We start from the raw sequence: 72,089 nt of genomic DNA, 5'->3' as shown, positions 1-72,089 counted from the left end.
ACACCTCAGGGAGAAGTGCACTTCATGAACTATCCAAAACTGTTCAAGAGAGAGCATGATTTGTGCTCTGCAGGCAAAGCATTCTGTTGTATGCACACTAACATATTAAAGGCTCAGAAAAACCCAGCAATGGAGAAAGTAGAGCAATTTTGTTCTCAGGAATTTTGTTCACAGTTTTCTCTCTGCACATCTATCTAGTAATATCTCCTGAAAGCATTTTCCCTCCACAGATGTTTGGGGGAATCACTGGAATGGAATGCAGACACCCTCAAGGCTTCTGGAATTTCACCTACTCTGATGTCAGGATGCAAGTGCAGACCTGCCAGTCTCTGCAAGCAACAGCTCTGGTTAACTCCTGCTGGTCCTTCAAGGTTTGGTTCGGGTGTCACTTCCTCCTAGAAGCCATCAGACACACATTTGTGACATGTAATCATACGTGATCCCATAACACCCCTCCCTCATAACGCTTCTCTGTATTTTCTATTGGTTGATAGAAAATTCAGCTCAGACTAGAACCTGAGGAGAACGTACAGGCTCAGGCATCCTGACTGCAGCAGCCTCTACCTCAACCTCTTGGGTTCACGTTCAGCAGGAAAGCAGGCTCCCTCAGCGGGCCCACCTCTTCAGTCACGTGTCCACTCACTGTGTGTGTGGGGAAATTAGTTCAGGATTGTTAATACCTGTGGCCTGGACCACATGTGCCACCTCTGAAGTTGAGAGGAAGCAGCCTCTCAGGTATGGGATGGTTTCCAAGAGAAAAGGTGGAGAAGGGAGGATATGAGATGGCCCTGGACTACCAGTGCACAGCCCAGAGCAAACACAGCCAGAGTTCTGTTTACTTACCGATCTCCCGTGGCTGAACTCCGGGAAGGTAGTCCAGGTCTCATCTCCATATCCAGCCCCAGCACCTTACTTGGCATACGTTGTTTGGAAAGAATGATAAAATGGGGACACAAAATGTTCAAAGCAAGACTCCTACCTTGAAGGAGTTTATGGTCTAGTCCAAGAGTTAGTATTCCTACAGTAAAAATCAATGAACCGTGACAGGATGACAGGATATAAGTGCCAAATGAGTGATTGGGGTATTGTCAGACAGAGGACAGAGGAAGGGGACCACAGAAACCTGCAGCCAAAGCCCTACTCTCACTAGCCCCCAGGCCTCAGTAGGAGATTCAGGCAAGCTACCCCCGCAGGGGCCTGCATCCAGGTGGCTGGCTTGCCCCTGCAGAACTCCTGGGAATGGGGTTTTCCAACCTCAGTCTTTGAAATTCTTGGCTTTGAAATCTGAAACCCTAGGCCTCTCCTATTGCTAACTCAAGATTCAACCTAAATAAAATTAATGAAAGAGAACAATGGTTTCTAGCACCCCGTATTTAATAATTGTTTAAAAGATGTCCCTATGTGAATATGTGTTTAGACACAATGAAGAGAGTGGGCTCTGTTGATCCTTTTATTCCCAGGAAAGGAGGTTCTAAGGTTAATTTAACTAGAAGCTCTTTGTTAAGAGAGGAAAATTCAGTATGGTATGAACAGAAAAGCATCTTGATTCTGACCACTGCTTCTTTAAGCAACTGCTGTCAAGTTGTTCTTCCCTCTCCCTGAATAAATTCCAAGAAAAGTCCCATAGATTTTCCAGTCATTCTATTTATTAATGAATAGTCTCCTTTTTCGAGTATTGGAAGTCCAGTTCAGTCTACCTCAAAGCGATCACCCCACATCCAGTTTACAATTCAGGCCTGACTCAGGCTAAGAAACTCAAAATAAAGGAGGAGGAACATGGAGGACTTCTCCCCAGTTCCTCACCTTGCTCAAATCCTCTTCTGATCCCTCCAGACTTGGAGCAGAGAAGGGGGACAGGGAATGCCAGGAGAGTGCTTGATCAGCGCGGGTGTCTGGAACCAGTGCCTGGGTATGTCCTGCCCAGACGCTTACTCGTTCCCATGGGGAGCTTCTGCAGATCCCCCGGAGATCCCGCTGTGAGGACGCACTGCACACAGGTGCTGCTCCTCAAGCTGCCCACGTACAATGGCTCCCAGCCCTGGCTTCTGCCACCCACCCCACCCTGAGTCACTCTGCTGGGGTCACCTTGCCTTGCAGATGGTCCTTTGGGCAGAGTCCCTTTCAAGGCAACTCAGCACAGCTCTCTTCTGAGGGTCCCCCTGCTGCCATGGAAACTCCCTCCTGAGCCCTGCGGTCCTGTGTGCAGCTCACTGCAACGCACCCCTTTCCTCGGCCCGCCACCCTAGGCCACTCCAACCAGTCTCTGTATCAGTGGCTCAAGTATCAGTCCCTTTGTCCCTCCAACTCTGGAGGGTACCTGTCGAGCTCTCTGTGGGCGTTTTGAAGCCTCTGAGTTTCACTAGGCTTCTTGTGGGGACCGGGGGGGGGGGTGTGAGGGGAGAAGCACCTGCCCCCGCATTCCTGCACAGCTCTCACTCTGGAGAACTCCTCCCTGCCTGTCTCTTGCTGGGTCCCCCAGCCTCATCTTACTTAGTCTCCAGGCAGGTGATGGGCTAGCGGTCTCCACACTGATCTCATAATCTCTTAGTGAGGCCTAGATATGCAGCATCCTATTTTCTTTTCCTCTGGGGGGTCTCTGCTGAAACTCTGAACCAGCAGGACTAGTTAGTTGCATCTGACACCCTGGTGCAGGATTCACAGCAGGCTTTCAAACACTTCTGCTGCTCCTCGTTAGCACCCCAAGAGATGGACAGGCCAAGCTCGTCATGAACATCCTCGCGTGTTACAGATGAGGAAAGTGGAAATGTGAGTTACACAGCTACAAGCAGAGGGAGCGGGAGGCTGAACCCAGCTCCTGTGACTCAATCTGCATGCTCTTTCCATGGCAAGAGGCCAGCGTGTGGGGCTGGAAGGATCCCCCAGTGGCCACCTGGGGGCAGCCCACAGCCCAGGCAGGGGGGCACTATGGAGGCCCTCTCCTCACTCATCACCTCCGGCCACGTCGGCCTTCTGACCTTTCTCCAGACACACCAAGCTCTTTCTCCTGCTAGGGCTCCTGTATTAGCTTCCTAGGGCTACCGGAGCAAAGTACCACAAACTGGATGCTAAAACAACCGAAATGTATTCTCATGGCTCTGGAGGCTAGAAGTCAGAAATCAGGTGCTGGCAGGATTGGTTTGTTCTGATGTTCTGAGGCTGAACCTGTTACGTGCTTCCCTCCTCTCCAGTGATGGCCAGAAATCCTTGGTGTTCCTTGGTTTGTAGATGCATCACTCAAATCTCTGCTCCATTACTTTCTTCCCCCACACGCTCATGCAAGCCCACACTTAAGACAGATGGAAATCTGATGAATGTACAAAGCCCTCTAAAAATCTCTCTAGGCTCCCAATCTGATAATCTGCCGGCTCCATGATGTCTGTTTTGAAACACTGAATTACAATTCAGGCCCACCTTTCTCTGCCTGACCCTTAATTGAGGGTGGTAACCCGGTCAGAGAAGGGCGATGTCCCTGCCTTCGCCTAGCTGGAGCGATGGCTCATGTGACGGAGAGAGAGGCGTGTTTTCTCTCTACATTAAGTAAACACCAGCAAGAGTTAGGTGATCTTCCTACCCCCTGCACTGCCTTGTTCAGAGGAAGGATTTGACTTAACCAAATACAAAAACTGACAGGTGTTTCTCCCAAATGAATCAGTGGGGAGAAGCTGAAGTGACTTTTCTTTTTATTTAAAGAAATGTAATATTTAAAGAGAGAGTTCTATTGCCCCTCCTTGGGGAAGGGAGCCCTTAATTTTCCCATCAACTCTGACAGGTGTGAATCACAGCCCTTTCCTTCCTATAAAAGCGTCATGATTCCTCACCAGCCCTGCTAGCTGTGGGCCGCGCTTTATTCTTCTGACAGGGCAGGCTTTCCCACAGAGAAGAACGCTGGGAACACACCACTCCCAGCTGCGTGTTATTACGAGCCAGGCCCCTGTTTACTTCTCAGAGATCGCGGATGGACCAGGATAACCTTAATGCCAGTTTGAGCTTGTGACGTATTCAGAGGGCTCTGCAGAAGGGCTATGCTCCCATCTTCATACGAACCAGGTCACCTGGGATGAGAAAGCAAACTGCATTTTTTTATTTCAAATTTTGTGTGTGAAGAAAAACAGGATTAGTTCTTGAATTAACTTTACTGAAGTATACATTATATACAATTAACTACACCCATTTTATGTATACAGGTTGTTTTGATAAATGGATACACCTGTGCAACCTCCATCCTAATCAAGACGTAGAACATCTCCACCATCCCCCAAAGTTCCCACGTGCCCATCTGCAGTCAGTCTCAGCCACTTCCACCCCAGGAAACCACGGAGCTGCTTTCTATCACCATAGATTAGTTGGCTTCTTATAGAATTGCATCTAAGTGGAATCACGTAGTATATACTCTTTTGTGTCTGGCTTCTCTAGCTCAGTATAATGTTTTTGAGACTCACTAAGGTTTTTGCATGTATCAACCATTTATTTATTCTAATGGCTGAGTAGTGTTCCACAGTATGGACAGATCACAATTGTCTTATCTACACACCTGTTGATAGGTGTTTGGGTTCTTTCCACGTTTGGCTATCGTGAATAAAACTGCTATGAACATGAATGTACAAGTCATTCTGTGGAAATATGCACTCATTTCTCTCACACACCTACTTAGAAGTGGATCAAACTGCTTTTCTAAAATTCATCAAATGTGATGAAGCAGACCATGATGAGGCATTTGGGGGAAATCTGAACATTGTAAGTGATTTATAAAAGAAATTATAACAGTGTAATACAGTGAAAATCCAAATAATGTGGGCTCCTGTAGGATGGGTGATATGGCAGCAGGTACAGAGAGTCCTGGAGTCCAGGAATTTAACAATCCCTTGTTTTTCTCCAGGCTGCATGAGCTTGGACAAGTCCCTTACTCTCAGGAACCATCACAAAATGAATATCTGATCCTTCAGTAAGCTTTAAGATCATCTATTGGAAAATGCTGGATCCTTTGAGAGAACTTTAGCTATAAAAAGCCAAGGTGGTGTACACTGTACTTACAAATATGGACTTCATGCAGGAGGTCAGGCACAGAACAGATATATGGTGGGTACTATTGCGAAAATATAACTAAAAACAAAATCTTCTCCCAACCCAGAAATTCTCTCCACAAAGGTAGTGGAGAACAAAATCCGTTTTGTTATTGAACAAGCATTAAACCAGAAGCTGATGCACGGCACAGGCAATCCACCACGGATTACAGAGGCAGACAGAAATCTCACCCTTTTAGAGAGCCACACAGATACAACCCATGACATACATGTTCTCAGGATAAACCATCACTGGTCCTCAAGTCAGAGGACTTGACAGCACCATTGGTCATACTCAGTTCATCCTAACTTTACGTGGTAATTGGGGTGACCAGTTAGTTAGCTAACTGACCTTATCCAGAGCATAAACAAACTTCTCCTCCTTCCTGACAGGAGGTTGTTTTGCAATTTAGAGGGAGGGGGGCGCCTGGCCTCCCACCTAAGCTGGAAGACAGGGGCCATCTCCCTTGGTGTTTGCGTTTCAAAGAGGTGCCCGAGGAAGCCATCCCTGGGTCATAAAAGGGACAAAATGCCAATCTAGTCTTTAAAAGGATTTATATATCTCTCAAAGAAGGAAGAAAGTACTTACAATGACAAGCTTTCTGAAGTCAGTACTCAAAGAAAAAGGAGGAAAGGGAAATCTCTTCCTTTATTTTCAACAGGGAAGATGGAACCTCTTGTTTTTCATTTGCTTTTGTCCTGACAGTACACAGTGAATGTTCCTTAGTCATGCGTCTCCCAATCTGGGGCCTCAGGGTTTGGAGTGAGCCACCCCAAGGCTTCTACCCCTGCAACCCGACTCACACAATAGCCTCTGTGCTTAGTGTTCTCTTCCAGTCTCATCTTTTCCATCTCTAACTCATTTTTATTCATGAGCTCTCTTCTCCTAAGAAACCACCCTCCTTTTTCCTCCCACTGCTAGCCCAAGGGTCCCTGCAATCCTTCTGAAGCCCCAGAAAAATCCCTGATCGGCCCCTCACCTCCGGAGGCCCCCGGGGGTCAAGGGGGACATAAGCGGCGCAGGGACCCAGAGGCCAGGCACTGTTTCGGTTCCATGAGTCAATCTCTGTGCTGGTCGCAGAGAAACTCACTAGCTCCAAACCCCGCCATGACCTGCACACCCTCTTTCCTGAGCTGACTCCCCTATTGTTCTGTCTGAAAAGAGACATCTGTGAGCTGCCTGATCCAATTATGGCAGTTGCTTTCTCTCTAAAATGCCACCAATTTCTAAATGGTTTTAACTGAAATTGGGTGGCTTCCCTTTCTAATTAACTCAAGTGGCCTCTTCGCTGACGGTGACGGCTAAAATTACACCCCACTTCACTCTGAAAGGACTGTCCAAATCTGGGGAATGTGCAAGGTGACCTTTTTATCACCCCTTGTTTATCTGGGCTTGGTTGTGGGGAAGAGAAGGAAGGACACTGCTGGGCAGATGTGTAGTTTTACCCCCTTGGCTGCGAGGGCTGCACTGTGACCTACATGCGTAGTTCCATGCATTTCCGGCCCGCAGAGACTAGCCGACTCGGTGGGTGCAGAGCCAGAGAGTTTGTGTTTGATGGTGTGTGACACTGCGGGAAGAGGAAGACGGTTGATACTGTCATTATTTAAAATCACTTCCACCCACTGGGCTGAGTCACTAGAACGTCACTGCCTGGGATTTTGCATCAGTCTCAAAAATATACCTCTGCAGAGCTTTCCACGCTCAGAAGCATGCCCGTTCCCTCATTCAGGCCCCCTCAAAAGGAAGCCGCGTGGATCTCGCGCACAGCTACTCCCTGCCAAGTGCCTCAGCTCTCCCTCTTCCTGACGACAGTGATGCTGCATGTCTGTGCACACTTGACATGCCAACCTGAGCTCTGAGGGAGGTGGTGCTATCCCCCTACTTCCACACGCAAGAAAACGAAGATTCCAGGAGCCAGAGGGCAGCCGGGGCTGGAATCCGGGTTCCCTGCCTCCTGGTCTGATCCTGAACCAGTAAGAGAGGTAAAGGGAACTTTGGGTCTGAAAACATGGACCCTCCGCGCAACACACACACACACACAAAACAGACCTGCAATGGCCAAATGAAAAGAAACAAAAATCCACTTCACTGAAATGATTTGAACACTTGACATTTAGTTTCAGATTTCAAAACAAATGAGACCATTTCCTGTTTTTCTTTCTACCCCACAGTATGATAAATATTCTCTCCCTCCAAGCCCAGAACAAGAGCCTTCCTATAAAGGCTTGGCTGGTTTCCAGGACACTTGTGACTATTCACAAGGAAAAGAAGGATTTCCCAGCAGTAAGTTCTAGTGGTTCAAAGAAAGCAAGCTTGGGGAGAGCCCTGTGTGACTTTGGGCAGTTGACCATGACTCTGTCTCTGGTTACCTACAGTTATTATTATCCCAGGGTTGTTATGAGGATTAAATGAGATAATGAATGTAAAGCATTTAGTACAGACACTTATTAAACCTTCTATAAGTGTTGATGATAATGATATTATAAATTTTCAATAATTATCTCATGCTACATATCTGACAGATACTAGATACTGTGAATAACGGCTCTGGTCTTACTTTTTCTGAGCACCTTCTATAATGACAGCCCTTTAAGATATCCTTTGTAAAAGATATTTAAGCATGTATCTTAAACTCTACTTCCAATAACGCTACCAAAACAAATCTCCTACAATGCAAACATTTATGTTTGTCCTATGGGTAACTGGAGCCCCCTACTGTCAGGGGAGCCCTAACTACCTGGTTTTGGGGTTTTTTCCCATTCAATTCTCAGTCAAACTCCTAGGAACCTTCTAGGAGTCCTGGAAAGGCTCAGGAGGATTGGTTAACCATGACAACACATCCCACACTGCTAAGACCATGAGAAAACCAGCCCTCTCCATAGTAACAGGGCATGCTCTCCAAGAGTGCGGTAAGTTGGGATTTCTTGATGCTTCTTGAGTACTCTAGAGCTTCCCCCCCAGATAGAAGCCTCCATCCTCCTCATCTCCTCCCAAAGAGCTGAGCCCCCTCTTGCTGCCCTTCTGTACCTGAGGTGTCTTGGGGGCTCTTTGCTGCATGGATACCAACCAGAACTACCCGTGGCAGACACCTCATTGTCCCCACTCTGCCCTGCTCTGAGGAAGGGATGGAGCCTGGGAGCCTCCCTCCACCTCCTACCCTTTAGAACAGCCGTCCCCAACCTTTTTGGCACCAGGGACCAGTTTCGTGGAAGACAATTTTTCTACGGACTGGGCCGGGGGGGGGGATGGTTTGGGGATGATTCAAGCGCATTACCTTTATTGTGCACTTTATTTCTATTATTATTACATTTCAATATATAATGAAATAATTATACAACTCACCATAATGCAGGAATCAGCGGGAGCCCTGAGCTCATTTGTACTTGCCACTCACTGATCGGGTTTTGATATGAGTCTGCAAGCAATTGATTTATTATGGTCTCTATGCAGTCAAACCTCTCTGCTGATGATAATCTGTATTTGCAGCCGCTCCCCAGTGCCAGCATCACTGCTTCAGCTCCACCTCAGATCATCAGGCATTAGATTCTCATAAGGAGTTTGCAACCTAGATCCCTCGCATGTGCTGTTCACGGTGGGGTTCTCGCACCTGTGAGAATCTAAATGCCAGGACTTCCCTGGTGGCGCAGTGGATAAGATTCCACACTCCCAATGCAGGGGACCCGGGTTTGATCCCTGGTCAGGGAACTAGATCCCACATGCATGCCACAACTAAGGAGCCCGCGAGCTGCAACTAAGGAGCCTGCCTGCCACAACTAAGACCCGGCTCAACCAAGTAAATAATGTTTAAGAAAAAAAAGAATCTAATGCCGCTGATGGGGAGCGGCTGTAAATACAGTTGAAGCTTTCCTCGATCGCCCACTGCTCACCTCCTGCTGTGCGGCCCTATTTCTATCAGGCCACCGACCAGCACTGGTCTGTGGTCTGGGCTTGGGGACCCGTGCTTTAGAAAGTGAGGTCTAAAATCGGCAGTGGAGGGATCCAGTCACGTGACATTGGCAAGGGCTGGAGTAGAGACGTGCCATCTGCACAAAATTCAGACCAGCACTCCCACTGCTGATGAGTGGCTACTCAAATTGAAAAGTCCAGGTCCATCTGTTTGGTCATCTGAGAACTATAATAATAAACATAACGACAGACAGACAGACGTATACAGCACTCTGTGCAGGCGTGGTTTCCAAGCACGTTACGTGTATTAAGTCCCAGTCCTCTCCTCAGGCCCCAGGATGGGGAGAGTCTGAATTCCTTCAGGTCCTGGGGTAAGGAAGCATGGCAGGTAAAAGGAGGAAGGAAATGAGTGAGCTTTCTCTTTTCTGGAACATCTGCGGACTTGGAACCCCTTCCCTACCTGCTCTGAGATGTCTGGCTGACAGCAATTCAGCCGATCTTGTACTTCAGAAATGCAGCATCTCCACGTATTTTCCCCCTGCAATGCCTCGTGCCCGTCCCAGCACCATCACCAGACCCACCAGGTGGCCCACGAGGTTGCACTTGCCTTCTCTGAGTCTCAGTTCCCAGGTCATCGTCAGCCACCCTAACCTAAGCCTCCATGTCCTCCGGCCTCAGAAGAATGAAAGACCTCTATCCACAAGGAAAGGTCCAAAATGGACCCCTGAGCTGCAAAGTAAATAATATTTTGAGTCCTTTCAACATTGCCAGAGGAAAAAAAAACAAAACCAACCCATGAGTTTTTCCAGAGTCAGAAGTTTTTCTTTTGCTTTGTATCTCCTACAGCTAACAGTGACCAACACACAGTAGCCACTCAGCAAATGGTTACCCTGGAAATGAATGAATGATATTATTTGTCCCACTAAGCACACTCAGAACTCCATTCAAGACTACCAGGGTTCAGTGCGTAGTTGATGAGGAGCTGGTGGTGGGCACTTCTAACCAGAGCACAGTACCAATACGTGAGTGCAGAGATTGTGGAAAGAAATACGTTGAGACTGTGGAATTATAAGATCCCTTGTTCACCTGCCAAAAACAGTTGAGGGCAGATGTGTTGATGATGAGGGCAGAAACAGACTGTCCTTTAGAAGCCCCTGTCAATTTCAAGGATTTCCCACCAGGTCAAAGTTTCAGAGAGTATTCCTTAAGGGGTCAATAAATGGATGCTGGGAGAAGAAATGAAGCTCTAGCTGCTCTCAGTGCTGTCAAACCTACGGGATTCCCCAGAATGAGCCCCCCAGCTGACACCAACATGCCCAAGAGAAAGACCCACGGAGATAAAATGCGAAGAGAGAGATGAACAGGTGAGAGCCTAAATCTGTTCCTGTGAAAGGTGGAGAGAAAAGTTACCCAAAGGGAAACTTCATGGAGATCGTGGAGAGGCCTTATGAACGCATAGAGGGTTGAGGGCACTGAAGTAGGCCAAGCAAAGAGGTGCGCTTTTAAAATAAGCGATGATAACTGTATGTCGTTTTGATTAAATATTATTTTACCAAGTTTTTTTTCAAATGCAAATTTTGGTTTCCTGTGTTTGCAACAGCAAAAAAATATTCGCTGTCATATATTCAATGTTACTGTTAGCCTTTGAGGAAGAGGAAATGTACCAGAAGCTGAGTTCAGATGAATCCAAAGAAAATTCCATTGCCCAGCCATTCTGTGGCAATGCCTTTTGAATTTTCAAGATTTTTCCGGAAATCCATACACATCGGGTGCTTGACGGGCAGGCAGTTAGCTTTAAAAAGCAGGATTCTGCTTCGCTGTCTACCATAGATAGCATCAATAAGCCAAGAGGCAGGTTGGGACCCCCTACAATCAATTCTACTGGACACAGCATTAGCAGTCAGGCTTCCTGGAAGGGCATCAATGAAAAGGCATTTTTTCTAAGCTCCCCTGGTCCAAAGCAGGGCCTTCCCCAGTCTGGCTCCCCACTAGCTCTGGGAACTGCTCTCCTTCTAGTTTGCCCCGTTACTCACTCCATTCCAGCCACACTGACATAAACTGTATTTATCCATGCCCAGCGATCTCCTGCCTCAGGGATATTTGCACTTGCTGTTTCCCTCTGCTGGGATGCTCCCACCCCATGTATCTGTATGGCTCCCTCCTTCATCTCCCTTGTTCAAATCTCTCACTTTCTCAGGTACCCTGATATCCCATTTATAACTACACCCTTCCCCCCACATCTCCAGCTTTCTGTCTCCATTGCACTTGTCATCTTCTTACATTCTCTGTTTTACTTGATTTGTTGGTTGTCTGTCTTGCCCTTCTAGAAAGTAAAGTCCTTAAGGGCATGGATTTCTTTCTGCTTTGTACACTGCTATAACCCTAGCACCTAGAATCCTGGCACACAGTAGGCTACTGAAAATATTTCTTAAATGGATGAAGCAAATGAAGAGTACTTATGGATTTGAAAGTGACTTTACCTTTTCACAGATCACAAAGGGGCAAAGCTTAAAAAAATTTAAATGTTTATTTGTGATTTTTACCCATGCCCTTCTTGAAATATTAATATTATGAATGCTTTTACCACAAGCTTCTCTAAAAGGCTACAGTTTTAAAAATGGATACAAGGCTTAAAATAGTAAATGATACTGTTTTCTTTCCTTCTTCTTCTATCTGCCTCATCCTCTCCACCCATCACCACTCACCTTGCCCACCCCACCCCTGGCCCTCCACTACAACATATACATCCTCTTGGATGTTTCCCCACTAAGCATCTAGGACTATTTGTAAATTGAAAAATACCATGATGGAAGGAGAAAAAAAAAGAGTCTTGTTTTTAGTTTTAAAAGCCTAGGCCCGGGCTTCCCTGGTGGTGCAGTGGTTGAGCGTCTGCCTGACGATGCAGGGGACACGAGTTCGTGGCCTGGTCCGGGAAGATCCCACATGCCGCGGAGCGGGCTAGGCCCGTGAGCCATGGCCGCTGAGCCTGCGCGGTCTGGAGCCTGTGCTCCACAACGGGAGAGGCCACAACAGTGAGAGGCCCGCATACCGCAAAAAAAAAAAAAAAGCCTAGGCCCTGAGAAAATTCAGAGCACAGAAAATCATGAGTATGGGCCAGATATTTATACCCTCAGACTAGAAAAAGATTGTCCAGGCTATTGGGGGCAGAGACTAGGAGGACAACAGGAATGAGAGGGGAAATGGAGAGGTCAGCAGAGCCCGAGACAAGGGGCCCTTATACATGAAAGGGTCTTCTGGCTGAGGAGCTAAGTCAACATCCTCAGCCTCCATCCACCCTTCTGGTTGCAAGCAACATATCTGTCTAAAGATAGCTTAACAATGAAGACACTTAGTCATCTTATATGAAGTGGTTTCTTTTCTGGCCGCGCCGCATGACATGTGGGATCTTAGTTCCCTGACTAGGGATCGAACCCGCATCCCCTGCAGTGGAAGTGCAGAGTCTTAACCACTGGACTGCCGAGGAAGTACGTGAAGTCTTAAGAAAGAATTCTTAAGGTTGGTTTGGCAGCTTAATGTCATCAAGGACCCAGGCTCTCTCTTCTGCTATCTCAGAGGATTGGGGTTTTTCTTAGGACTGTCAACTCGTGGAGGCAATATGGCTGCCATGGCTCCCAGGCATTACATCCTCATATAACTGCATCCAAAGAAGAATGAAAGGAGATGGGAGAGAAGAGTTCTTCTTGTGCATATTTCTTTAGTAGGGAGGAAAATCTTTCCTAGACACTTTTCAGCAGTCTTCTCTTTACATTTTATTGATGAGGGACTGGGTCACCTACCCCTCCCCAAGCTGCAGTGGAGGCTGGGAATGTCTGGCATATTCAGTCTCCATTGTAGGAGGTGAGTTCTTCCAACAGGGTATGAAGGGAAAAGGAATTTGAACAACTCTATGGAGAGACAACCAACAATGTAAGCCACAACCTCCCTGATACCAGGTTGTCTGTCAACCACTAGCCATCCTCCACCCCACCATTTAGACAGGGGGCACCTGTCTGTGTCCAAGACTTGGTCCTTTTCTCACTTACACTTTCATGTCCCAGGACAGGCATAAAGCCTCTTCAAGGAGAGGAGGTCCCTAGACACTTGTCAAGGTGATGGAATTGGAGAAGGAAATGTTCCACATTTGTATCTGGAGGCTAATGGGAATACTTGCTCAGGATTCAACTCCTTGCTACCCCTCCAAGCCAGGACACAAAGGCCTCCCCAGCCCAGATCACACTAGAACATGGAAGGCTCTTAGCCACTTCAGGCCCTGCTATCAGAATGATCACTAGCAAAATACCATGAGAAGAGTGAATCCAAAATTGAATGCTTTTATTTTTGCAACTGGTAGTTAGTTTATACCTCTTAATCTCCCTCACCTATTTCTCCTCCCCCCTCCCTCCTCCCCTCTGGCAACCACCTGTTTCCTGTATCTATGACTCTGTTTACATTTTGTTTTTTTTGTTTTTTGCTTTTTTTTTGCGGTACGCGGGCCTCTCACTGTTGTGGCCTCTCCCGTTGCGAAGCACAGGCTCCGGACGCGCAGGCTCAGCGGCCACGGCTCACGGGCCTAGCCGATCCGCGGCATGTGGGATCTTCCCGGACCGGGGCACGAACCCATGTCCCCTGCATCGGCAGGTGGACTCTTAACCACTGTGCCGCCAGGGAAGCCCTTGTTATGTTTTTTGATTCGTTTTGTTTTTTAGATTCCACATGTAAGTGAAATCATACAGTATTTATCTTTCTCTGTCTGACTTATTTCAGTTAGGTCCATCCACCTTATCACAAATGGCAACACTGCATTCTTTTTATGGCGGAGGTGAGGCCAACAACTTGTGGTCTAACAAGCCCTCTCGGTGATTCTGATGTACAACCAAGTGTGAGAACCACTGAAGGAAGGGTTGGGCAGAAAATGGAGGAAAGCAGTGCAAGAAAAGAGAAGAAATGATAGTTTCTGGAGGAAGAAGTGGTCAATGGTGACAAATGCAATGGAGTCAAGCAGAGCAGAAACTACATCTGATGAAACAGGATGCTCTCAATGACTTTGCCAGGAATAGTTTTTCCATGGGTGGGAAAACTGAGGGTTTATCTGGAATTTTAAAAAAAGGGGGGCAGTAAAAGGAAAAGGAGAGATCAATAGTAGCTGTAGAGGGACACAGAGTCAAGGGAGAGTTTTTAGGATGAAAGAACAGAATTATGCTTATATAATACCAAGGGGAAAAAAAAACCAAGAAAGAAGCGAACATTACAGGAGCAAAGTGCCAGATGCCTATGACTGGACAGTAAGATCAAGCAGAGTGTTACATGTAGCGGGAGCAGGGAAATACTGGTTGGAACAGGACATACCTTTCCAGAAATGGGAACGACAAAGGCAGAGAGAAGTCCGGAGGTGTTGGAAAAGCGACGGTGTTTAGCGCTTGGCATGATGCCTCGCACCCAGCACGCTCTTAGGACTAACAAGTCCAATCACTTCAAATTACAGTTAAGTCCCCTACATACGAACCTTCAAGCTGCGACTTTCAAAGATGCGAACGTGTGTTCACATGTCCAGTCACGAAAGTTAGTTCATGTGTCTGACGTGCACTGTCACGTGTGCATCCGCTCCAAGTGGCTGTGCTTTTGTGTACTTTATTGTACGGTACTGTAGAGAATACAGTAGTACAGTACCTATTTCAAGCCCACGATGTCCAGAAGCAAGTGTAAAAGCAACGGTGATGTAGCTGGTACTTTTCAAGGTATTGTTCTGTAAGAGTAAAAATGTTATCTCTATTTTTTGTGTTTGTTTTTTATGTATTATTTGTGTGAAAAGCATTAAAAACCTATTACAGTACAGTACTATACAGCCGATTGTGTTAGTTGGGTACCTAGGCTAACTTTGTTGGACTTATGAACAAACTGGACTTATGAACATGCTTTGGAACAGAACTCGTTTGTATGTAGGGCTTACTGTAAACCCGGTTTGAGCGCTCAGTGGCTGTGTGGCCTTAGGCAAAGCAACTGACCTCTGAGTCTCAGTTTCTCCCATCTGTGAAAGAAGAGACCAGATCTTAAGCAGAGATCAAAGGGGCAGGAGTCGGGAAGGGGCCTTGAAAAATAGGAAGATTTGGGGCTTCCCTGGTGGCGCAGTGGTTGAGAGTCCACCTGCCGATGCAGGGGACACGAGTTCGTTCCCCAGTCCGGGAAGATCCCACATGCCGCGGAGCAGCTGGGCCGGTGAGCCATGGCCGCTGAGCCTGAGCGTCCGGAGCCTGTGCTCTGCAACGGGAGAGGCCACAACAGTGAGGGGCCCGTGTACCGCAAAAAAAAAAGGAAAGAAAAATAGGAAGATTTGGAAAAATTCCTATGAGGAATGGGAGACAGAGACCAGTAAAAAAAAGCATGTACAAAACATGGGAAAGGGTACATAACCAGGTTGTAAAACCAGAGTGGTTGTAAAACTTAAAAATAATGTTCCAGCTCTGGACTGAGATTCTAGTCCTTATTTTGGTTCAACTTCTGTACATATCTAACAACAAATCACCCCAAGCCCAGGACTGTGTGGCTACTGAGTAAGGGAGAGCTGCTTATAATGGATTAATTTTATGTATCATCTTGACTGGACCACTGGGTGCCCAGATAGTTGGTCAAACATTATTCTGAGTGTTTCTCTGAGGGTGTATTTGGGTGAGATTAATACTTAAATGGGTGGACCTGAATAAAGCAGACTGCTCTCCCTCATCCAATCAGCCGAAGGCCTGAATAACACAAAAGGCTCACCTCCTACAAGTAAGAGAGAATTCTCCTGCCTCACGGCCTTTGAGCTGGGACATCAGCTCTTCCTCATTCTACAGCAGCTTATGGCCTTCGTACTCAAACTAGGACATCAGCTCTGGAGATCTGGGACTTTCCAGCCTCCATAATTGTGTGAGCCAATTCATTATAATAAATCTCTCCACAGAGTATCTATGTGAGTATCCTATTGGTTCTGTTTCTCTGGAGAATCCCAACTACTCCATTGCCTCACTGCATGATTTTACCATTCATCCGCCTCAGCTTCAGAGGATCTGAAATGGCCGCTTAGCATCATGAAGTTTCAGGCATGTAAGCCTTTCAACTTGCAAACTGCAGTCCTTACAGAACAATAAAGCAGGTTCATTGGAAAGGGGTGCTGAAATGGAGAAAAAAGGAAGACAAAATAAAAAACAGAAGAATCGGGCTTCCCCAGTGGCGCAGTGGTTGAGAATCTGCCTGCTAATGCAGGGGACACGGGTTCGAGCCCTGGTCTGGGAGGATCCCACATGCCACGGAGCAAGTAGGCCCGTGAGCCACAGCTACTGAGCCTGCGCGTCTGGAGCCTGTGCTCCGCAACAAGAGAGGCCGTGATAGTGAGAGGCCCGCGCACCGCAATGAAGAGTGGCCCCTGCTTGCCACAACTAGAGAAAGCCCTCGCACAGAAACGAAGACCCAACACAGCAAAAAAATAATAATAATTAACTCCTAAAAAAAAAAAAAAAAGTAAGAATCACCAAGGTGAAACAGTCAAAAGGGATCCAGAATGTTAAAAGATTGTGACCAAACAAAATAAGGCATGAAAGACAAGCAAAGGCATCAAAGAAGGAAAAAAAAAAGGAAAAAAGGAGAAGTCTAATAAACGTTACTGTGGCCTTACAATTTCAATGTGGGATTTGAGGAGTTGTGGGAGACTGACTGAACAGGAGAGTTAACTTTCCCAGACAGGAGGAACTGAAGCTGTGTGCCTGAGTGCAAAGATAAGACCTTTCCAAATCATTTATTTCAGAAAAGAAATTCTGACACGAGGGGCAAGCAGCCCATTAAAATCTGTAAAGCTTTGTGGGAAACTTGACACTTCCTTTCAACTTGAGTACCTAATTAGACAGGCCCCATTCCAGAACTAACACTAGCACTTCTCAAGCAATCAATTCATATATCCCAATGGTCACACCTCTCCAAAGTTACAGTACTGCTCCTGAAAGAATGTCAGGAATTCGATAACAGCTGAGCCAAATGAATACCTTAACTGACAAGAGGCAGAGGGCAAGAGAGAAGTGAGAGTAGCAACAATCTATATGATAGATTTATCTAATAAATTAATGAGCGGTGATCATAGCTTCTTGTCTCCCAGCAAAAGGCCGTAACAGCTTGAAGCAAAAGGACAACTTTCCCCCGTCATGAATGTGGAAATGAGCCATACAGACATACTGGGGAAATGAGAAGAAAACCAGAGGGCCTCCCACTCCCCTCAAGACCCCTGTTGCCATCTATTGGCTACTGATAAAGGGCTGCGGAGTGTGCTCCTTATGTATCAAACAGGATTTAAACTGCCAACTAACTTTATGAACACGTGATGACTAGGAGTTCGAAGAAATCAGGGCAGCTGTGAGAGACGTTAGTCATAAAGTTTACAAATTACTAAATTCTGCCTGGATCTTCGTGGACTTTTGCAGGAGAGCACCGAGTCTCTTTGCATAGCACTTTTTTTTTTTTTTTTTTTTTTTTGCAGAGCGCTCTTAAAGAGTGACGGGGTGGACAGCTTTGGGGTGCACAGTCTGGCATACTTGCTGGCATAGAATGTTCTCAATAAATGCACGCACTGGATGAACCCAGTGCTGACGACTGCCAAACACCATGTAAGAAATGGAGGTCACAAACACATGCGTAAGAACACTGCTGGGAGGTTCTTGAAAAATATAATTCAGAGCCCACAGCGGGTTCCCTCTGTTATTAGAACCAAATCTAAGTTCTCCACCATGGTCTGTAAGACCCTTCCTGGCTTATAATGGTGGACTGGCCCTCACTCGCTAAGCTATTGGTCAGAAGCTGCACTGACCTTCTGCTATTCAAACCCTCTGAGCTAGTTCCCTGTAGAGGCCTTTGCACCTGCTGTTTCTTCAGCCTGGGATAGCCTTTCCCTAGTTCTTCGGGTGCCTGGCGTCTTCTAGGGCAGGTCACCACCCCATCCAAAGCAGCTCTCCTCACCCCCTCCCAGCCCAGGTCACTATCACTTCACAAGGTCAGAGGTGAGAGATCATACTTGTTTATGATGGGTTTATTGCCTTTCCACCAGAGCAGGTCAGAGCAGGTCAGCTCCAGGCGGGGAGGGTCCTTCTCATTCAACCTCTTTGCCCCAGCCATGTATTCACACCTAATAAACATTCCGCCTTCAAGGAACTTGTAATGTGTGCCCTCAGTGAATGGTTGCTGAGTGAATGAATGAACTAAGGATGATCTTATCTAGAGGAGTTGTCAGTGACTTATATACTAAACCGAGAGAGAGAGATCATCAGATCAGTCAAGTCTCACACAGTCTACCTTCTCCTCAGAGACTGCTAGGAAGGAGTGCTGACTGTGGTCCTGACAACTGGTGATATCAGAGTTCCCTGAAACAGATGTGCGACGGCCCCGGAAATGGAGGTGGGGTCTGCTGCCTCTGCAGCTAAGTGCAACTGGGATGATGAGTGGAACAAAGGAAAGCACAAAAAATAAAGACACTGACCTCAGAATAAATAGCAAGAGTACTGAAAGGAATAAAAACCTGAAGTGCAAAACTCCACATCTTTCATTAAGCGGAATTCAAAGTAAGTTTTTTAAACTACATTGATATAAACACATGAGCAGACAATTCAAAGAATTTGTAGAAAATTTAAGAAATCTTGGCAGGTTTTTTAAATTGAGAAATAATACCTATATCATAAAATGCACCTTTTTAAAATGTATAATTCAGTGGGTTTTGGTATATTCACAAAGCTATGCAACCATCACCATTATCTAATCCAAAAATGAAACCCAAACAAAGAAACCCTATACCCAATAGCAGACAGTCCCAAACCCCTCCCTAACCCTAAACCCTAACCCCTCCCTCTCCCTGGTCCTTGCCAACCATCAATCTTTCTGTACCTTTGGCTTTGCCTATTCCTGACATTTCATATAAATGGAATCATAAAATATATGACCTTTTGTGTCTGCCTTCTTTCATTTAGCATAATGTTTTCAAGTTTCATCCATGTTATGGCTTTTTGTTCCTTTTTATGGCTGAGTAATATTCCATTGGGTAGGTATACCACTATTTGTTTATCCACTCATTCATCATAAGTTGAGGGACACTTGGGTTGTGTCCACTTTCTGGCTGTTATAAATAATGCTGCTATGGACCTTCGTGTACAGGTTTTTGTGAGGATGTATGTTTTCAGTGCTCTGGGGATTGTACCTTGGAGTAGAATTGCCAGTCACATGATCCTGGTGGGTTTTTAATGGGGGAATTTGCTTCAAAATAGATGTAGCAGGCTTCCCTGGTGGCGCAGTGGTTAAGAATCTGCCTGCCAATGCAAAGGACACGGGTTCAAGCCCTTATCTGGGAAGATCCCACGTGCCACAGAGCAACTAAGCCCATGCACCACAACTACTGAGCCTGCGCTCTAGACCTCACAAGGCACAACTACTGAGCCCGCGTGCCACAACTACTGAAGCCTGTGCCCCTAGAGCCCATGCTCGGCAACGAGAGAAGCCACAATGAGAAGCCCACGCGCTGCGACGAAGAGTAGCCCCTGTGCACCACAACTAGAGAAAGCCCGCACGCAGCAACAAAGACCCAACGCAGCCAAAAATAAATAAATTTTAAAAAACATAAAAAAAGAGCAATGTACTTTAAAAATAAATAGATGTAGCTAAAGAGAAACTGATTTCAATTCACATTAGAAGAAACAAAAAGGAAACAAACATCAAATACTATTTTTTTTAAAAAAAGGATAATACTAACAATAAAAAGAGCAGTTAACATGTTGCCATGCGCCCTCCTCTGTGCCATGTATCTCGCTAGGAAATTGGTACATACCATGAGGTTTAATCCTCACAATAATCCTACAGTGTTATAATTATCTCTCTCCTACAGATGAAGAAATGGGTTCAGACCCCAGGATGTCAGGCTCCCCAAGATCACTCAAGAAGGGAGCACAGATCTGAACGTGGCAGGTGTGTCTGGCTCCGAGGGGCCAGCAGAGACAGCAGACCACTGGAACATTCCTCACCAGCACCCATGGTCTAAATTCCCCATCAAAGAGACTCGGGTCAAATTAAAAAAACAAACATTAAACAATATTCTGCTTTTGGAAAACACGTAGAGAAGCTAAATTAAGAAGAAGGAAACATCCAGTTTGCACAAAGGGACATTATTCTGTGGGTATGTGAGCTCTTCAGGTCTGTGAGCGGTGAGTGGACATTCCTCTGGCAGCGGTGCTCAGGTGGACTGAGGGTGAGCAGGGCTGGGGACAAGGCCAGTTAGGAGGCTGTCAAAGCAGGCTGGGGAAAGGGAGGGCTGGGAGTGGAGGAGGAAGAGAAACTTCGAGAATGCTGGAGTGCCTGGATGCAAAGGATGAGAGAGACAAGGAGCAGAGAGCAGAGGTGTGCGCACGAGGCTGGGGCAGGGAGGAGCTTGGCTCTGGGTGTCACCCCTACCTCCTGCGGCCAGCGGTCCTGCCACTGGGCTCAAGGATGAGTCAAGATCCTTGCCAACACATCACTGATGAAAACCACCCACGTACAGGGTGCCCTCCCGTTCGTACACAACTTGCCTCTTTCCAAGGCTGCTCTGTAAAGTGCTAGACTTCTCGCTGGAGACCTGAACTGTTCACTATTTTATGAACCTCTTAAATTCCTAAAAGAGTCAATAGAGGCAGAAAGTGTCATTCAAGAACATGTACTGATCATCCCCTTGAAGTCTCCCTGCAGAGTGTGGCATGGTGACTGCCCTGCACACAATGAACACTAAGAGAGCACTGACTGACAGAAGAAATTACATTCCCATTAGCGCCACACAGCTGTGTTTTCAATTCCGCTGATTCAATATTTCCCATCAGAAACAGCTTGTGGTGTTTCAATATTGCAACTGGTTTACCCTCGTGCACATAAAGGCACAAAGTATATGTAGTTGTCTTTTGTGATCAAAGAGAAAGCTGTCTGTGCAGCAATCTGAGGCCCATCAACAATGATTCAGAAAGCAATCCTTTCCTCTCCTGGGAAATTAAATCTGGCAATCAAAGTGAAAAGAAGCTAGGCTGGCTCTGCCAGTTAAGAAACAAAGAGAGCCAAAGGGTATGCGGCATACTGGAAACTCAAGGGCAGAACAGTTCATTACTCCAATGTGTCCAACCAGACACGCGCTGTCCAGTGTGGTAACCACTAAGCCACCTGTAGCTATCCACGTTAATCAATATTAAGTAAGATTAAAAATGCAACCCCTTACTCACACCGGCCACATTTCAAGTGATCTATGGCCACATGTGGCAGAGGCTACACGGGGCGGCAGAGATACAGACTATCCATCACCATAGAAAAATCTCTGACAGTGCTGAGCCAGACCAGCCATGTGGTCAGATCTGAAAAAACATGGCTCTATTCTGCACCCACTGACTGATATTATAGGTTGACTTTTCTGGACAGATATCCTTAAGTATGTTTTCAGACTCTGGATTTGACAGATCAGTAAAATACTTTTTCTCATTTGGGGTCGCCAAGTTAACATTTTGTCAAGTAAGGCTGCCACCAGATTACTAGCCTGTAAGGCCCATCACGGCACACATCGTGCCTTTTTACTGCCCAGCATCATATCCCCTGTACCTAAAACAATGCTTGGTTCATAGTATGTGCTCAATAATTATTTGCTAGATAAGTGATTATACATGCACACATAGACATACTTATTTTTTTCATTTTATTTTTGGTGAAAACTTTGTCACTGACTGGCACCAGTCACCTGAAAGGTGTTTGGGTTCTACAAACACACACACACACACACACACACACACACACACACACACACACACACACACGAGGCTGGATTAAGTTAATAAACACTTGTAACAAAATATTACAAATCACAATGAGCTTCTCTAAATTGTATATTTCATAACCAACCATGGGTGGAGTGAGGGGAAGAAACTGTTTGCTTTTCAAAGGCACCAGAGTGCCCTCTTGTGGTAAAAGGAAGTACCTGTGTGGTCACAATTTTTATTTTAAAAAACAAGTTACTTTACATTTCTAGTAACACATTAAAACCTGTATTGACCTGTAATTACTCTGAGAATCAGCCCAAATATGTATGCCAGTAGTTAACTGTAAAATCTGGCAAGTTGTGTTTGTGAAAAAGATAATTAAGAATGATTTATCACAGAACTATCCAACGGAGTCATCCACATACCTAGGAAACAGTGTCATGAGCACTGCTCTTTGGATTTGACATTCTGGAGTTTCTGTTTATCCTCTGGTTTTAAAAAAAACCCTACTTTCAAGTTCAAGGCAGTGTTGTACATACAGTTTATTCCTCTTTTGGTCTAACATGAACAATAATCTTTGCCACATCCAACTGATTTTCCACTTTTATATTAATATCCTTTTTCTGTTGTTTCCTCATACAAACCATTCTTTAAAACTCTGTGTTGGACAAAGGATTAATCTCCAAAATATATAAACAGCTCATGCAGCTCAATATCAAAAAAAGAAACAACCCAATCAAAAAATGGGCATAAGACCTAAATAGACATTTCTCCAAAGAAGACATACAGAGGGCCAAGAAGCACATGAAAAGCTGCTCAACATTACTAATTATTAGAGAAATGAAAATCTAAACTACAATGAGGTATCACCTCACACGAGTTAGAATGGGCATCATCAGAAAATCTACAAACAACAAATGCTGGAGGGGTGTGGAGAAAAGGGAACCCTCTTGCACTGTTAGTGGGAATGTAAATTGATACAGACACTATGGAGAACAGTACAGAGGTTCCTTAAAAAACTAAAAATAGAATTACCATTTGACCCAGCAATCCCACTACTGGGCATATACCCAGAGAAAACCATAATTCCAAAAGACACATGCATCCCAATGTTCATTGCAGCACTATTTACAATAGCCAGGTCATGGAAACAATCTAAATGCCCATCGACAGACAAACAGATAAAGATGTGGTACATATATACAATGGAATATTACTCAGCCATAAAAAGGAACGAAATTGGGTCATTTGTAGACGTGGATGGACCTAGAGACTGTCATACAGAGTGAAGTAAGTCAGAAACAGAAAAACAAATACCATATATTAACGCATATATGTGGAATCTAGAAAAACGGTACAGATGAACCGGTTTGCAAGGCAGAAATAGAGACACAGATGTAGGGAACAAACATATGGACACCAAGGAGGGAAAGCGGGGGGAGGGGTGGGGGTGGTGGGATGAACTGGGAGATTGGGATTGACATGTATACACTAATATGCATAAAACAGATAATAAAAACCTGAAGAAAAAAAAAAACCTCTGTGTTATGGCTGTGCTTTTACACTTTATAGGCAGTGATAAATCACACCCAAAGTGGGTTTTCAATTAAAAGATAAAAATGTGACTTTGATCATTTTAGATGGCTTTTGCAAATTTCAACCTGATATTCTATGGCCTTGCAGGGGTAAAGGACACCTACATTGGTCAGTTCCAGCCAAGGCAGAACTTTCTGGTTCTACTGATCAATGATGTAGGATGCTTCTTTCGGTGACAGGGTAGGAAAAACTGACTTATCCATGATGATCCTATTAAGTGTGGTCCGTGTGAAATAGAGAAGAATCACTATCTGAATAAGACATCAAGATGCTCAAAAATTCTGTCAGCAACCCCATATGGGGGCGGGAGGCAGGAAGAAGGATCTTTAAAAGGCAGTCTCAGATTGCAATTGGCTGACACTAGCATCTGAGCCTCCTGGGTGTTTGTTCTTATACAGTATTCCTCAGATGTACTCAAGAATGTAAACCACAGCTCTATACAGTTTAGCAATGAATTTGCATTTTTTTTTAATTCTGCAAGTAAAGAACTACTGTGGATATAATCAATTTCAATACTGAGCAGCTGTCAGGAAATGTCCTGTTTGTGTTTGCTGACTGCCTTTTGCTTCAAGCAAACACAAACAGGACTTGTAAACTTTTTTCATCTCCCATTATTTTGACCATTCTTGGTATGAAGCGTGTTGTCCTGTTTCTCCTCAGTTTCATTTTCTTCTCTAGCTAAACAATCCCAGGGGGTATTCTCTACTGCTAATCACTTCCATGGTTTTATTCTGTTTCCTTTTTCTCTCACAAGTCATTGGGCCCGGATCTAAGAATATTCTAAGGATAATTCGTCAGTAAATAAAATAGTTCTGATGTGTCATATTACTTTTTAAAAAAGCTAGAATTACATTCATATATTAATCTAAAGCTATTTATGCTAGAAAAATAAAAACCATAAATAAGTTTATATTACAGAAATGGGTAAACTTCAATTTAGAGACAAGAACTAAATTAGGAAAGTTTTCAACACGTTTCCTCTAGAACATAATACTATTACAGACTTTCTAGGACAAACCATCTCTTACTGATGTTAACAGGAAACAATAACCACATTTTTTTCTAAAGGTCAGCAAGGTTTTCATTATAAGCTGTTTCATAATATTTGTGTATACGGTTTTTAACCTTGTGCATGTTACCTTAATTTTGTCTTTTTTTTTTTTTTTAAAGAGGCAGCCAGGAATGAAGGAGAATAAGCTCATATCTAGATCAATTTCTTTTATTTCCAACACTTGGGACTATTTAATTTTAAAGTGAGAGCAAGGAAAAGTTCACGTCTGCCGAGTGTTCGTTACATACAAAGTATTACTTTAAAGGTACTACTTGATATGTGCTCATTCAAAAAGCTGCATGGAGCGTGCTCTACCCAGAACACACGGTGCCTGTTTAAGAGCAACTCCAGCATGTAGGAAAATCTTCTAGGTTGAATAACGTAGTCTACAGAAACTAGCACGGAATACCTGGACACATCGTCACCGCTCACTAACAAAATGTTCTGGGACAAACAGTGACACAATTCGGTATCTGATGACCCACACCCCATGCCTTTTCTACATCACTGTCTGTCTTGGCCTAAGGTTAAGGAATATGTTTGCCTCACTTGTTCAGCGCCTAGTAAAGATGGGAGAGACGACAGGAAGGAAAGAGCCCAGCAATCAGAAATCTTAGGTTCAAATTCTGACTCCAACTCAAAATTTGTGAGTTTTAATGAAGAAATCACTTAAACTTCTTTGACCCTAAGCCTCTCCTAGTACCACGGGGACTGCTGGTCCTCCCAGCACCAACACCATGGGGGAGGGAGGAGGTAATGGGTGTGAGAGCACCAGCAGAATGGTCTCTGTCAGACACTCGATAAATGTTTAATGACTCTCAGAGTTACCTGAGCTCCATCCTAGAGGAGAATCAGCAGACTCCAGAGCAAACAAAGCAAGGCAAGCAACAGGAGCAGGCCCTCCCAGAAATGACAGCTGCCATCAACACGGACTGCAGCTCGGAGACTCTCAAACTGCTTTAACGCTGCGCTACAGACACAGACTGTATTCCTTACCCCACCACACACACACACACACACACACACACACACACACACGCGTGCGCACACACACACATCACTACTTCTTTCTAACCTTCAGACTCCACAATGACTCACGCCTTGAAATTCCCAGGTTAAACACAAGTGGAAAAGGAGCTACTGGCCCTCTTCTAGGACCGTCCGCCCATGAATCAAGCTCTCCTCGTGCACCACTCCAAGCACTGGATGGGCCGCTGGATACTCAACCCGACAGACTATGAAGTGGGCACTCTACCTACCCCATTCCACCAAGGAGGGCGCGAGCGCTGAGACCACAGGGCTAACTGGTAGCAGAGCTGGGGTCTGGCTGCAGAGCTACTCACGCAGCTGCTCTGTGTCCCAGAGAGAAATGATAATCAAAGTCCCATAGTTCCAAACATATGCTGGAATTTTAAACCTGACACAATCCCCACCTACTCCTATCACAGTAATACTTAAAGACTAAGGAAAACCTTCCAGTCATCGTGTGGGCCTAACAATCTTTTAATCATCAAAACACATCCCCCCATGATAGAGATTATACCCGTTTTACAAACACTAAGACTCAAAGAACACTTGCAAAAGAAGACAAAACCAGAATTTGTTGACATCAAGACCAAAACTTTTCAGCTTCCTCTTATCCAAAGAAAAACTGAAAATAAAACTGCATTCCAATCATGTCTTGAACTGAGAATTCTGACAATAACTTGGCAGTTATGTCAAAACTTTAAATATATATACCCTATGACCTACCAACCCTACTTCCAGGATATTTCTTACAGAAATACTGCTACGAATAAACAAAGACAAGGATGTTTACCGCATCAGCGGTTGTAAGAGCAAAACCAAAAGCAAGGTGAATATCCATCCAGTTAGCTACACTGTGACACAAATACATGATAGAAAACCACTGTAGCCAGTTAAAAGAATGAGGTAGCTCTAGACACACTGACAAGATACCCTGGCTATACTAGTAAGCAAAAAAAGCAAGTGACAGAATATGTGTGATATGATCCTATTTTTATTTAAAAATAAACTGTGTGGATATATATGTTGTAGAGATACAGGAGAAGGCCTGAAAAACTATGTAACTTCCTTGCGAAGAAAAAACTTAGGGGCTAAGAGGGCTCGTCTCTCATGTTTTACTTCATAGAAGTCTGGATTTGTTTGAAGTTAACAATTACTTTTGACATAACAGTATACAATTTTGAAATAAAACGGATTTGAGAGGCTAATTTTCTAGATGGAATACGGTAGTTTAGAAATGCCCTTAAAACGTAAATTTCTTTCTCCCATTTACAAGCCTGGGAGGGCACAGGAAGGGGAGCACTGCCACAAAATCCTCTTCTAAAAGCTCACTCGGGATGCTAACCTAAGTCTCATTTCAGAGGTTTGTAAGGTTAGCAATGCCTCTCTTCAGACTACATCAGAAATGACATCAATGTCAAGATGAAGGCAAAATTAACAATCTTAAAAAGGAACCATGTAAAATACTTAGACAAAACAAATGACTAAAACTGCAGAGTTCTACTATACTTTATTCAAAAATTGGCCCTACCTCCTAATTGAGAGACCTGAAAGTCTAGTGTCCAAATGTAAATACCCACCATGTGTTCAAAAATAATCTTCAAACTTGAACCGTAATCTATGGAAGTTACACACACCACAATCCACCTTTGCACAGGTAATTTTATTCTCTCCTGTGGGTGTCAAGTGCTCACAGATTGTAATTTGAAACATTCAGAAAGCACATACCTGAATATTGTCACATTTCTTTACATCACGATTCAATAACTATTAAACAATTATGTCTACTAAATACAGTGAACAAAATGGTATAACTGTTTACACCATTCCCTTGTACACAAGGCTTCTGTCACAACAGCAACAAATGGAATTAATGCATACCACAATATCGATGAAGTTAGACCTTCTTTTTAAATAAACTATTCTGTTTATAAATAAACTCTGATTTTTTTTTTTTAGTACACATTTACAGACCTGATCAATAAAAAGAAACAAGACATATAGTTTCCTTTTAAAAACAAAATGTTGACAAATGGACCACTACGAGAGAACGCGAATAGGAAAGGGGGTGAGAAGCAAGCAAGGGTTAAGAGAGAGTTAAAAGTACAGCCATACTACAACCTATGTCTGTTAGCAAACACCGACACCGACATGAGGGCAGGGCTATCTGGGGGGCTCATTTTACTTGAATTCCAGCAAGTTGCAATCGATCTTGTAGTACACATAGGGGTAATATTCCTGTTGACTCAGGTTTAAGCCTGGAATATCCATAGGAGCCTATTGAAAAATCAGATGATTATTCAACTAAGTACTTAAAGAAATTAAACAAGAAAAAAAGTATTACCATTCATAGGCATACCTTGGAGATATTGCAGGTTCTGTTCCAGACCACCACAGTAAAGCGAGTGGTTTCCCAGTGCATATAAAAGTTATGTTTACACTATACTACAGTCTATTAAGTGTGCAACAGCATTATGTCTTGAAAAACAATGTACATACACCTTAATTCAAAAATACTTTATTGCTAAAAAATGCAAACCATCATCTGACAATGCAGAGTTGCCACAAACCTTCAATTTGTAAATTGAAAAGTGCATTATCTGTAAATTTCAATAAAGTGAAGCACAGCAAAACAAGGTATGCCTGTACCTTCTTAATGAACATCTACTCTGGGCTAAGTTTATATATTTTTGCTAATCTAATCTGAGTTTGGCATTGCTAACTCCATTTTGCAAATGAGAAAACAATCTCTGAAAGGCTGACTTGAGACCTCCCTGGTGGTCCAGTGGTAAAGAATCCACCTTACAATGCAAAGGATGCGGGTTCGATCCTCGAACTAAGGATCCCACATGCCACGGAGCAACTAAGCCCGTGTGTCACAACTACTGAGCTCACGGGCCCTGGAGCCTTCGCGCCACAACTAGAGAAGAGAAAATCCGCGTGCCACAACGAAAGATCCTGCATGCCTCAAGGAAGATCCCGCATGCCACAACTAAGACCTGACGCGGCCAAAAATAAAATTTTAAAAATAAATAAATAATAAATAAATCTTTAAAAATAAATAAATAAATAAAGGCTGACTTGCCCTAGGAAACAGAGTGAGTAGTAAAGCCAGATTGAAGCACTCTCTGCCCTCAAAGCCTGTGTGTGTTTAACCATCACCCCACCATCCTTTCTTATGCATACTGTATAAAATTACTTCTTTAATCTCAGGCTTGGTGTACTGAGTTTAGGAGACACATGGCTTATAAAATGCTGGATAAAAATAAACCAAGTGTGATTTTTACAGATACCACTTATTACCTATGCATGTTGTAAGAATTTACTGGTAGGAAATTACGTATCGAACAGTTAGACTTCACATATTATCAACTCTACAAAATGCAGAGTCATTTCCTGCATTTTCTTCTATCAAGAAACCCTGATTTTTTTCATGGGTTCTAACTAATGCACATGTGAAATACTGCCGTCCTAAACTAAAGAGAAAAAAATCAGCAAGATATTGGAAAACAAAAACAAAAAAGCCTATTACAATTTTAAACAACAGCAACAACAAAAAGCACACATACTATTTGTATCTTTCTGTTTAAAAAGAACACATAAACACATACCATTTTAGAGAAATGATAGTTCCCTTTAAAATGCTCATCTATTGACTCCACTACTTCTACCAAATAAAGTTACAATGACTACTTATTTTCTTGCTCTCTGCAATTTATAACTTTTGTAATAACTAGTATCACTGGTTGTGTGTGTATTTCTGCAGCTATAAACATCGGATCTGTGAGAGGCCCGCGTACAGCCAAAAAAAAACCCAAAACACAAAAAAACATCGGATCTACAGCAAGGTAACAACTGGCTTTTAGAAATACCAAGAAGCAACTAGTAAAATGGGGTAAACAAGGTAAATTATTTGCTAAGCTATCAGGTAAATTAATTACTAACAAGTTGAGAATCTTAAAGCAACTTTCAAAAGGTTAAATAACCTCTTATCTTCTTCTAATAATTTTTTCTGAAATTCATCCAGTTCCTCTTCTACCAGGTTGTCTAATAAATACTTACATCAATAATAGCTGCTGCACTGCTATCTAGATGTTTATACAATTCATATAATACTTCTCTTAGTTTCTTCATTGTTTTCTTATTGGGCTGAAGGAGCATTGCTTGGAAGTTCACTGGCAAGCCATACCTTATAAATAAGCAGAAATACAGGATGTAACACAAGCAAACATATGCAGAGATTTTCTTTTTGAAGCAAATACTCTCATACTCTTCTTTAATCACAGTTAATGGGGAAAGGGTACCTCACTTTAATGACCATGTTTACAAGTTCAACTAATATACACAGAAACTCAAACCTTCTCTGGTCCTCAATGTCCATTAGAAATCTTTCTTTAGGATGAGAGCCAACTGTCTACTAGGAATTACTTTTAATTACTCTTCAATTTTTAAGGTAATCTATGAATACCCTCAGCAGACAGTGGTAATCTGTAAACTCAGTACAGTGTCTCTAGGTATCTGCAGGGAATTGGCTCCAGGACCCCTATGGATACCAAAATCCACGGATGCTCAAGTCCCTTAAATAAAATGGTGTAGTGTTTGCATATAACCTACACATATCCTCCAGTATACTTTAAAATCATCTCTAGATTACCTATAATACAATGTAAATGCTATGTAATTAGTTGTAAGTAAAATGCAAATGCTATGTAAATCGTTGCTAGTGCTCAGTGAATTCAAGTTTTGCCTTTTGGAACTTTCTGGAGTTTCTTTTTCGAATATTTTCAACCTACGGTTGGTTGACTCCATGGATTCGGAACCCAAGAACATGGAGGGCTTTCATGATAATAAACAACATGAGATTACTACCCATATCTACTATGAAAATTCAAAGAAATTTACAAATAGTGAGCATGACTGCAGATAAACATTTTGATATATTTCTAATATGAGCAACATGTACAGAGGATCACAAGATGATTGAGATTTTAAGTACCTCAAGATAAAAAAATATTTTAGGTTAATTGAAATGAGGACTTCAAATAAGGCATCGTTAGGTATACTGCGTACCAAACTACATATAAAATATTTGAATGATCTTCTTTTAAACAAACACTGGCTAATATTTCATAATCTACATTTAACTTAAGTACATAATAAGAGAAGAATCAGAGAGCACAGCAGTGTGATCTCTTTCTTCAAACCCGGTATTAAGGGACAAGACCAACATGCACGTAATAAGCAGTATGACACTGACAATCTCTCCCTCACAACTGGCCCCTTGGTTTCTCCAAATCAATTTCCTATTAGTAGAATGTGTGTTTTAATAAAGAGGTCCAATGTAAAGGGATCTATAAATTCTTTAGTTCCAAGTTTCTCAATTAACTTCCTTTACCTCAAAACAGACTCAACAAAAACCCTCAACGCTTTTACATGAATCCACGCAATAAACGCCTCACTGAAATTCACTTTCAGCCATCGTACAAGTGGTCCCTAGAGAAAGAGAGAAAAAAAAAAAAAAAATCACCAAAAATTTGTCCTGAAAATGGCAGTTAGAAATTAGATAAATCAAGTATTTTTAAAGGAGCAACTATCCAGTAAGAATCTTTAGGAGCATTAAATCACATTATAATTCACTTTAAAAATGTTTCATTATTCTCATTATCTTGGATACTTTACCTTAAATTAGATGAAAAGATTAAGCCACTACTCTGTAACCTCAGTAGATACAAAAATCCATTGACTCTACTCACTACACAGAAAAAGGTATATATATATATATATATATATATATATATATATAAAATTATTATTATTTTCTTTCTGTTTTTTGGCCGCACCACGTGGCTTGTAGGATCTTAGTTCCCTGACCAGGGATCGAACCCACGCCCCTTGCAGTGGAAGTGCAGAGTCCTAACCACTGGAGCACCAGGGAAATCCCAAAAAGGCCTATGTTTTAATGAAAGTCATTTAAAGTGACAAAGAATATAGAAGTGTCCTTCTACAGGTTTGAAAACCAAAATATAAAAATCTAAATTTACTATCCAATACTCTTAAACATTTTATACATTTAAAATAGAATTCAATTACACACAACTTCTCAGGAATAACGAAAAATAGCTATGTAGTAAGTCATTTAATATCCCTAGGTGTTAGTTTTCTCATCTGTAAAATCAGGGGGTTGATCTAGATCCCTAAAACCTGTTCATCATGTTCTAAATTTTTAATGGTTCTATTATGTAGTATATATTCTTTCTGAATTTAGTTATTCAGTACTTCTAAATAAAAACACTTCTTTAAAGAAACAAATGACAACTTATTACCACCTCTGCATACTTAAAAGACACACATGATCAGTTCAGCTAATAGTTATTTAGATAACATTATTAGGCTCATTTGGATGTAACAATCAATTTACGAAAAAAGGATAATACAACAAGGTGAAAGTCTCTGGTTAAAATATCTGTTCTTTAAAAGTGATCTGGAACTCCCCAACAAGTTGGTCTTATTTGACATTACTTGGTTAGGGTTAGTTTTCTCCCAACTGAGATGCAATAGTTTATAAAGTACTTGGAAATAACTTTAAATGGAATGTGCTTTTATTTCCTCTTGCATTACAAGAGAAATACATTTTCACTCATCATGTTTCCCCTTCCAAACAAGCTTTAGTCTTCACAACAATCCTGCACTTGAGATGGCAAGAAAGTCAACGCCATCTTTCACTCACAATTCCATCCCTGTTCTCCACTGTGCCTAGAACATACTGACTCACCAATGGTTTAAATACAAATTCCTCCAATAAAAGACTGCATGCAGCATTAAAAAAATCTGCCTCAAAAAATGAAATTTCTTACTGAAGAGAGAGAACTACTACTTAAACTAAAATAATCCCTCACTATATGGGTATTAATTAAAACACTGCATTTAAAATTAATTTCTGATATGGACTTAAGGGGGGTTAATTTTAAGATAATATATTTTAAGATAAGGATTCACAGATCTCAGGTTGCTTAGAGAAAACTTTTGATTATTTAGCAGAAAAAAAAGCTAGAATCAAATGTCTCAAAAGCAAAATCAAAAAAGTTTTGTTTTCTTTTAAATTAAAGAAAAGCAGTACCACTTTTTCTTCTGCTTAACACTGATAGTATTACTAAGTATTAAAAACGCATACAAATTGCTTTTTCTTGTCGGTAGAAAGCCTGTTCATTTCTTCTTTGTCTGCTTTCATCTCCTCTTCATTATACTGGAAGTCACGAACGATGAATCTAAATTGGGGGGGGGGAGAAAAACCAAAATTGTCCACACCATGTATAGGTGATCTAACAAATTAAAAAATAAAAAATAATAATCTTACTTGTTTTCCCTGGCTTTGTGTCTGAAGTCATCAACTGCCTTCCTAAACAAGGTGACATTACACAGGTAACTGTCTTGGTCCTCTGAGAGAACACTAGAGAGAGAAAGACCAAGTCCACTTAAAGCTTTATATTTATTGCTCACGTTCATATTGAGGGCAGAATTCAGAAACAGGGGCAGGAACAGACAGTAGGGTACGGCAGCCCTTCCCAAACCACTTCAGTGCTTTTCATCTGTACTGCCTCCACACTGAAGACACTCAGTGTTTATGATGTTTTTATTTACGGTGCCTTAACAGCCCCCTAGTGCATTCCTTCCTAACCAACAAAATTAAAAATTAAATCAAGTAAAGCATCCAAACTCAAGAATCATGCTTTTCAATCTCTATCAGCACTAGGCCAGCTGAGGAAAAATCGTCCAGCACCTGGCTGGTTTCCAGAATCTCCTTACTTCCTTGCTAAGCACCCTCTTCTCTTCTGGTGACTGAATTCTCTCTTCCTCTCTCCAGCCCAGCCCTGACCCATGAGTCCCGGCCCACCCCTTTTAACTTGTGCCCTCTCAAAACTATTATCCTGCGTTCTTGTTCCCAGTGCCCATCAGATCTAAAGCAAGGTAGCTACAAAGTGGACAGAACTCGATAACAGACCTTTAATGATCCTCAGGTTTGCCACAACTGACAGTAATGTGCAAACTGATTGGGATCAAAACAAAGCCAAGGGACTTCTCTGGTGGCCCAGTGGTTAAGAATCCACCCGCCAATGCAGGGGACATGGGTTCGATCCCTGGTCCGGGAAGATCCCACATGCTGTGGAGCAACTAAGCCCGTGCGCCACAACTACTGAGCCTGCACGCCTAGAGCCCGTGCTCCGCAACAAGAGTGAGAAGCCCACGTACCGCAACGAAGAGTAGCCCCCGTTCGCCGCAACTAGAGAAAGCCCACACACAGCAATGAAGACCCAACGCAGCCAAAAATAAATAAATAAATTTGTTAAGGAAAAAAAACAAAGCCAATTCCAACTTGACAGGCTATCTCAGATCCTAACAATATTCCACCACTATCACATTCACCTTTTAAACTTATCTTAACCTTAACTGATCTTTTTAACTTCAGTACTTTACTGTTTTGAAGGTCCATGCAAATAAAGGGGTGGGGAACCAGAGATGTGGACAACGTCAAATAGCAGGTTCCGTGACAGTGAAAAAGATGGAAAGAAGACTCAGGTTCAAGAGTTGGGTTACAGTTTAAGATGCCAGACATAAAGTCTTTCTAGAGGTTGAAGGTGAGGCCAAGGGAAAAGCTACAGAAATCAAGTGGAGATGACAGTCTGTGAGCTGCAGGCTGGGTCTCCAAACTCACTCTCTTCGCTTAGTTCTACTGCTGTGTAGAAACAGTAACACTAGCTCCTCACACACACAACCAGGCCGAGAGGAAACGAAAGGTCAACGCTTTTCGGCTGCCTCACGGCATTTTCAGTCTCACATGGGCGTGGCAGTGCTTCTGGAGCCTACTAGCTCTTCCTGCTGCTTCTGACTTCTTACCTCTCTCCTAAGACTCGGTCCTGCCATCTGCTCTGTTCCCCAGTCAACCTACCCACTTCATTGCCAAGACATCTTTCCTGCTTTTCTTCATAAAAGTTATCTTTGCAACCCCTGCTCCAAAACACAAAAGAAACTTTTCTTTGAACAATGGCTAGTGTTGTTTTTTTCTAGGCCTTCCTCGCTAGGATCCTCTGGTTCATCTGGAACTCTAGCTCCCTGAACAAAAGCTTCTGTGAAGCACCAATCAGTTTGTGGTGCTGTTTTTCCAACAACAGAGAAAAGGCCGAAGTCAACCAGTGACGTAACCCAACCGGATTATCTTAACAAGCAAAAGTAGACAGACAAAAAGCTAAGTGGTAATTCTGAAAATATAAGTGACAATCAACTCTTTCTGAACAGTTTTTCCAACAGAAAGAAGCAGAACAGCAGCTCAGCCTCTCAGTTTCTTTGGCCTTTAACTCTGACTTGGCATTTATACACATCCCTGCACTTAACCACCCAATGATGGCAATATTTCACATGGTCCAATCTTTCAAGATTTATGTAGAATATTTTGCAAATAGCTAGATTTTGTGTGTTTTTTAGGTGAAATTATTTCTTTCAGGTTTAAAGATGGTTTTTTTTCAATCCATTCTTCTTCCTCAAAAGTCCACTTTCACCTTCACTGCTTCCAAGAGTAACCACTCAGGTATTGTGCCAAAAGGCAACAAGTGACAGTATTACTACTTGTAATTCACTTTAAAATAAAGCACTTAGAACAATGACCAGCACATAGTAATCACTCAAAAATGTTAGTTATTACGATAAGTGAAAAATCCAACGTCAAGTCATAGAGATCTTTCCTAAACAGAAGTACAAAATTCCAGACTAACCCACTAAAACCTGTCTGCCCCACGTGAACTAAGCCTCCTCTTCAGGTGCTGGCTGAGCTACTGCATTGTTCTCAATGACTAAATTTAAATAACTTTTCAAGTCAATGATTCCAAAAGTCTTTAGACTGATAAATAGGTGAACAGATGTTTTCACTGAGTGAGGAAGGGCTGGGGACTCTCAGGTGGTCAGTGAGCACTCAGGGGTCATTCAGAAGACAGATATTGCCTATACTGAACTGTTGGCATCTGAAATTTGTTTCCTTTTAACTACTAAAGTGATTTTTCAAAAGATGTAAGTCTGAAGTAATATTTCTAAAGTCCTTCTTTCCGAATAAACCTAGGCCTACACACCACTCCCCTGGACTAGGCTCACACACCACAGGGTGGGAGGACATTCTGTGTGCACTGGGTCCTTACTCTCCTCCTCTCCCTGCCCCCAAACGTAAAGACAACCTCTGTGACTTTTACGGTCTCCAGAGCACAAAGGTCTAAGAAGGTGTCATCTGTCAGGATAAACAGCTTCGGAGGAAAACCAGCATTAAGACACAACCTCGATCTTCAGTTTACCACGTGAAGGGCCAGTGTGAATGGAAAGTATTCCCCCCAAATGGGAAAAAAATTCACAATGAGCACAGGTTTGTGGTTTCATTCTCAAAAAATCAACATTTGTGAAACTACAATAATCATATTACCTTCTACTTTATTATCTTATCAAGCCTTAAAAGAGCCTCATAATGTGTACAGGGAAGGTGTGATGCTCATTTTACAAAGAAAATGAGGCCCAGAGAAGTTAAAAGACTTACCGCAGGTCACATAGCAAGTTGGTAGCAGAACCAGCAATAGAACTCAGATCCCTGGGTCCAGGACTCTTTCCATTATACTAAGCTACCTCCCATATGACACAATGAAACTGGAAAAGAAAATATTTCATGGGCCTGGCCTTACTAACACCACTTCTCTACTACCACCTAGACCTTTCTTTCACCAGGCTGACGGTATATATATATATACACACTGAGGGATATATATGTATATACAAAACAATTCTTTGGGCGTGCATGTACACTGCACTTAATCTTTTCTTGAAGAATATCTTGTGTAGAATGGCAGAATGCAGGAAAAAATGACATGCTATGCAGTGTCAAGAGTGCAGGACTTGGAGTTAAAAGACCTGAGTTTTAGTCCTAACTCTGCCACTGCACACTTATACAGCCATATATACTTTAGGCAATGACTTAACTCTTCTGCATTTGTATTTCTTCATCTATGAGAAAAAGTATAACTGCCAAAACTACTTCATGGAATTGCTGTACATATTAGACAGTGAATATTAATCCATAAGTTTAAAATTGCTTAATAAAAGTTTTTTTTTTTTAAAGTACAGACTCCGTAGAATCTATGCTTACTGCAAAGTGATGATAAATATTTGCAGATCAACAGAGTACCCTAGTAGCCATTTTGGTACACTTCCTTTGCAAGATAAATGAGGAAATATAGACACACAGTAGGTATACAATAAATATTGAAGGAAGAATTTTGAGAGGGTAGCACAGCAGAAAAAGTACCACACCAGAGATCTGGGTTCTAGTTACAGCTCTGTCACTAATGAGATGTGTGACTCTGGGCAAACCACGTCACCTCTGTGGCCTCAAACTTCTACATCTATAAACATGAGTGGGTTGATCAGACTGTACAAAGGCCCTTCCAGGTCTACAGTAGCTAGAGTTAATATAACTCACTTATTTTTAAGGTGAAAATGACGGCTCCAAAACTGTAAAATTTACCACAAAGGAAAGATAAAGATATCTCCTATTCCAACATCCAAACTACCAAAGGAATTCTACGAAAGAAACAGGCTTTACAAAGACTGCTACTTACTTGCTAGACCTTGGAACTACCATTTCAGCTAACGTTTCATACTGCTTAATCCAGTCATTGTGGTTTAACCTGCAGAAAAGATACAATTAAGTTACCGGAAGAGAAAAACAAGTCCTACCTTCCTGCCGAGCCCAGAAAGAGAAAAAATTATGAGACAAATAGGAAATCCAACTATAATAGGTATACCTCAAATCTATTTAACAACAACAAAAAAATCAAGTTTTGTACAAAGAATGAATTTCAAATACACTGAGTGGTAAAGCAGGAAATACAGCTCACCATCTCTTACATCCAGTAACTATTGCAAAAGAGGCACATTCTAGAGCTAAGTTTGGAAAGGAAGCAAAGCAAAATACAGAATCTAAATTACTTTCAAACTTTAGGGTTGATATACATTATTACCTCACCAAAAAAAGAAAAAAACGAAAGAAAGAGAGAGAAAAGCCATGCTGAAATCACTAACGTTTCTATTCAGTGACTATTATGAACAGCTGGGCAAAACCACATTTACCAAAAGCACAGAGTACCAGAAAGCACTGAGTAAACAAAGTGACAGTAAACCAAGCTGCCACAGATCACTGTGCAACAACCTTTCTAGAGACCACTGGCTTTTGTGGGTGTGGCGAGAGATGATTATATATGCAGTACAAAATAAAGAATTGTAGTATCTATAGCCAGGATAGTGAATAATCCATTATACAAGGTATCCTAGGTCCTATCCGAGGTTTCAAGTACAGTGCACAGAAAACTATGAAAACTTCTGGTCTTAAACACAAATTTTAAATAAAGGTTGCATGAGACAAATCTTTTATCTGGGCAAAGGTTATTTTCCTGTATAAGTATAAAAACACAAAGACAGAGAAATTTTTTAGAAATAGTGTTCTACTATTCTGCAGTAAGGGGTAAAAAGCAGAAGTAAGGTAATACTGTAGCCACTGAAATTCAATGGAGGTCCTTTCCCACCCCTTTCCAGTAGGCATCATTTTCTAATATTCCCAGTTTCCTAACCAGACAAAAATACAGAGCACAGCAAAGAAAGATTTCATGAATAATGCTCTGAAGAGTCCCCAAATCTCCCATCCCAGTTTGGATCCCCTGAAGATTCCCTGATAATGAGATTTTAGTGTAAGTCAGAAGTGAAACCATTAACAGTGTTTCTTTCCCTCTCTCCCTCTTTCTCTTTCTCTCTCTTTTTCTCTCTTTCTCTCTCTCTCTCTCTCTCACACACACACACACACACACACACACAGACACACACACACAGTTCTAACCTTCCAAAGGTTTCATTTTACCAAGATTACCAAATATTAATTAAAACAGAAGGCCTAATCTAAAGGAGATTTCAAAGGATAGTCTAACCCAGCAAACTACACCCATAACCTGTACACCTGTTTTTGTAAATAAATTTCTACTGACACACAGCCATGTTCATTCATGTACATACTGTGTGTGACCGTTTTCAGCTACAACCACAGAGTTGAAGTGGCAGAACTGAGTAGTTGTATCAGAGACCATATGCCCTGTAAAGGGTAAAATACTTACTATCTGGCCCTTTGCAGAAAAAGTATGCCAAGCTTTTATCTAATCCATCCTTTGCTTCTTAGAGGGCTTAATTCATCCTAACCAATCATCAAATATTTTTCAGAAAAAGAAATAGCTCCCTGTTTTGAAAAATCTAAGAACAATATTTCTTTTAAGTCCAATAATTTAGCATTATTTAATTTTTTAATGGGCCAACTGTACTAAGCAAATGTTGATCTGGAATATCAATTTATAATTGACAGCTCTATTACCAGGTTATGAACTAAATTCTACTGTATGTGCCATATGAGTACATGTTGGTTGACAGAGCAAATGACAAGGTGATACTCCCTTTACACTTGGGTTTATGGAAAACTTCAAATTACAATATCAGACACTAATATTTTTCTTGTATTTTAACAGGTAAAAACCTTCTGTAATAAAAAGACATACTTGGGAACCACGACCAGTAATGTGACGAGATACTCTGAGTCAAGAACAAAGTCATCCTTCTTCACAATTTCTGCTAGACTTCTAGTTAGCAAACTTCCTCTGAGGAATAAGAAAAAAATCATTAGGCTGATAATGATGTGCTTCCAGAACACAAGTAAAGAAACAGCAGGCTAATTATAGTCACATATACTATATATACATCTCAAGAGAGGGATGAGCCTGAGTTAACATTTTATTTTATAAGAAGTCAAAATTTAGGTGAATATTTCCCACATCCAAACCCAAAGAAATGTAAACATTTTATCAGAACTTGCCTCTAGTGTCTCCCTTTGTGTTTGCTTTAATTATTATAACTCAGCTCTTCTCTTGATTACATATATAGTATCTTAACTGAGAAAGTGTTATTCATTAGGTATCAATTAAAGTCTACCTCATCATAATTATGAAATCATATCATCTAAGCACAACCTTTGATTTTCCTCCCTCTTCCTGGGTATCAATTTTGGTTAGTTAACCCAATAATCAACTCTTTTAACACAGTCTTCATTTGGTCTCCTAGTACATTTCACAGTGAAAATGACTTGCCCTGTTTGCACCACTGACAGTATCCAACCAACTTTCTCTCTGGGATATGAATGCATAACTGGAAGAGTTAAGTGCTTAAAGCTATACTTGTAGTAGTCATACTACAGTGATATTAACCAAAACAGAAGTGGTCTATTTCAAGAAAACCTAATATGTAAAAAATCAAAACTTGGAAAACAGAAAAATTAAAGAATGAGTATTACATTACAAAAGGATTCTTCTATAGAATTCTTTTAAGCAGCAGATAATTGCTATGTAATTAAACTATCATTTGATTTAAAACAATTAACTTTAGATAATTTTCAGTGAAAAACCAGATGGATAAAGGGATAAACCAGGACCCAACTCACAAGTATTATGTATGAAACAAGTATAATAAATCAGCCTCACATCTGTGTTTTGACTAGCCTGAATTAGTGAGCTTTTCTCCATGAAGTGAAAAAAACACCATTTTGATTATAGAAACAGCACAAAGTGGAACTTACTAACCCCTAACAATAGTTCATTCAGTGTATGCTAGAATGCGTCCCCAATTCTATTTTTTTTTTTTTGGCTGTGCCGTGAGGCACGCGGAATCTTAGTTCCCCGACCAGGATTGAACCTGCACCCCCTGCAGTGGAAGCACAGATTCTTAACTACTGGACCTCCAGGGAAGTCCCTCCCAATTTTTAATTATTTACATATACTTGACATGCTTACGCATTCTTTCGTTCCAAATTCTGAAGATTCCCTTTCAGGTTGTTATATGCGGATGCTCGAGATTTCAAGTCATTGTCAATCTGAGTCACTCCCTTTAAAGAGAAAAACAGAAAAAGGGAATATTTTCCTAAACCTGCCTCTACTAATACAATCAAAGTAGCTGTGCTTAAACTTTAAAAAACAAAACACCACTAGTTCCTGATGTAAAAATATTCTATTATTTTAAAAGCATGCCTTTAAAGGTCATTAAAAGACAAACCTACTTCATTTTTAATAACTATGGTAATTTTCATACAATCTTTTCTATTAAGGATAATGTTTTAGTCTACATGTATTTTAATTATTGTTACTATATTACTTCTTAAACCACGTAAATGGAATCTAGGCCACTGGTTACAGAGATAACTAATTAAAAGGCTTTAAAATACAAGTTTCAAGGATTAATTTCCAAAGGAACTAAATCACATAGAGTTTTGCTGTTCACAACACCACTACTCTTCCACAAAATATTTTTGCAATAAAATTAAAATTATGTTTGAATTTATTTATAAATGTTACACAAGCTGCTTTTTCAAAAAGATGAGTAAAACTACTAACAACTTAGGGAGAAAACACAAAGCAGTAGATTTAATGTTTGAGGAACTAATTTCAACTCAGCTCTACCATCACCAGCTGTGTGGCACTGGGGTAAACTACTTCACCTCTCTGAGCCTCTTTCCTCAACTATAATAGTATCAGGAAGAAGACGACTAAATCCTTGGTAAGGATCAAAAGAAAACAAGGCTCACAGTAAGAGCACCACTTTATATTATCTGACTACTCATTTTCATTAAATTATATGATGACTTGAGTTAAAATCCTTGATACGCTATTCATTTACATTTAACCATAGAGCACAACGTACAAATAAAGCCAGTAGGAGCCAAGGAAGTCTGTCCAGATGATTTAAACCATACTTTTCATCCTAGCCAGGTCATAGAAATGTTGTCATACAATTAATAGGTCCTTGTCTACTGCCTCATTATAGTTTCAGGTGAGACTTTTACATTTTTCTCTCAAGCTCAGGGACTTTGAAACATAAAAGGAGCTCTTAATTCAGTGAATTCATGGTTGGGCTTTAACACCTGTGGGCTCCCTGAAACTGTACATAAAATCATGTGGTACAAGAATACGGGCAATTTTTCTGGGTAGAGAATCAATACTGAACATCAGAAGGGAAGGTGTCAGAGAACCCATAAAGTTTAATCTGAATCAGTACTGTACACAAACATACTTAAGTTACCATTACCGTACATCTGAATGATTCATAAATCTCTAATCTATTCCAACTTCCTGTTCTCTGTGATCTCAATTATGCTTCAAATTTATATAAATAACTATAAAATTTTAAAGTTACTTTTCTTATTCAAACATTGTTGATGCAACATTTAACTTAACTACCTAAATAAACTACACAATTTGGATAATGTACACATGAAAGTGTTATCCTTTTTTGACACCTTTTTTTTTTTAGTAAAACTGCAGTAAGTCACATATAATTAAGCTGCCCTGTCAAAACCTAAATTAGAGTATTTAATAGCTAAATACTTATAAAATAAATAAAGCCACTATAAATCAATGTGTCCTACCTGTATCATTTTTTATCTTACCTTGGCAATTATTTCAGAAATATTTTTCAGGGACTGCTTGATTGGATATTTAGCCATGTCCCATTGAAACCTTGTTATATAAGTAACCAAGTCAACTGAAATAAGGGAAGAAATTAATTACTGAGGAGAAGCAATAGAATTTTTTATAGTTTGCTACACAGTAATAGGTTTCAGTGCTGAAACTGGCATTAAGAAAATCAGTAAAGATGTCATCATTTGTGAAGAGTCCTGGTTAAGTAAATGTGGAACTGTATTAAGTAACATGGATTAATCAAAATTTTTACCTTGTAATCTGATTGGATCTCTTCTCCTTACTCAAAATTTAATATATATTAAAATGTTCCTTTCTAATCTGATGACTTAATAAATGGAATATGTACATACCCATGATATGCCTCATAGGTAGAAGAAAGAGACACAAAAAGATTAAGAATCTACTTCAGGGGACTCCCTGGTGGCACAGTGGTTAAAAATCCACCTGCCAATGCAGGGGACACGGGTTCGAGCCCTGGTCCAGGAAGATCCCACATGCCGTGGAGCCTGTGGTCTAGAGCCCGCGTGCCACAACTACTGAGCCCGCGCGCCTAGAGCCCGTGCTCTGCAACCAGAGAACCCACAGCAATGAGAAGCCCACACACCGCAATGAAGAGTTGCCCCCGCTTGCCGCAACTAGAGAAAGCCCACGCGCAGCAACAAAGACCCAACACAGCCAAAAATAAATAAAATAAAATAATTTTTAAAATAATACATTAAAAAAAAAACCCTACTTCAAACTGTCTCCTCAATAAGTAGAATCTGACAAAAGTATGCTCTTTCTTTGCAACTTACCCAAACAAACTGAAAATGAACTTGTCTGTTAAAACCCTGTGATGACTGTTTCTAGGAGTCTATATTTCAGTAATCTTCAAAACATGGACCTTTGCACTTTCAAATGCCAAGAATAAGAAATGCAGAGCTTCCCTGGTGGCACAGCGGTTGAGAGTCCGCCTGACGATGCAGGGGACGCGGGTTCGTGCCCCGGTCCGGGAAGATCCCACATGCCGTGGAGCGGCTGGGCCCGTGAGCCATGGCCGCTGAGCCTGCGCATCCGGAGCCTGTGCTCCGCAACGGGAGAGACCCCAACAGTGAGAGGCCCGCGTACCGCAAAAAAAAAAAAAGAAATGCGGAGCCAAAGAGACACTCAACCACTAATTCCCTGAAAGTGTGGTAGTCAAGATGACTTTACTCCTCAAGTCTGATGGGACCAAGGTCAGGGAAACCAAATGTCAATTATGGTTAACTGGCAAAAGTAATTCATACCAAAATATCTTTTCTCCTCAACTTCTCCCTACATAATACCAGCGAGTCAACAACATAGATGGTATCTCCAAAAGCAGTTTTGGATGCAATGTCCCCTAGACTGTCATCCTCCATTCGGCCTCGCAGACTGACCGCCCTAGTACATCAGGTACCTAGAGACCAGTGAAGGCACCTAAGTTGTCAACACACCTAACTTTCATCCTGCCCCCAGCCGCACGTTAACAGACACAGTAAGCAGCTCAGGATCGCTATTATTAGCAAAGAGTAAAAATAAACTACTAAAAATTTTTTTTTTTTACTGATTAAGTACTTCTGAGCATCTATTATTTGCAAGGAGAAGAAATGAGATTAGAGAGACACTGGATTTAAAATACAGTGACTGCTGAGAGTTTAGCCAAATCTCCATACTGCTGCCTCAGCATCCATTTCTGTGTGGCCAAGTAGCCTACAGGGGCCTAGAAGTTATACTAGACAACAGCCTGCAATCACAAGTAGATGTAAGCTCCTGATATGATTTCCCTGATATGACCCTATGAAAAGCGCTCTCTGCTGCTGCCCAGGGCCTCCCCTGCTAGTGTACCGTTTAGATAAGACCCCCTCGAAGTTAACCGAAACCCTTCTTTTTGGTTTGAATCAACCAACCTGGACTTGGCTTGGGAACCCCAAAGCACTCCACTCACGGACCCTAATAAAGGTATGTGTCCCAGGTCCCGCCGCTCTCCCTCTGCCGGCACCCTGTCTTGACCTCCCTGCCTTGCCCCCCTCCTCCAGGACCTGTGAGTAATAAACTTCTCTATTTCTCTTTCCCTTGTGGTTTTTTGTTGAACCATGGCTCACCAACCCATGACACCCCAGGGCTTTACTTAACAAACGTTAATTTAACCAAGTCACATCAGTGACCTTTATTTATCACAGTAGGCAATATAGGACAGAAAGAAAGGAAAGGGTTGTTTCTTATCATAATGGCACATCACTAAAGATCAGCCTAATTAAAAATGAAGCAAGTGCTAAAGTGATATTTCAGGAGAAAACAACAAATGCAAGTATAAATGACAACAATGCGGTGGAAACCATCTTTATAAAGCCATTATTACATAGAGCAAACTACGTAAATACTAGTTTCTAGCTATGGAGAGGTCGGTGGTAGACTATTTCTATGGGTACTAAAGAAATGTCACATTCAAATCTGAAGGGAGGAGGCATTACTCTGCAATAAAATTAATCATTTTTATTGTAAGGATTTAGAAGTTGGATGCTATTAAATACAAAAAGCTAGAGAAAACAAGTATTCAACTGGAACAATGCTGAGAGACATAACTTGGAAACACAGTTGTTAATGGGAGTTGACAAATAGATTCTGGAAAGAACTAAGGTAAATCTTTATAATATTGCTTTTGGAAGGATCCATATCATAAACTATATTATATATTATGTAGGATGGTCTTATGAGAGGTTGTGTCTCAGAGGAAAGAATGTAACTGGCAATATCACCAAATTCAGTAGTAATCATTCTATTTTAATGGCTTTCTATTGTATTTAATATCCTTACCTATAAACCTTTTTTAAGTCGCTCGCTTTATAGAAATCAATTGCAAATCATGAAACATTAGCTTACCTCCATTGGCCAACAAATTCTCCTGAACTTTATCTTTACTATCCTCCAATACGTCAGCCATATACTGAGCCACTTTCTTAACCACCCTTGGGAGAAAAAAAAAAAAAAAATCAACAATCACTTTCAGGAAAACAACCTAAATTCCATACTATACAATAAACACATTACATAAAGACACGAATTTGACTCTATCTGTATAATATAGAACAAATGGGTCCTAACTTCTAAAATAATGTTTTTTTTTTTTTTTTTTTTGGGGTACGCGGGCCTCTCACTGTTGTGGCCTCTCCCGTTGCGGAGCACAGGCTCCGGACGCGCAGGCTCAGCAGCCATGGCTCACGGGCCCAGCCGCTCCGCGGCATGTGGGATCTTCCCGGACCGGGGCACGAACCCGTGTCCCCTGCATTGGCAGGCGGACTCTCAACCACTGCGCCACCAGGGAAGCCCTAAAATAATGTTTTAAGGACAAAAAGCACCAAGATCTTATTACATGTGTCAAACTCAACTGAGTAACTGTAGTTTTAAGGAGACCACATGCAATATGTTTACCAAGTCTGAAAAGAAAGTAGTGGAAAGCTAGCGAGAATAAGCTGAAAAACTGGGCAACAGATCTCACTGCACTGCAAAAACAAAGGGGGAAGCAGGAGCTTTCATTCACCAGTTATGTGCTTCCCCTTAGGACAAAAGGGATCCCACAGGCAATAGAATACAAGCAACGGTAACAATGAAGAATGCGGTCCTACACTACTTATTCATTAACTATTTATTGAGCATCTACTATTTGAGAGAAACAATCTAAAGGGGTAACCATGGTGCCCAAGCTACTGAGGCACCTGCATATCACCTTCTCGATCCCTTCACTTTATAAATAAAGACACCCCCAGGTATGAAGAGAGTAAGTGACTTAGCCCCAAAACTCACAAAACCAGTTCCCAGCAGAGCTGTGACTAAAAACGTGGTGTCTTGACTCTGGAGTCTGGTGTTCTTTCCCCCATTCCTTGTCTGCCTCTGGGCCGTGGGTGGGCTACAAAAGTATACGCCAAAAATCTAGCTTCCCATTGCTTAAAATCAAAATGGAAAGATACCAAAGAAGATGGATGACTAAATACAAAGCCATCTGTGGTGAGCGCCAGCTGAGATGACCAGGCTACAGACAGAAACGCATAAAGGAAAAAGACTTCACTTCCAGCTACTGTAATCAAAAAAGCATAACGGATCAGGAGCAGGGCAATGAAGGACAGGAATGGTTTTGAAAGGCTGATTAGGTGGGAAGAATGTATATTCTTGCCACAGGGCATCATATTGAGTCAAGATCCAGAGAGATAAGAAAAGCAACGAATGATGAGGGGTCCAGACTGCCGGGAGTGTCGTGCTCAGGAGAAAGGAGGTTGTGCTAGGACGGCCGGCTGGGGCCAGACTGCAGGTAGATTGCCTCTGATGTCAGCCTTTAGGGAGAGGTGTAATATGGTCAAAACAGGACTTCGGACAATTTCTCCAATAACTTTGTATTCAACAACAGGGAGTGTAAACTGGAAGACAAATTAAGAAACTCCTGCAACATGAATCAATAAGGGCCAGAAAAAAGCAACAGAAGGACAAAATGTGAATGACAATCCTATGCGGAATGACCTCAAACCTAAGAAAGTGGAACAAATTCAGAAAAAAATGATGTAAGCCGTAAGTCTTCAACATGTTTAACTTGGGATTTGTCCATACCCTTGGCTGTGTCTCCAAAATTCACCCATTCCTTCACAGACAAACCATTATTCCTGTATAAGTTGACGAGCATCTTGTAAACAGAACCATCTGCTATGAACATTCCAAAATGTGCATGTTCACTACACTGTAAATCAACTATACTTCAATTTTTAAAAAAAAAATGTGCATGTTTACCACAGAAATGGTTCAGAGTGTAGAACTGCCTGGTGTCAAATTTATCAACTTAACATCGCATAACTCAGACCTTGACAATCTCCCTATGCATCTCTACAGGAGTATCCATGACACACGGTCACCTTAAAAAAAAAAAAAACAACAAAAAACAAACTGCTCTAATGATTAGATTACTGAACAAGTATAAACTATAATTTACTCCACCACAATGTTCAGAGTTTAAAAACTGGAACACTCAGTCATTAAGCTAGCATCTGTCAATTCTACCTAAGTCTAACAACCATACGATTTTTAAATTCTTCCTATCTTTCAGGAAGACTGATACAAAGACGAGATTGCGTAACAGTGCAGAAAAGAATAGCTGACAAACTGCATAGGCAACTTGCAATGCTTCTGACCAAATGAACTGCATTTGCCCTAAATACTTACTTCCCTAAAAAATGTGCGCAAACCTTAAACTATACTCAGGACATCCCACTGATGATTTAAAGAAAGATCTAGAGAGCTATTGAGGTGATTAATAAGGATCCAAGTAAGTGTTAATAATTATATTCTCAGGAACCTCCCTTCTCACTGTCCTCTTCGTTGTCGTGACCTAACATTGCAATGAGGCTGGTGGGACTGCAGAAAGGAAAATCACCTCAGGGCGGGGGCAACCACGAAAAGTTTACTTAATTAAAAACCTATAATCAAGAAACCAAGAGACAAAAAACTGACTGATGGTAAGAACTGAGACTATCATCAAAAATTATTTTCACATTTGCTCTACTGAATGCATGGAATTATTAACCCTAAAAGCAGTTTGTTACTTTGGCTTTCATCCTCTCTTTTCCATTTTTATTGCCTAGTGCCTGCCCTTAGCTGACGTTTTCAATATCTCTTGCGTAATCTACTGTAAAACTAGCCCCCAACTGGCCTTTTGCCTCATGAGTACATCTTTAGGTCTATTTATTTACTTACCACATATTGTTATGTCAAAAGATCTCTCTGCAACACCTCAGCCTCTACTACCAGAGTACTGCATTATGGTGGTTCTATCAATTCAGAAAAGCATAACAGCATAAACAAGGAAACCCTTCTGCACAGATTTTGAGATTAAGTTCCCCTCTATTCAGGTCTGTTCCCTTAAAGCTTTAATCAGAGGTACATTTCTAAGATTCTCCAAAATTCTGGTTTTTTACAAATTATACCTATTTACCTAAGCCCTAAGTATTTAGAAAGCTCTGTACGTCAAGAGTCAAAGGGATTATAGACTGAGTCTGTCAATTAATCAAAATTCAGAAAGTTACTAAGGATCCCATACCCATCTTCAGCTAAAATACACAGTAACTGAATTTCAAGTGACTAAACCTGTAGCCTAGAAAAATCTTTTATTGTAACTGAATTTTGAAGACAAAATCATCACCAAATAAATCTTCAAATAAATGGCGTAACAGCCCATGTTCATGAATCAAAGACATAATATGTCATGATGGCAATACTGTCCCAATTATCTACAGATTCTACATAATCCCCATCAAAATTCCAGCTGACTTCTAGCAGATATTTGACATGGTATTCCTAAAATTCAAATGGAAATGAAAGGAACCAAACAGCCAAAATAATCTTGAAAAAGACAAAGTTAAGTTGGAGAGCTCACACTTCCTAATTTCAAAACTTACTACAAAGCTGCAGTAAAGAGGGCAATGTGGTACTGGCATAAGGACAGGAATATGGAATACAAATCAGAGTCCAGAAATAAACCCTTACATTTATGTTCCATGGATTTTTGCAAGGGTGTCAGGACAGTTCAATGGAGAGAGAATAGTCTTTTCAACAAATGGACAACTGGATATCCACATGCAAAAGAATGAAGATGGACTTCTCCCTACCACCATATACAAAATTCACTCAAAATGGATCAAAGACCTAAATGTAAAAACTAAAACTATAAAACTCTTAGAGAAAATACAGACATAAAACTGTGTGACCTTGGATTAGGCAATGTTTTCTTCCATACAACATCAAAAACACAAGCAACAACAAAAAAGAGATAAATTGGACATTAAAATTAAATGTTTTGTGCTTCAAAGCACACTATCTAGAAAGTGAAGACGACCGACAGAATGGAGAAAATATTTGCAAGTCATATCTGATAAGAGTTGTATCTAGAATATATAAAGAACTCTTACAAGTCAATAATCAAATGACCAATAAGCCAATTAAAAAACAGGCAAAGGATCCAAACAGACATTTCCCCAAATAAGAAACACAAATGGCTAACAAACACATGAAAAGATGCTAAACGCATTATCAGCCATCAGGGAAATGCAAATCAAAAACACAATGAAATTCTCTTTAATATCCACTAGGATGGCTATAATCAAAAAGATGGATAGTAACAAGTATTGTCAACAATGTGGAGAAATTAGAACCTTCGTACACTGCTGGTGAGACCGTAAAATGGGACAACCACTTTGGAAAACAGTCTGGCAGTTCTTCAAAATGTTAAAAGTACAGTCACATTGACCGAGCAATTCCACTCCTAGGTACATACCCAAGAGAAATGAAAACACATGAGCTCACGAATACTTGTACACAAATATTCATGGTAGCATTATTCATATGAGCCAAAAAATGGAAACAACCTTAATATCCATCAACTGATGAATGGATTAACAAAATGCAGTATATCCTCACAACGTAATATTATTTGGTAATAAAAAGAAATTAAATGTTGATACATGCTACAACATGGATGAACCTTGAAAACATTACACTAAGGAAAAGAAGCCAGTCACAAGAGACCACATATTGTATGATTCCATTTATATGAAATGTCCACAAAAAGCAAATGTGTAGTGTCAGAAAGTAGGTTAGTGGGCAGTGGGGGTTAGGGAGTAACTACTAATGGAAACAGGATGTTTATGATAGTGGCAGGGGGATGAAAATGTACTAAAATTGATTGTGCTGATGGCTGCACAACTCTGTGAATATATGAAAAATACTGTACACTGAATTGTACACTTGAAGTAGGTGAACTACCTAGCATGTAAATTATATCTCAATAAAAATATTAAAAGGAGTCACCATTTTCACACGTCAAACAGCTGTATTTTATCGCACGTTAATTATATCTTCATAAAGTTGATTTACAAAGAAAAAAAGTCACTGTTTTCTAAAACCATTCCAATAAGCAGAATACACGTGATAATAAACCCAATGCCCCCGTAGCCTAATGGCGACTCTCATTTTGCTCTAGCCTATGCATATAAATACATTACCCTTCTACAAATGCATCCAGTTTAGCCAGTTCATCAGACAAACCAACCAAGACGTCCAGTGTGCCAACCTAGAAGGGAAAAACATTTCATTACTGAGATTTCATCCTGTTTTAAACAGGGTAATACAACATCTTGATTTGAAGGGCCTGCAAATCTTAAGTTCTCCTTATTTCATAATATGCAAGTGTGGTTAAAAAATGTTTGCTAGACACTGCAAAGCTATTTCTATGTACAAGCTAATCCTCTAATTCATGGGCACAGCCACCACTTAGATGTGAAGATTCCACAAGAGCAGGCCTGTGCCTCTGCTGGTCCTGCCCAGTGGCAGTGGATCATTTGAAGTCATGGTTTACAAGAGCAGCTCTTAAGCAGGGGTCCAGGGTTGTGCATCAGAGCATCTGTAACTGAAATTGTGGTGTTTCTTTTTAAAGGAAACTTTAGGATTATTATTATTTTTGGCCGTGCTGCATGGCACACAGGATTTTAGTTCCCTGACCAGGGACTGAACCCGTGCCCCTGCAGTGAAAGCACGCAGTCCTAACCACTGGACCACCAGGGGATTCCCTGTAATTGAATTTGTACTCAACACTGTGTATGTGTAAATGAGCGTGTTTTGGAAGAAATGTCCACAGTCTATATCAGTGTATCAAAGGAATTCGTAAGTCCCAAAATACTAAGAACCAGTGGTTTTAAGTATTTCTTAAATGAGTGTTGTATGTAACTGCCTCATTTGGTTAACCAGAAAAATGTAAGTATTATGATTTTTCTATTCTTTACAGAAGTTCAGTCAACCGATTACTGGCAGCCTGCTTCACTTAGAGGCTGCTACATTACTGATGTTTAATAAATGTTAAATAGATAAACTAGATTAAATAACTAGGATAGATTTGCCAAGTATAATTAAAGAGGTGAAATGGTAAAACATTTACAACATCAGTGAGTATTACACAAATTTAATAACAGAAAAATGGATTCACTGTGATATATAAGAATATATAGTCCCAAGATTTTTCACTTCTAAAAATCATATTTAAGTAATACACCGAGTATTTTCATAAGATTTCTCATTAAAATTTAAATTATAATTTAGAACAGCACAAAAGTTTAGGGAAAATGTTATTTTGTTTTGGTAGTTTCCTTCAAGACATCTCAATTTCCTTATTATCTAAAATTTGAAGATCAGAAAGAACAAGATAAGTTTTAAATTATGCCAATCCCTAGAGATGAGAGAGTTTTCTTTTGAAGGAACCTGGATATCTCATTTCTACCGAAAGGTAAGCAGAGACAACTGTCCTCCCCTTCATGATGAACAATTTTGCACAGCACAGTTTTACCTTTAAGTCAGGAATGTTGAACTTTGAAGTAACTGCAAGATTGTTGTTCTTCGTAGTTGCCGCATGCAATTTCTCCCATGTTTGCTGACATGTTTTCTCCCCAGGAGCTGATATAAGCCAGAACTCAGTCATGTTGGTTACCAGATATTTCTTCCAAAATCAAGAGAGACTCTGAAATGTAAAACAAAACAAACTAAAAGTACATTCAATATCACTTGTTTCTAAATTATTTCAGAGTGATAAGCATAGCCTGTTGCAAAACTATCAATAATTCAACACTGGCATACAATCCTAAGCAAAGTCAAATCTACTTACCTGGATGTAAATCATATAAATGGTAAATGGTGATTTATTTATGATACTAGGAAAAAGAGATGATAAAGACCTAATACATGAAGTACATAATTTTTTTAAATTACAAAACATCCTAAAATGGGAATTAGTCAAGAAGTGAGACTACCCAAAATATCAGCCACCAACAGTTTCATTCCACAAAAGAAGGTGGGAGAGTCACAAATTTATAGGTTTATCTTAAATTTTTAAAACATAAAACCAAAATAGGAAGTAAAAAAAACATGCATAACTCTTACCTTTGAAAAAGAATTGAATCAATGCATTTGAACAGTAGCCACCAAATAAATTTGCCACATCTGGCTTAGCAAATCCTACAAGGTCAGCCAAATTGGTGGTTAATTTTCATCCATATTCAATCTAAGGGAATCTCCTCAATCTCTAGCGTATACTTAGTGGCCATCAAACGCTTACAAATTTGCAAAAAAAAAAAAAAAACTTGACAATCAACCTTGTAAATCAGTCTCTTATTTAAAATATGACTTGGGGCAGGGAGGGATGCATAATACAACATGATTGGATCTGAATTAAGAGGCTGTGGATCTCCCTTTCCAGAGTTCCATTAAGACAAAACCAACCCTCTTCCACAATCTTTCTCCCTCTCCCCTTTTCCCTCTCTCCCGGACACACAAACACACACACACACACACACACACGCACACACATACACATGCACACACATGCACACACGCACACAGAGAAAAAGAAAGTCCAAAACCAAATCTACTCAGAATCTAAGTAGGTAAAAAACACAAACACAGAAGAACTCATAATATAATAGTGTCATTATTTCTACTTTAATATGCTTTCATTAGAACCACCATAAACTTTCTACTACCACTGCTTGTTTAACCTTTCCTGAAATTTGGAGTCTTAGGCAGAAAATAACGATCTTACAAAGTTGTCCTGATAATCAATCAAATAATGAATATGAAAGAACTTTGTAAATTTAAATTTCCTTTAAAATGTAAAATATCATAGTTAATCGCAATGGACTTTCATAATTTCAAAAGACAACTGAAATTAAAGTAATCCTACCGGGCTTCCCTGGTGGCGCAGTGGTTAAGAATCCGCCTGCCAATGCAGAAGACACGGGTTCGAGCACTGGTCCGGGAATATCTAACATGCCGTGGAGCAATTAAACCCGTGGGCCACAACTACTGGGCCTGCACTCTAGAGCCCGCAAGCCACAGCTACTGAGCCCACGTGCCACAATTACTGAAGCCCGTACTCCTAGAGCCCACGCTCCGCAACAAGAGAAGCCACTGCAATGAGAAGCCTGTGCACCACAACGAAGAACAGCCCCCGCTGGCCAAGACAAGAGAAAAGCCCGTGCGTAGCATTGAAGACCCAACGCGCGTAGCACTGAAGACCCAATGCAGCCAAATAAATAAATAAATTTCTTAAAAAATGTTTAAAAATAAATAAAGTAATCCTACCAGGTCATTACACAATTGAAGGTGACCTGAACATATATGCCATTCAATATTCTTATTTTTTTCTAACTTCCATTTCAAGAGCATCTACCACATACTAGGTACTGCTCTAAACGTTTTATACATTATTATTTCAATTAATCTTCCTAACACCTCTACGAGATACATATCATCCTCCCCACTTGTAGATTTTTTAAAATAAATTTGTTTATTTATTTATTTTTGGCTGCATTGGGTCTTCATCGCTGCACACGGGCTTTCTCTAGTTGCAGCGAGCAGGCTTCTCGTTGCAGTGGCTTCTCGTTGCAGAGCACGAGCTCTAGGCGCGTGGGCTTCAGTAGCTGTAACACACGGTCTCAGTAGCTGTGGTGCACGGGCTTCGTTGCTCCGCGGCATATGGGATCTTCCCGGACCAGGGCTCGAACCCCTGTCCCCTGTATTGGCAGGCGGATTCTTAACCACTGCACCACCAGGGAAGTCCCCCGCTTACAGATTTAAAAACCTACTCAGAAAGGTTAAACTGGTGAAAATAAAGATGGTGGTATTAAATGAATCTCAAGAATTGTACTCTAAGATGATTTTTTCCAACATTCCTAAAAAGGCTGCACTAAGAGCTGCACTCTCTCAAATGGCCAACAAACTAAACACAGATTAATAGTGATGGTAAGCCCAGACAAAGCACTCAGCCTGGCCAGAAAAACAGTATCTGATGACCTGCAGATCACCTCCTCTCCCCGCAAAATGGCAGGTGACAGAATCAATTGTTAATGTCTTCCTCATGATACTGTTAAATTATCTAAACTGCAGCTTCTTCAAAGACTGTAACCATATGAGCTATTACAGTAGATGTCACTGCCATACCACTTAAGAGTTCTAGAAAATCTTTTTCAGCCAGCAGGTTTCCAAAGGATTTCAAGAAATATAGAAAGAGGACCATATTTCCTCATTTATAAATACCTGCCTGACTCTACAGAGCTTTCATCAGGATCAAATGAAATAATGTCATGGTAATTCTAAACAAAACTAGAGTCCCATCCTGCCTCTAAAGGCTGCTCCCAGTGTCCCACGTAGGAAATATCTTGTTTACTTACTACCTTGTAAATGCCACTATTATGCATTTATCACACTATTCTGCCTCATTTTTTTCACAACATCTTTTCCTCCCCACCTGACTGGGAAACCCTGAAGGGCCAGAATCATACCTTCTTTTCTGATGCTCTAAAAACCCAGCATATACAATTCCTGCCAACAGCAGGGATTTTATGAATAAATAAGAGACTTTATGAGTAAGTCCTTGCTCGTTTTATGAATAAATGAAATATAATTATAACAATGACTCTGAACCAATCAAAAAGTCTGATCAGAGAAAAAAAATAAGGGCCAAGAAAAATATTTAAATGTTTTTTAAAGCTTTTTTTTTTTAAATTTAGTCTTTCAGAAAACAAATCCTAACCTTAGAGTAGTATATAAATTAAAAATCAGTAAAGCTGCAGATTACTAAGCCTTTGTCTTTCATTATTTTACAGGTGAATATAGAAATATAAAAGAGAGGGATTGAGAAAGAACCTGTTGGTACTTTAGGCAAAGCCATGGCCTCAATTCTTCTATCCTCTGGTCAAAGCAAACTATATAAGAGGAGTCTGATGCGAAAGACAAGCGACTTAAGTATCTAAGGATAAATGTCTAAGAACTGCCTATGAGAAGAGCATCAGTAAGACTTCTGCAAAATCCCTGTTTTTTGGTCCACTGTTATCCTGTCACTTAAACAAGTCACATAAAAAATTTCTTTTTGAAACTGCAGTACAATTTACGCTCAGTTCCAAAAAATCCCTATCTTTGCAGATGAACGTATTTGTCGGGGGGAGGTCAAAAAGTGAAATCCCTGTTGCTAAACACATTTCCCCTTCTGAGCCACACAGACAGTCAAGACTGGTGTCCACTGGTTATCATCTCACCCAAGGTCTGGACACCTCCACTTCCGCTGACTGCTTCAACTGACTTGTTTTTATGCCTAATTATTTCCCTTTGTTTCATCTTGTATATTGGAAGTCAGGCATAAATATAGGCAAATCATATGTTAAGCAAAAGAGAAAATGATTTAAAAGGCATTCCTCAAGACTCAGATCAAGGTTTAAGTCCCTCTGTTATATGTGTGTACACAGTTGCTCTCTTGATGATCTTATTTATACTCAAGGCAATTCCAGTCTAGATGCTGAACACTATCCTAAGTTGTATCTCCATCCTAGGCTACTGTGCTGCATCTAGAGCTGTACCCAACAAGTCTCCACAGCTGACTACAAGACATCTCCATCTGGATGTCTCCAAAAAAACCCAACATTTCTAGTCAAACTCCTAATGGCTTCCCCAAAACCTGGTCCTACTCCAGTGTTCCCTGTGTTAGCACAGTTAGTACCCCTGCAACATTAGACAACTATCAATAGAACTGTCAAATGTCATCAAGATAGCAGCCAACACTTATTGTGCACTTCCTACCTACCAGCACCAGTCAAAACACTTTACAAGGATTAACTCATTTGGTATATCTCATGGATAGTGGTTACAAATGAAGAAACCAAGGCACAGAAAATGCCTCATACATTATATGAAATATATAGTACAATATGTATCATGTCATATATCATATAAGTGCATATATTACATGCTAAGGATGAATGTATTATATGCTCTCACAGCACCTTTTAAGTATTTCCCTGAGCAACACTTTTTATTGATGTCTTTCTACCAAATAAACTGTGCATTAGGGTAGGTGGAAACCATGATAGCTTTTGCTCACAGCCGTACCCTCAGTACCTGGTACAGAGGCTGGTATGTAGAACCTCAAGAAGTATTTGTTGGGCTTCCCTGGTGGCGCAGTGGTTGAGAGTCCACCTGCCGATGCAGGGGACACGGGTTTGTGCCCCGGTCCAGGAAGATCCCACGTGCCAAGAAGCAGCTGGGCCCGTGGGCCATGGCTGCTGAGCCTGCACGTCCGGAGCCTGAGCTCCGCAATGGGAGAGGCCACGGCAGTGAGAGGCCCACGTACCGCAAAAAAAAAAAAAAAAAAAAAAAAAAGTATTTGTTGAATATTCTTGAATGAATAAGTAACTGTGAAGATTAAGTAAGATAATAAAGTTAAAATACCTGGCTTATAATTGGTTCGCTCCCTTCACTTCCTCCATATTTTTTAAAGTCAATTTCATTGAAATATAATTTATATACAATAAAATGCACCCATTACAAGAGTACAGTTTGATGAGTTTTTGACAAACATACACACCTGTTTAACCACCACCAAAATCAAGATTAAGAACATTTCTGTCTTCCCAAAGCCTTCCCTCACACCAAGGCCCAGTCAATCCCTACCCTACTGCTGGCCCTGGGCAGGTGCCAATCTGCTTTCTGTCACACTATAGATTCATTTAGCCCGATGTAGAATTTCATTGTAAATGGAAGTGCACACTGCGTACTCTTTTGTATCTGGCTTCTTTTGCTCAGCATGTCTGTGATATTTGTCTATGGCCTGTGTATCAGTAGCAGTTCATTCTGTTTTATAGCTTAGTGTTCCATGACATGAATGTACAATGGTTGCTTACCCATTCACCTGCTGATAGACATTTGGACGATAACTGGTTTGGGGCCATTAACAACAAAGGTGCTATGAATATTCCTCTACAAAGCTTTTGTGAAAGTACCATTCATTTCTCTTGGATAACCATCTAGAAGTGGAATTTCTGAGTTGAATGATTAGCATATATTTAACTTTATAAGAAGCCACCAAACTGTTTTCCAAAGTAGATGTAATATTTTATATTCTCACTAGCAAGATACACAGTTCCAGTTGTTTCACATGCCCACCAACACTTAGTGCTGTCAGCCTTTTTATTTTCAGCCATTCCAGGGGGTTGCAGGAGTATCTCACATTTCCACAATGACTACAAAGTTCAGGATCTTTTCATGTTCTTATCAACCATTTGTATATCTTCTTTTGTGAAGTTTCTATTCAAATTTTTTGTGAAATTTCTATTCAAATATTGTGCTTAATTTTTTAAAAAGCTGCATTCTTACTGAGTTGTAGGAATTTTTTGTGTGATCCTGATACAATTTGAGAGGTGTGTGTGTGTGTGTGTGTGTGTGTGTGTGTGTGTGTGTGTATTTCTTATGTACTTTCTCATGTCTTGCCCTTTCTTAATGGTGCTTTTGAGTAGAAGTTTTCAATTCTGATGTCCAGTTTACTGACTTTTTCTTTTATAATATATGAGTTCTGACATAAGAAAAATCTGCCTACCCCAGAGTCACAAGGATTTATCCTGTTTGGAGTTCAGAGAGATTCTTCAATCTGTGTTTATGGTTTTCAACATTCACCCATTATTTTCTTCAAATTTCTTTCCTGCTTCTCTTTCCCTTATTTTGAGACAAAAATGGCATGTATATTTAACCACCTGATATTGTCCCACAGGTCACTGAGCTTGCATTCACTTTTTTAAATTGTTTTCCTCTCTGGGCTTCAGTTTGGATACTTTCCTGCTACCTCTTCTAGCTGGCTGACTTTTTCTTTAAAGTAATCTATTTGTCTCATGAAGTGAATTTTTTGCTTTAGATGTATTTTTTACCTTTATAAGTTCCATCTTTTAAAACTTCTCTTTCCTCATTATGTTCATGTTTTCTGTTAAATCACTGAGCATATTTACAATTCACAACATTAAACTGTTGATCACTGGATTTTGTTTTCTTCCTTTTAAGAATGTTGTGCTTTGTTCTGGCAGTTACCTTACTTGAGCTTTAGCATGCTTCATTTCAAGGCTTGTTTTTATACTTTGTCAGGCTAAGTCTAAAGCTTTACTCTAGGGCTAATGTAGCCTTTTTACTAAGATCTGACCATCTGGGGATTCCATGGGATGCCCCAGGGATTCAATAAGGTATTCATACGCCTTCCGGCCCCATGAGCTCTGGCAACTGTCTAAAGTTCTCTAGTCATTCTTTGCCGGGCCTCCTACAGAGAGAGACTCCTTTACAGATGGTGGGTTTTCTGTCTAGCTCCCTCCTGTCAGCCTATCCAACCCGCGAATTCTAGCCAGATAAGCCTTCCCCAACTCCAAGCCTCCTCAACTCAGCAAGACCAACATGCTCTGCTTGGTCTCCTCTAAACCATGGTCCAGAGAGTGACTCCAGGCAGAAAGCCAGAGGGATTATAGAGCTCACTTCACTTGTTTCCTGTCTCTTGGTTCCTGTATTACCTCTGTTGTCCAATAACTGGAAGCAGTTTTTTCATATATTTTATCCAACTTTCTAGTTGTTTATGGTGGGAAAGCAAGTATGGTACCAGTTATTCCACAGTGGCCAGAAGCTGAAGTCTGCTCTTGTTTTGCTGTATGTATTGTTCCTGAGTTTTTGGTTTTGCTAGGGATTCGACCACAACCTCCCAGTCCCTCAGCCCCATGCTTTAACATTTAATAGAAAACAGGATTAACAACAATGAACATGAGAAATATAACAAGTCTAGGCTGAAAGACTGTAATAATACTATTTGTGGGAAGAATGGAGCACTGCTTTGGCAGTAAAGTGGAGAAATGTTCATTTCCATTTAAAGAAAAGGACAGATGTAGCTTGAATAAATGTCCCACACATATGTGTCATTAATTTTGCAAATGTATAGCATGCTCTAATGATTGATAAAATATAAATTCATTAAAAAGCATTAATAAAGATATAATAACTTGCCATCATTAATATTTCCTCAATCTAAAATAATTATATATCACAGGATAACCCAAAAAAGTTCTGTAACTTTTTTAAAAAGGGACAATTTCTAGAAGGCAGTTTGTCAATGTTAATCAAAAGCCATAAAAACGTTGACACAGCTTTAAGAAAGACGACTATATATAGGTATAAACATTAAAGTGTTAAAAAAAAACATTAAAGATTATCTCTTGGGAGTGGATTATGAATGTTCATTTTCATTCTTTCTGCGTATTCCTGTTTCCTAATTTTTTATTAATGAATTACTACATGTAAATGCCAGAAAAACCCCACACACTTCATTAAAAAAAAAAAAGTGGGACAATATCCTCACACTTGAAAACACTGAAAAGTTTAGAGACCGTTAAATGGCATGGCAACAAAGAACCCTGGATATAAATACAAAAGATAAAGGCAAAGCTGGTTAGTAGTAGCTGTGTCTGAAGTATGAGATCAAGGTTGGTAAACAGCCTTTTTATCTCACTGGGAATTTCAGTCAGAAAGAACCTAAATGCCAACTTCAGGAAGCATAGTGTAACGGCCACAGCACTGAACTGAGAATATGAAGACTTGGAATCTAATCCCAATTCTGTATATCACTGTCTGCGTAAATTTCATTTGTAAAATGAGAGGACTGGATTACCCTATCCAGGATCCTTTTTTGCTCCTATATTCCATGAATCTATACTGGCTAAGACCCAGGATTCTTTTTTTTTTTTTTCTATTTTCTTGTTAAGTCCCTCAAGTAAATCAGATGATTGGACAGGTTTCAGAACCACTATAGTAAAACAGGAATTTCCATGATTATATAGTGAGTTACATAGTAAATGTTACAAGAAATGGCAAATATTCCTTAATAAGATGGCTAAACGTCATACCATCATTATCAAGAATCACGCAGTATTGTTAGTTCTATAATACAGGAAAAATTTTTGTTCTATGGAGTTCAGAAACCTTAAATACACGAACCCACGTTTTGCATGCTTTCTATGGCAGCTTACAAACTTAAAAAGTGAAAAGCAATATGATATATGAAATCAAGTACAGAACAATACGAAATCTGGGTAAACTACTGCTTTGCTCAAGAAATACACAATTTTATTTCATTTATGAAGGACAGAACATAGAGGATTTTAATGCCCTTCGTACAAATAGGTGGTTTTGTGACCATAGTGTTAGAATCCGGATTCATTCCCAAAACTTCTTGAAAAACTTTTCCAGCACTAAAAACATTGCTCTAGGGCTTCCCTGGTGGCACAGTGGTTGGCAGTCCGCCTGCCGATGCAGGGGACACAGGTTCATGCCCCAGTCTGGGAAGATCCCACGTGCCGCGGAGCGGCTGGGCCCGTGAGCCTTGGCCGCTGAGCCTGCGCGGCTCCGCAACGGGAGAGGCCACAACAGTGAGAGGCCCGCGTACCGCAAAAACAAGCAAACAAAAAAACACATTGCTCTAGGTGATAGGAGGCTGAGTTACTTACAAAAACTTATGCCCCTAGTCCTGCTTCTGCTCAGAAATAAAATTCAAATCTCCCATTCTTCACAGTCATCACTACTAATGTCCTTTGTCTGAGTTTTTCTGCCTTATCTTCACAATGTTCTGACCTTCCTTTATCCATCTTTACTTCAGGCCTGCCTGTAGTCTCTTTCTTACTTGCCTCTGCTCAACAGTCCATTTTGCAGAAAGCAACCTCTTTCCTATTTCAACCAACTCAAAATTCTCTTAACAAAAAGATTTCCGCAACCAAGTCCAAACATGCACCAAATCCATTCATATAATCCCAAACTATTTCTCCCTCAACCCGCATGTCCACTGAAATCCATGTAATAGACTGCATTAAAGCAGACATCTTACGTTTTTTTCCGCCCAAATATCTGTTTGACTGTAACTGCTTTCAAGTTAGGGTCATATCATTCATCAAATGTTTTAGGTGCTTAAATTCCCAGAACTGTGGTAAGAAGCAAAACAAAATGCACTCCCTGTCTTGAAGGAGCTTATACTTGTGTGTGTGGGTGTGTATGTGTGTGTAGGTCTCTACAAGTAGGTAGGTCTGTGTGTGCAGGGAAAGGTAGGAGGAAAACAATGCAGATGACAAGATAAAAAAAAAAAATCAAGGCGGAATACACTGGAGGCAGAAGAGAAACACTAGTCAAATTTTTAAAACACTTCTATCTTGTCTGACTGCAATAAGTATTTTTTTTGTTTTTAAAGCAGTAACAACTCTTTTTCAAAATGGAAGGAAGGAAAAGAGAGAAGAAAGGAAATCCTGGGTCCAAATCTCTGAGACTGTTTGTTTCATTACTGTATCACCCACTTAAGAGAATTTAAAGGCGGTGGATTATTTTCCTACAGCATGGATTTGAATGTAAAATAAAAAGAGTAAAGTAGTAACTATCACAACAACACAAAAGGTGGGGATAATAAACCCAAACAGCTACTAGCATTTCTTTTGTAAATGAAGGTATCAGCCTGACCCAGGATAGGGGCAACCACAGAAAACAGTACAGCACCCCTATAAGTGCTCCAATACTTAAGTCCTTTTAATGCTTTCAAGGAACCAATATTTTAGTCTCTGAAATGCAACCACCTTTCACAGTAAATTAAATTTCTCAATAAAGGCTGAACGTGGTCTAAATGCAAAACAACTTCCTTTTTCAGTCCTTGAAAATACCAAGTCGTTTACTAAAGTGACTTATTTCAACAGGCACAAGAAGGCATACCTCAGATATCAGTGAAATATCACATAGCCTTCCAACTGTGACACATCAACTTTTAACAGAATTGATCAGTGCAAAACATTTACCACAATCCATTCATCTTAAAAAGTTGCTACATCCTTCCCCTAGAAATTTTTAACACTATACAAATAAAGAGTAAGAATAACTGTTTCCTCTCTGAATGTTAAAATTCTAGCCTTCAAAACAGAAGCACCTTAACTGGGATTGTGGGAGGGACTTGCTCACAATAAAACTTGTTTTAAAAGTTCCCAACAACAATGGGGGATTTTACCTTCCAAGAGACTTTGTCATTCATGCAGAAGGAAATTTTTAAATTATCAGGATACACACCTTCTTTAAAAAAATCTTAACTTTTGTGTTGTTTTGTTTTCAACTGAAACAGTACCTATAAATGCTCTATAATCCTTTTAAGAATTACCTGAATTTCATGCCATAAATATACTGAAATATGAAAGACAATTTAATCTTTAATGTATTTTATAACCAACTGCCATCTTTTTATTTTACAGTTGGCTAGAAATAAATGTGTAAGAACCAAGCCTTACTTAGGCATAGATGCTGATCATAAAACCTAAAACCAGCTAGAAAGGTAACAACTCATAACACAATGTTAAAAATCTCTTGCAATTTCTGCTAAAGCAAGCTGAATCGATAGGCAAGGAGGGCACTGTACCCCCATTACTAAAGGAACCATGAGAACCTTCTGAGGGCCCAGAGACTTTCTCTCTGCCACAGGCAACTCAACACTGACCCAGGGAGCAAACAATTCCTTCCATGCCAGGCAACTCCCTGATTCTACACTCATGGTTCCCAAAACGTTACTTCCCTTCTCTTTCAGGCTGTTATTTTATAACAGTGACTGGACCACAGCACCATGTTTTCCACTAGAAGGTGCTGATATCTCTAAGACAATGTATTCTAGCCTGAAATTCAACAAGCCAAAGATCTAAAACAAGCTTGTCGCCCCCAATTCATCACTCAGGTAAGCTTGAGATCCTGTTTCCTGGTAATGACAACCACTTATTGAATATGTGCTATGTGATTAGCACTTCAATATGCTAAGCAATTTTGTAGTTGATTCCTTCAAAGAAGATGGTATCACCAACCCCACTTGCAGATGAGAGAACAGTTAATGAAATTTCTTGCCCAAGGCCACAGAGCTAGTGACTCCATACATTTCACTTGCTAGTTTATTAAAACACTGCTCTTAACCTCTATATCCCCAACATCTAGTAGAGGGCCTGTCACTAACAAGTACTCAATATGTGTCCAATAAATAAAGGATGGCACCATATGGGGTGTTTCACAACCAAATGGTACCTCTCTCCACCAGGAGGAGTTTGGAAATGTCTGGGAGCATTTTAGGTTGTCCCAACGTGGGGGCCACTACCACCATGTAGCGGATGGGGACCAAACAAGGGACAGTCCTGTCCAAAATGCCAAAAGCACCCACTGAGAAACCCTGAACTATAGGCTGGTTCACAAAGAAAACCTTTCATAGTAAAGTCAATCCACATGCTAACCAGCTTAATTTATAAATAACTTGCTATTTATGGATAGTTTGCTTAAAATATCTTAAAAGATACATCAATCTCTTTCTATAAAACACCATTTTTGCATTTACCTGCATTTTATTTTCAAGTACAGAGCTAAGGCTCCATCTTCTATCCTATGATGTAACCAAAGCACATCTCCTCCACTGTCCACAGGGCTCCTCTTGGAACTCTATAAATGTATAGCAGATTTGCTACACATTTTTTGTGTAGGACAGGATTTTGCTTCATTATCAAGAATACAGTTTGAATTTTCTAGTTCCAAGGTTCACTCTTGTCAAAGGGAAATTTTAGACTGCCCTGCTTCACTGCCTGAGCTATCTTTCCAAGGCCACCATACTAATGGTTTCTACTATGTCTTCAAAACTTCAGTGAAATGTGAACCGAACATGAATTAGTTTATAACTAAAATGGTATAAAATTCCACATCCAAAGGGTGAAAAAGGTTTACTGCAGCACACAGATCAGAATATGTACAAGAATAAAATTTAACTAGGAGGTATTTGGTCAGAACTGCAGCAACGCCTAAGCAGGCTCAAGTGCAAAAGGAAGACTGACCGCTTGGGGACTGGAGCACAAGAAGATCCTTTGGCAAAGGTTTATTTTGGCATACCAGCTTTGCTCTTTAGCCAATGCAACTATGTCGCAAGCTGTGGAAATAATTACAGAATCAAAATTTTGAAGCCCAAACGTTTCTTTTTAGGTAGAGAAAACTAATGTAAATAAGGCTCTTAAGACTAATATGCCAAAAAATAAAAATGATCATTTCCTGCCCAGTTCTAAAAGCAGTATTACACTAACCACCTAGCTCTCAGCATTTACTTTAGTCAGATCCCGAGTACTGTTTCTTTAGATTTTATCTAGTCCCTGCAAGATACACCAAAAGAGTCTGAGACACAAACCCGAGGCTCCGTCTTCAGCACAATTTGAGACTTGCTTGTTGCCAAGGAACCGTGATTGACAAGCTGAGTACCTTCTGCCCACCTTGTTGCTCATTATCTCCTCCAGCTGAACTGTAAACTGAACCGCTTCACCCAAGCCAACAGAAAAGCCGTTTTTAAAGCACTGACCACCGCTGCCAAATCCCTTTGAAGCTGTCCTACTCAAAAAAGTTCACCAAAAGTGCTGAATCAAAGACTACAGTGCACTACGAAAAACTCACCCTTCTCTCTAGATGTGATTGTGGTTAAGTACTGTGCAGGTAATCAGCAATCAGAAGACGATGGAAGTTATGCTAGACTTAAACACATCACTTGATGTCCATTTCTAGGTCCAAGGGTCTAGATAGGTCCCTAACTATACAATGAATGGCATTTTCATCTACTTTCTCTCAAAGACCTGTGAGAACAAAATTAACATGAAAGGTAATTCCTGTGACTACTGTTCAATAAAAGATGTTCCGGAGTAGATGACAGTACCAAAGGATAAGTTTGGAAGGCCAAAACAGATCTTTGCAAAGGAGTCTCCCCTCAACCCCCAAAGGATCCAGTCTCCCCTGTGTACTTCAGGACTGCTTTGGGGGTAGCTATAACTACCCTCAGTGAAGAGTGCAAACAGAATCTAACCAAACTTTCCTTCCCCTTACTCCTCTGTTTCTCAGGTGATTCAATTTGCCCGTGTGATTCTCCCCTCAAGCTCCTTTTCAGGGGTTTCTTGCCTACCCTTCCCCCATTCTAATAAAAAATGGTTTGAGTTCTCTGGATTCTCGTTCTTTCCCCTGCCCACAAGGACCCTGCGTCCTCTCTGAGGGGCTCCTAGACCCTTTAAACTGCCACCCCCATAGCAAGCGCGTACACCCAGTGGAGGCTCTCGCGGTCGCTGTGACCTCACACACACCACCCCGGATCCTCATCTGGGCCACTCAGTCACCTTTCATCCCCCTGAATCAAGCGGACGAGCATTCACTGGGATCCTCACCCCAATCCAAGGAGAAATGTCCCAGACCGGAATTTTTATTTCTGCCTCTGCCACTGAGTACCCCCTGGGGCCCTTTCTCTTTTTCCCTCCTTCCTCTTCCTTAGAGACAGAACCTAGGCCCAAGGCGGCGACGAACCCGCGCCGAGAAACCAGACACAGCCGCCCAACCGGCTCCAACGCCTCAGCCTCGGCCCCCGCGCCCGCCCCCATCCCTCCCCGGCAGCGACCGCAGCGCAAGCTTCGGCCTGGCCGGGGCTCCCCGTCCGGTGTAGCCATCGCTCACTGACCCAGGGAAGTGTCAAACGAGGAAGTGGCAGCAGTAACAGGTACAGAGGTGTACAGCCTGGCAGACGTTAACGGCTCAGCGCTCCATCCCTACCCGACCTAATCTCCGGCCTCACAGCTTCCTCGACCCCAGAGCCCACGAAGCAAGTCACGTGCCAGCCGGAGCGGTCAGCTGACCGCGGCGCTCGCCGCTCCGCCTACGCGCGCGCCACTGCGCAGCCGCCGCGGCCGAGCCCTCGGAAGAGGGGCGGGGCGGGGCGGGGCGGGCCTGGGAGGCTCCCGGGGGATCCAAGGAAACCCGGGAGTCGCGGCTGGCGGCCGCTGTTCCGCGATTGGGCAGGGTTCCTGCTTCTCCCTGTGTCCGGCCCGAGTCTCGTGCGCCACTTGTGAATTTCACGGCCACCATCCCTAAGGTTATCCCACTTCTTCAGGTTTCTGCAGTTTGGAGTTTGTCTCCAGCCCCTACACAGGCTCCTCCACTCGGGGTTTTCTTCGGACAGCCCGGTTTTCTGAGTAATACCCTTAATAGTTCACTTCGGCCGCTGATTCACCTTTTCCTTCCAGTCCACTTCAGGTTAATTCCATAAATGTTCATGGAGCATTTACTGTGCGATAGTCACTGTGCGAATTTTCTTAGGATTATCTGCTGGCGTGAATCACTCCTTGCAGGAGAGAGCCTGTTATCTAGTTCAGGGGTATGTGAGGCGTGTAATAAACATCATAAATAGTTAGCACCACATTAGATAGTGGGAAACCAAGGAAGGTTACGCGGCAAAGGCATGGACAGGAGAAATCATGTCCTTTGGGGGAAAAAAAGGTAGCAAGCCGCTCTTTTGAGCCCTGCATATTTCATTGGCTGGGGAAGGTAGGTGGTATTATTCTAATTTAGAACATAGTTTTAGAAATGGTAAAGAACTTTGTGATTTTCTAATTCAGTACTTTTATATTTACCAATGGGGAAGGTGAAGAGCCAGAGGTCACAGAGCTGTTTAGCACAAGAGAATAGACATATCTGGTTTTAAATCCTGGCTCCACTGCTGACCAGCTGTGTGACCTCAGGCCTATAAACTTCAGCTTCTTCACCTGTAAAATGGTGGTAATAATACATCCCTTATAGGGATGTTGTGAAGATTAAATGACGTGTACATTTGGCATAGTGCCTGGCACATATGAAACACCCAATAAATGGTTGCCATTATTACTATATGTTATAGGACCCAGGTCTTCAGACCTATCTTATGCCTTTTCTGCTGTTGTGTCCCTGCAGAAATTCACCACAGAATTTCTTAGAGCCTTAGTAATACATTGGATAAAAAGTAACAACCAACCAATCTATCCCCAACCTAATGCTTTTCACCAGTTTTGGGTGATGTGCAGGCAATTCCAACGACCAGTTCTGTAACACAACTTTGGAAACTTGTCAGGAATTCCAAGGGCTTTATCTGGCATCACAAAAGGTGGGCCTAAAGGCAATGTTTTGTTAGATCTGTACTGTCCAATACAACTTTCTTCAGTGGTGGAAATGGTATTCTGTGCTGTCCAAATCGTATCCACTAGACTTACATGGCTCTTGAGCAGTTGATGTGTGGCTAGTGTGACTGAAGGACTGAATTTTAAAATTTATTTCACTTTAATTAATAAAAATTTAAATACCCAGAGGAGGCTAGTGACAACTGCTTTGGGCAGTGCAATATTAGGGTCTGCATTTAAAACCTTTTGGTTTCTTTATGTTTGCATATGGCCCTGAAGCAGAATTCTCATGTCCATTTCTTAATTTTTGAACTCGAGTACATCTACTTCTGATGTCCAGACACTTTCCAATGTTTTAAACACCATGTTATACTTGAGAGGCAGTATAATGTAGTGCTTGATAAATGTTAGCTCTAATTATCATTAGACCTAGCATATCTCATTTAAAAATCTAGGAAACATGTTTAGAATAAGCAGGGCAGGATTGCTTTCTAATGGCTTCTAATAGTAAGGGAACGTATTTTACAAAGAGTGCGAAGCTTGCTTTTTGATACAATGCATAGGAGCATCCTAGGTATCTAAGTATGTGTAACAGGGATGACACACCTTTTCCTCCATTTCCAAGTATCTAAATATTCCCCATCTGGAAGCACCTTCTAAGGCTTAAAGCACTGAAAGAATGCATAGAGAAGATTTTTTTTCCCTCATAATTTTGTCAAGGGAAAAAGACAAATGTTTTAATGAAACAAAGTGGGGAAAGTATTTGAAACTACTAGGACAATAGGAATCAAAATCATTTTTCACCCCCCTATAATATTAAAAATATCTTGAAAGTTGGTACTGATATTCCTCTTAGAAAAGGAAATGTCCTTGTTTAGGAAAATACTTTGATAAACTAGAGGGCTGGAAGATAAACTGAGAGCTTGGGTAAATGGAGACAAAGACACAAAAGACATAAGTAAGCTAGTTTCCAATAGAGATTGGAAAGGAACACAAATGGGGTGGGGGCGGTGTTGGAATGTGAGGAAGGCATAAGGTGTAGAGAGCAGAGAAAGAAGAAAGCAACACGATAAAGAACTTGAAAAAACACGACTGTTTAGAACCCCGTTTGAGATCCCTTCAATTGCTATGATGTAAATCCATTGCCATCTGCCCAGACGTTTAATGAACTCAAATGCTTTAATGAGCTTTTTTTTTGGTAGAAATTTATGGTATCCGGGTGACATTATATAAAGATCTCAGACAAATTAATCAGAACAATACTAAGACCCCAACATGCAAATGAACAAAAAGCCCAAAAAATTGAGAAAAAAAGAAATACCACTGGCTAAAACATATAGGGAAATGTACACTCTTACTAGTGCTCAAAAATATAAATAAGATAGCAAATATAAATATTTATCAAAGTAAGTAAATAATATATAAAATAGATATGAATAAGAACCTGTATTAGCAAAGATAGAAATATGTACATAATAGCCAGTGCTGGTGATGGTGTGATAAGACAGTCTCTTGCACTGCTAGTGGAAATGTAAACTGGTACAACTTTTTTTTTTTTTTTTTTTTGCAGTATGTGGGCCTCTCACTGTTGTGGCCTCTCCCATTGCGGAGCACAGGCTCCGGACGCGCAGGCTCAGCGGCCATGGCTCACGGGCCTAGCCGCTCCGCGGCATGTGGGATCTTCCCGGACCAGGGCACAAACCCATGTCCCCTGCATCGGCAGGCGGACTCTCAACCACTGCGCCACCAGGGAAGCCCGGTACAACTTTTATGGTCAGCAGTTTGACAGTATGGATGAGAAGCCTTAAAAATGCTTATTCCGGGCCCGGTACAACTTTTATGGTCAGCAGTTTGACAGTATGGATGAGAAGCCTTAAAAATGCTTATTCCGGGCTTCCCTGGTGGCGCAGTGGTTGAGAGTCCGCCTGCCGATGCAGGGGACACGGGTTCGTGCCCCGGTCTGGGAGGATCCCACATGCCGCGGAGCGGCTAGGCCCGTGAGCCATGGCCGCTGAGCCTGCGCGTCCGGAGCCTGTCCTCCGCAACGGGAGAGGCCACAACAGTGAGAGGCCCGCGTAACGCATAAAAAAAAAAAAATGCTTATTCCATTTTGATCCATATTAGGATGGAAATAATGGAAAAGGCAGGAAAATATTTATGCAAAATATATTCATTACAATATAATGTCTGTTTTCATCATCAAAAACATTAAAGATTTAGTTGAAAAACTAAACCCCAATGAAGATGAAGCATTGAAAATGATTTGATGTATATATCTGGAATTTTTAGAGGATAATGTTCAGGGTTAATGAATAGGATACACTGGGGAATTCCCTGGTGCTCCAGTGGTTAAGACTCCATGCTTTCACTGCTGAGGGCCTGGGTTTAATCCCTGGTCGGGGAACTAAGATCCCACAAGCCATGGGGCACAGCCAAAAAAAAAAAGAGTAGGATACAGTAGGCCAGTGGGTCTCAGCTAGAGGACATTCGGCGATGTCTGGAGACATTTTTGCTTGTCACAACCTGTGGGGAGGGAGATGCTACTGGTATCTACTGAAATCAGGGTAGAAATCAAGGACGCTGCTAAACATCCTACAATGCACAGGACATCTCCACAACAAAGAATTATCTGATCCCAAAAGTCAGTAGTGCTGAGGCTGAGAACCCTAGTACTAGACCCACAGGTTCTCAGAGTCCCAAATTCTTGACGAACAACATAGTATATAATACTCTCAGTTTTTTATCTGTGAAACTGAGACAATATTAACCTCTGTTTTAAGAATTATATGGAATCATGTAATAAGTTATGGTCACACTGCTGCTTTGAGATGTCAGCTAGGCTCACTCACTAGCTAGGAGCTTGGCTCCTGTATGCCAGCCTCTCAGTGAATTCCTAACTCGTCACAATCACAAATTTCTAGGTATCATGTCCCTTGCTTGGGAAGAATAGAAACAGAAATTTTTTTTTCAATACATGCCAAATATTTACAGAATCACAGCTTTTTAAAACATGTTTTCATTTATTTCTGTTATAACAATGAATACATATTAATTATTTAATAATTAGGTAGCATAGATAAGCAAAAAGACAAAAAACATCACCCATTATTCTATGACTCAAGATCACTAGGGTACATCCTTCGAGAATATTTCTATTCAGTTGCATGCACATATGCCACCTGTGCCACAGGCTCAGGGCAGCAGGTGGAGAGGGTCTGTGTCTAACCTTCCCCAGAGCAGGAGTCAAGGACATCTGTCCTCCTGGTGCCCCAGTTACCTGCCGATGACCAGGGTCACCACTAATGCCTCCCCATCCATGAAGCCGTTCTGAACCAGGACAACAATAACAACAGCTGGACTTCAAAAGCACTTAGCTTTGCGCCCAACACTCTTCTGTGCTTTGCATATAATAGCTCATTTAATCCTCACAACAACGCTTTGAGACATGTATTACTATTATCCCCATTTTACATATGAGAAAACTGGGGCAAAGGGTGATTATAATTTGACCAGTTAGGAAGCAGCATATCAGAGTTCTGAACCCAGGAAGTATGGTTCCTGGGTCCATGCTCTTAACCTTTTAGCATAAAGCCCCTCTTTGCACTGTTTCTTTCTTTCTTTTTTTTTTTTTTGCAGTATGCGGGCCTTGCACTGTTGTGGCCTCTCCCATTGCGGAGCACAGGCTCCTTGATGCGCAGGCTCAGCGGCCATGGCTCACGGGCCCAGCCGCTCCGCGGCATGTGGGATCTTCCCAGACCGGGGCACGAACCCGTGTCCCCTGCATCGGCAGGCGGACTCTCAACCACTGCGCCACCAGGGAAGCCCTGCACTGTTTCTTAACCACACTCTTTTTATACTCTGAATTCTCATGGCACTTTTATGGTATTTAGCTAATTTCACTTACATTTTATCAACTTTACCAAGACCACCTTTAGCTCAGAGAGTCTTGAGTGTGCAGTGTACATAGTAAGCATTCAATAGATGATAACGAAATAGATTTCACAACTAAAGGAAAGGCCAGATTTTCAAACATTTTATGTCAGAGGGGAAGGGAAGTGGTTATCTGAGTAATTAAACCTATCAGCTCCTTTCTTCTGTTCCCTGTATTCTTGGTCTCTGAATTAATAGAAATTATCATCTTTGTCATTAACTCCTTGGAAATGTTATGAAAACTTCTTGGGAGCTGGAAATGTTTATAGAAGTAGGAAGATAAAATATTTTTTAAAGTAGTTCTGCCCTGTCACCTTCATTTCAAGATTTTGCTCCCTTTACTACTACCTTCTAATTTTCTCAACCCAGCTCTAAATGACACAGTGGGAAAGATTTTGAACAACTACTGTTCTGTACTGAGAAGTAGTTGCCTATGGACTAAATCTATTTAATTTTCATCTTATTTACAAGTAATAGCACAGGAAGTTATTATTCAGTAGTTATAATGAACCAATCAGTTAAGGTTGAAAAAAAGGCAAAAACCATGCCCCCATGCAGTGGTTAAGAATCCGCCTGCCAATGCAGGGGACACGGGTTCGTGCCTCGGTCCGGGAAGATCAGGGTTCGAGCCCTGGTCCAGAAAGATCCCACATGCCGCGGAGCAACTAAGCCCATGTGCCACAACTACTGAGCCTGCACTCTACAGCCTGCAAGCCACAGCTACTGAGCCCATCTGCCACAACTACTGAAGCCCGTGCTCCTAGAGCCCATGCTCCGCAACAAGAAAAACCACTGCAATGAGAAGCCCGCACACCACAACGAAGAGTAGCCCCCGCTAAATGCAACTAGAGAAAGCCTGTGTGCAGCAACAAAGACCCAGTGCAGCCAAAAAAAATAATAAATTAAATAAATAAATTTATTATAAAAATGCCCCCATAATGGATGTATTTAATAATTATAAATATTTTATCATTATTTATTGTTATACCTAGTTCCTCAATTTACATCTTTAAAAATAGTTAATAATACATAGGGCAACTGATTTACTGACGGGAGAGTATGTTTAAAAAATTATCAACAGAAATAATGAACACATTTTCAGGCCAGGCTAACTTGTCGGGTAAAATCTCAAACCCTTCCAGTTCCTGATGTGCTGGTGACAAGGATGGAATATATCAGAGAGATCGTTTTCTGGAAGAGAAAGCATGAGCACCTCATAAGTCAATTAATGGAATTTGCAAGAAGTCCATGGAAATTGATAGTAAGCCAAATTGTGTGGTTCCTGGGAATCAGTTTTAGGCTAGATAGTATGGTCTGC

The 72,089-nt window shown here is 41.1% G+C and overlaps 1 protein-coding gene across 3 annotated transcripts; it reads right to left on the bottom strand.

Moving 5' to 3' along the window:
* Nucleotides 1-27,048: 27,048 nt before the first annotated feature.
* Nucleotides 27,049-65,558, bottom strand: ATP6V1C1 (ATPase H+ transporting V1 subunit C1). Of its 3 annotated transcripts, XM_032610232.1 has the most exons (15): nt 65,374-65,532; nt 63,241-63,341; nt 51,948-52,022; nt 51,358-51,528; nt 50,024-50,091; nt 44,868-44,953; nt 41,954-42,048; nt 40,305-40,396; nt 39,021-39,119; nt 37,047-37,115; nt 32,759-32,851; nt 32,576-32,669; nt 30,800-30,897; nt 29,467-29,593; nt 27,049-27,681 (listed from the first exon to the last, which is right to left on the bottom strand). In XM_032610232.1, the coding sequence occupies exons 4-15, from the start codon at nt 51,487-51,489 to the stop codon at nt 27,586-27,588; spliced, it is 1,149 nt and encodes a 382-aa protein (XP_032466123.1). In that variant the 5' UTR covers nt 51,490-51,528; nt 51,948-52,022; nt 63,241-63,341; nt 65,374-65,532; the 3' UTR covers nt 27,049-27,585. The 3 variants fall into 3 exon arrangements, with proteins under 3 accessions (XP_032466123.1, XP_032466122.1, XP_032466121.1); XM_032610231.1 differs by lacking the exon at nt 63,241-63,341; XM_032610230.1 differs by lacking the exons at nt 51,948-52,022; nt 63,241-63,341 and having other exon boundaries at nt 65,374-65,558.
* Nucleotides 65,559-72,089: the final 6,531 nt, after the last annotated feature.

This window comes from Phocoena sinus, chromosome 17 (assembly GCF_008692025.1).
Source record: "Phocoena sinus isolate mPhoSin1 chromosome 17, mPhoSin1.pri, whole genome shotgun sequence".
NCBI lineage: Eukaryota > Metazoa > Chordata > Mammalia > Artiodactyla > Phocoenidae > Phocoena > Phocoena sinus.
Note: the sequence above shows the minus strand (reverse complement) of the source record. Positions and strands in the feature narration are given on the sequence as shown.

What these genes read in the sequence shown, in the direction of transcription:
- ATP6V1C1 (XM_032610230.1), bottom strand. Translation starts at nt 51,489, where the DNA reads ATGACTGAGTTCTGGCTTATATCAGCTCCTGGGGAGAAAACATGTCAG. An exon ending in TCAACATTCCTGACTTAAAG is followed by an intron (nt 50,092 to 51,357) that starts GTAAAACTGTGC and finishes TTTCCCTTCTAG; the next exon opens with GTTGGCACACTGGACGTCTT. An exon ending in TTTCTGAAATAATTGCCAAG is followed by an intron (nt 40,397 to 41,953) that starts GTAAGATAAAAA and finishes TTCTCTTTAAAG; the next exon opens with GGAGTGACTCAGATTGACAA.